At 42.2% G+C, this 72,089-nt stretch overlaps 1 protein-coding gene, 1 long non-coding RNA gene and 1 pseudogene across 3 annotated transcripts; 2 read left to right on the top strand and 1 right to left on the bottom strand.

Moving 5' to 3' along the window:
* The first annotated feature begins 14,521 nt into the window (after window positions 1-14,521).
* On the top strand, window positions 14,522-18,029 carry LOC308330189. Its single transcript, XR_013965469.1, has 3 exons — window positions 14,522-14,598; window positions 16,976-17,112; window positions 17,841-18,029. It is a non-coding gene; the product is annotated as an uncharacterized lncRNA (long non-coding RNA).
* A 1,159-nt stretch (window positions 18,030-19,188) lies between these two features.
* Window positions 19,189-22,487, top strand: LOC308329689 (4-galactosyl-N-acetylglucosaminide 3-alpha-L-fucosyltransferase 9-like). Its single transcript, XM_080784184.1, has 3 exons — window positions 19,189-19,476; window positions 20,238-20,556; window positions 22,227-22,487. The coding sequence occupies exons 1-3, from the start codon at window positions 19,207-19,209 to the stop codon at window positions 22,457-22,459; spliced, it is 822 nt and encodes a 273-aa protein (XP_080640310.1). The 5' UTR covers window positions 19,189-19,206; the 3' UTR covers window positions 22,460-22,487.
* Window positions 22,488-31,603: 9,116 nt separating this feature from the next.
* Window positions 31,604-66,444, bottom strand: LOC308329884 (annotated as a pseudogene). The gene is made up of 3 exons: window positions 65,632-66,444; window positions 34,113-34,262; window positions 31,604-32,265 (listed from the first exon to the last, which is right to left on the bottom strand). The product of its transcript is annotated as an uncharacterized misc_RNA (transcript).
* Window positions 66,445-72,089: the final 5,645 nt, after the last annotated feature.

Genomic DNA, 72,089 nt, shown 5'->3' with positions numbered 1-72,089 from the left:
GTCTCACTAGCTCCAACTTCTGTCGTGCTATGCTCTCTGCCATCTCATACTCCACTTCCTTACCTGCTAATTCAGCTGCTGCATCTGCTCGCCTTGCTGCAATAGAGCTTGTAGTTGACTTGCCAGATTTTAAACTGGATCTTGACGATTGCTTGCTTGATGCTCTACTGCTGGACTTCCGAGTTGAAGAAGAGGTTGTGGAACCGTAGATGGAGTGAGCATAGTCTGGCTCAAGCAGCCTTTTAAGACAACGCTTGACATGTTGACTGTCAAAGTCTTCCTCACTGCATGCTAATCTTATATTTATAATTCCTAAGATGTCCTCTGTCGCTGCGTCACTTATATCAACCTGGCATCTTGTCTCACTGGAAGGAATTATGCTGTCTCGAATCTCCAGATAAAGGCTTGTAACATCATCCCTTGCCTTTCTAAGTGTGTCCACCAGTGCTAAAAGTTGATTCTTAGGCATGTTTGTTTTGATTTGTTTTCTTGTTTCGCAGACTTGCAACTTCCATTGTTCAAATAACTGGGCAATTCTTTTTTCCTTTTTCTGAGCTTCCTCTTTCAGAAATGCAGACATTTTCACTGTGGGATTTCGTTGCCTACCAGAGCGGCGAGGCTCCTCCTCTTCTGTTAAGTCCTTGTGAGAGGGCTCCACCATCTGGTCTGTTGATGGTCCTGTTTCCCCTTGGCGACCAGTGAGTTGAAGCTCCTCTTCATTTCCGTCGTTGTGAAGGGGCTCCTCCTCTTCGGTTAAGTCCTTGTGAGAGGGCTTCACCATCTGGTCTGTTGATGGTCCTGCTTCCCCTTGGCGACCAGTGAGTTGAAGCTCCTCCTCTTCATTTCCATCGTTGTGAAGGGGCTCAGTCAACTGGTTCGGTGATGTTGATGCTTGCATTTTGAGTCGTCAGAAATGTGGTGGTCATCAGAGTTTGCTGTCATCAGACAGGCAGGTTAAGCTTTTACTGTAAGCAACCCTGGCTTTTTAAAGGATGGACTTTCAACTGATGATGTAGAATTTTTATTCTAGGAACACCGTAAAAGCTAGGTGAGAAAACAACAGAAAAAGGACAAAGAATTACACATACAAAATAACAGACATGCAAATTATCTGACCAAAATGTACTATATAGTCGTTTCAATAAAATGATCAATACAGAGTAAATCAAAATGTATGACTGTAACCTGTCAATTACCATATAACACAATGAATAGCTCAAAACAAAAACAATATCCCTTTAGAGTGTAAAACATATAAAACACTAAAGTGTAGTTTTATCCTTTTAACCAAAACCATGAAATGTACCCTTAGTTTAGTCCATACAATCACTGTCTAAACCCATCTATGTATTCATTGAAGTTACACAGGGCTTCCCAAAATGTCTAAAAATAGATCGGCAGAAACACGTTCAATTCAAAGGAAGGCTAATAACGGAAAGCAACACAAATGCAAAGAAAATATATTATTGCAAATAATACAAAGCAGCAATGATCAACTGTACCTTGTGGCCTCAGCCAGGTGCTTAGACAAAATAAAAGTTTGGTAACTTTGGTTGTGTTGTGAACACCGAAGTGTTACGTTGTGTCATTGTTTACATTAGTCTGTTCTGAGCCAGTAGAACCACTTCCTTCCGGTCTCTCCGTTTCTCAAGCCAGAGTCCAGCGTAATGAAGGCTAGATTGTCCCAAAAGGCGACAGCGCCCTCCTCTGGCCAGGATGAGTAACTGTAGGGCCACTTATGGAAAACAACACTTCATAGCTTCTTACATGGTTAGTTACAATGGTCGCAATCTGGGACGAAGCATAGTACAACAGTTGTTTTCTCATTTCGTTTGTTTGACGAAACAAAACGTTAAAACGGAGAGGAAACGAAGTCTGAGTCTTCTAAGGACTAAAACAAAACAAAACACACGCACTAAGCGTGACGTATCTTGGGTGCGACTGGGAGCTGCAGCCAGTCACCCCGCCTACCAGGATATGTAGTCTATGGGTTGTTTGACTCATTTCTAGCGCTTATTTTGTTACTCTTTGGATATATTTGTACATTTCCACCTTCAGTCGATGCTTCATATCCATATGAGTGTAAAGGCCGGGGTGATCGGTTTATTTTTCAAACACAGTTCTTATATGAAGCGATCATAAATCCCACTAATGCGTTTTCAATGCAACTAAAAAAATACATGAACCTGGGGTAGATACCCTCACAAAAACATGCCGTAATCCTGGTCTCTAAAACTACCTCCCCCTGGCCAGCCGGGGCGCCTGATGGAGGGGAAAGGAACTGGTCGGAATAACGTGTCCCTTCCACGCGCTACGTCCGGCCGGGGAAATTCCCCCCTGTCAGGTGAAAAGAAGCAGCTTGGACTCCTCATGCATAGAAGGAGGCATGAGGTCAGTCCGCTGCCCCCCAGGTTGGCAGAGGAAGTGTAGCGCCCAGGATTACATTAGATAATTGGCACTGGGTGAAAAAAGAAAACTGGGTTACAAAATCGTGGGATAAAATTTATTAAAAAAAAAAAAAGAACCTGGGGAATGACGCCCTCTACAGACAGTGACGCCAGGACTTCGGTGCTCTATTGAAGTGATGCACATCAGCGTCGGAGAGGAACAGGCACTGTCAGATCAGTTACGCAACTTTTGGGAAATCGAATCCCTTGGAATCCACATGAAAGAAATGCATTCTGAGAAGGAAGACATGGCAGTGTATCCCAAGCCGTGCATATCCACATGCGACATGCCTATTCCCACTATAGGCTGAGGAAGAAATGCCACTTGACAGTTTTCAAATGAGCCTCATGGTGGCGCTACAACAGGCCAAGTTGCGTCTCTCACACACACACACACACACGCACACACACACGCGTCCACCCAGGGACAAATTATCCATTGGGCCAGTGGGGCCGTGGCCCAGGGGCCCTTGGCTATCAGGGGAAATTGGACCGTGATGTACTAGGTTTGATGCCCTGAAAAGGGCTTTTGGGGCCCTTCATTGAAAAAGATGATAAAAACACGGAAAAACACAAAAATGTCGCGCGCACGCGCGCTATGGGGGCCCTGCAAAAATTACCGGCCCAGGGGCCCTCATGGGGGTTAATCCGTCCCTGCGTCCACCTACATCTATTCCATTCACCAGAATGTTGTGAATGAGTCTGTGTGGCTAAGGAATGGATGTGCAGATTGTGCACTGAAGCCACCAGGGGGCCCTATAGCCTTCCACATATTATTACAATGAGCTTCAGGCTTTATCAATGGGAAGATAGCCTAGGTACCCAGGCTTTGATTTGTGTGTGCATTAATGTGATTGGGAAGAGGAATAAGGACGCTCTACAAGGTTTAATATGAAATCTTATTTTGTATTAGTTAGAGCGGTGGCCAAGCCTATAGGCTGCCACCTCATTGTTTTTGTGGTTTTTCCCATCTTTTTCTTCTGCAAAAAATAGCAGTTCTGGCTTAATAACTACCAATCGTTTTCCGCAAAACTTGGCATAGAGGGCTGGCTATCATGCCAAACAGTGAAGACCATGAAGCCCAAGACCATTGGCCAAAGGGTGGCGCTCTTGATTGATTGATACTGTAATTGATTGATGCATTTATTAACAGTTTGCAGAATAGTCAGGTTCACTATGTCACCTAATATAATTTCGTTCAAAATGTGTGGAGATTAGCAAAACAATACATTTTCTTAATGTTCAGAACATGGGGAATCTAAAAATTGATGTTTGCATTTGCACAGACACCTGCATGGCCGCCATATTGGTCGTTCAAAATGGCCACCATAAAATATATAATTTATGCTATCTTGGCTTCTAGACAACATAGAAAGTGAATTAAATGTGCTAATCCTATGTTTTCTGGGTCAAGGAATCCAATAGACACCTAAAGGATTGTGCACAGGAACTTGCAGTAGCGCCCCCTAGAGGATGGCCAGAGAAATTCAGGTTTACTATTTTAAACAATATACTTTCGTTTACATTTTTAGATTAGCAAAAACTATACATTTTTGGTATCTTCAGAGCATGGGGAATCCAAAAATCCTCGTTTGCATTTGCACAGATACATGTCATGGCCGCCATATTGGTTGTTTTATGGACACCATAAAATATATAGCCTAATTTGTGCTGTCTTGGATTCTAGACAACCTAGAACCTTAATTAGATAGCTTTTCCAGGTCAAGGAGTTCAAAACAGACCTCAATTTATATCTCAGGGTTATAGAAAAGCAAGAAAGCAAATGTAAATTGAAAACATAGTCTTTATATTTCTTAGCAGCAGGCATGTACATGAGATTACACATTAAAGTGCAAAGAGATTATCAACAAGTTATAAGATTAAACTATATACAATATCTACATCTATCATTCAGGAATATTATTTTACAGCTCTTCATCACTGTCCGGAGTGTCATTTTGCACATTGCAGTCTGCGTCGTTTTCGCATTCACCACACAAACAAAGTTCTGTGCAAGCCATGTTGTGTCTCCTGCATGAACATCTCTGGGTTGTGCAATGGGTTTTGCACTGACATCTGACCAACTCTACAATGGCCTGTGGTGCAGGTGGAACCTTTGTAGTGGTAGGGAGTATCTCACCATGGCTATTTTGATAATAGCCATGTTTGAGTGGGTCAAAAAGACTCTGCCACATCAAAGTGGCTTGGCACCACACCCTACTTTGAACGTGCACACGTTCAATGTGCTCCTCAAGGGCACCAACTGTAGGAGGCAACTTGCTGCTTTCTGCCAGATGTTTGCAACATTGAAAACCTATTTACATCACTGACTTTAGGGGTGCATAATAATAATAAATATAGCTGCGAGCAGCGATAAGGCGGGACCAAGGAGAGGGAGAGAGAGAGAAGGGTGGAGAGAGATAGAGAGAGAGAGAGGGGGTGGAGAGAGAGATAGAGAGACAGAGAAAGAGAGGGAGAGAGAAAGAGAGAGAGAGAGGGGGGTGGAGAGAGAGAGAGACAGAGAGAGAGAACAATATGCACAAAAAATAATCACAAGCTGAGTTGTCTCTACCCGGATTTGAACCAGTGACCATGTGGTCCAGAGGTGAGAGCTCTACCAACTGAGCTAAGCAGACACAGTCAATTTGCTCATTCTAAATAGTAACATCATACAGTATTCATATAGGTATTAGATGCAGAAGAAGTTTCACAAAACAGCAATTTTCATTGGCTCATAAAAACTACATTTTTTCACTTAGAAAAAATGTGTTACGATTTTTTGTCCGTATAAGTCCAAAGTTCACGTGTAGACGTTTTTGTGCATTTTGATCAAAGATTCTGGGAGGAGATACATTTTAAATGGTTTTCATATAATTCAAAATGGCGGGTAATCTAAAGGTCAGAGGTCAAAAGTCAGAATATGGAAGTTGTTCGGCATTAGGAGACGCATATGTGTATCAAAGTTAAATTGCAGACGGTCAAACAGTTCATGTGCTATGTACGTTCAAAGTTTGTATTTTCAATTGAATGTTATAGCGCCACCCTTTGGCCAATGGTCATGGGCTTCGCATAGTCATCGTTTGGCATGGTCCTCTACCAGAATCCTGCGTTTCGTGAAAACCGACTGCACGGTTCAGCCAGAGCTGCTATTTCTGGTGGTTAGCTGAGGTGTAAAATAAATACCTAATATAGCTGCGAGCAGCGATAAGGCGGGACCAAGGAGAGGGAGAGAGAGAGAAGGGTGGAGAGAGAGAGAGAGAGAGAGAGACAGAGAGAGAGAGAGAGAAAGAGAGAGAGAGGGGGGTGGAGAGAGAGAGACAGAGAGAGAGAGAGAACAATATGCACAAAAATGAATCACGGGCTGAGTTGTCGCTACCCGGATTTGAACCAGTGACCTTGTGGTCCAGACATGAGAGCTCTACCAACTGAGCTAAGCAGACACAGTCAATTCTCTCATTGTAAATAGTAACATCATACAGTATTCATATAGGTATTAGATGCAGAAGAAGTTTCACAAAACAGCAATTTTCATCGGCTCATAAAAACTACATTTTTTCACTTAGAAAAAAAGTGTTACGATTTTTTGTCCGTATAAGTCCAAAGTTCACGTGTAGACGTTTTTGTGCATTTTGATCAAAGATTCTGGGAGGAGATACATTTTAAATGGTTTTCATATAATTCAGAATGGCGGGTAATCTAAAGGTCAGAGGTCAAAAGTCAGAATATGGAAGTTGTCCGGCATTAGGAGACGCATATGTGTATCAAAGTTAAATTGCAGAAGGTCAAACAGTTCATGAGCTATGTACGTTCAAAGTTTGTATTTTCAATTGAATGTTATAGCGCCACCCTTTGGCCAATGGTCATGGGCTTCGCATAGTCATCGTTTGGCATGGTCCTCTAACAGAATCCCGCGTTTCGTGAAAACCGACTGCACGGTTCAGCCAGAGCTGCTATTTCTGGTGGTTAGCTGAGGTGTAAAAGAAATACCTAATATAGCTGCAAGCAGCGATAAGGCGGGACCAAGGAGAGAGAGAGAGAGAGAGAGAGAGAGAGAGAGCGAGAGGGTGGAGACGAAGAGAGAGTGAGACAGAGAGGAAAGAGAGTGTGGAGACAGAGAGAGGGCAGAGAGTGTGGAGACAGAGAGAGGACAGAGAGTGTGGAGACAGAGAGAGGACAGAGAGTGTGGAGACAGAGAGAGGACAGAGAGTGTAGAGAGAGAAAGAGGGGGGGTGGAGAAAGAGATAGAGAGAGAGAGAAAGAGGGGGGGTGGAGAGAGATAGAGAGAGAGAGAACAATATGCACAAATAAGAATGACAGGCTGAGTTGTCGCTACCCAGATTTGAACCAGTGACACTGTGGTCCAAAGGCAAGAGCTCTACCGACTGAGCTAAGCAGACACTGTCAGTTGACTCATTCTATACAATAACATCATGCAGTATAGGTATTAGCTGCCAACCGTATTTGGAAGACGTATTTGTTGCATGAGAGGTTTCACAAAACAGAAACTTTCATTGGCTCATAAAAACTTCATTTTTTCACTTAAAAGAAATCTGTTACGATTTTTTGTTCGTTTAAGTCCAAAGTTCAAGTGTAGACGTTTTTGTACATTTTGATCAAAGATTCTGGGAGGAGATAGATTTTAAATGGTTTTCATATAATTCAAAATGGTGGGTAATGTAAAGGTCAGAGGTCAAAAGTCAGAATACGAAAGTTGTTCACCATGAGGAGACAAATATGTGTATCAAAGTGTCATTGCCAACGGTCAAACGGTTCATGAGATATGCAAGTTCAAAGTTTGCATTTTCAGTGCTATAGCGCCACCATTTGGCCAATGGTCATGGGCTTCACATGGTCACTGTTTGGCATGGCCCTCTACCAGATTACAGAGTTTCGTAAAAACCGACTGCACGGTTCAGTCAGAACAGCTATTTTTGGCGGAAGAAGGAGAAGAAGAAGAAAAAAAAACACAAATACAAGAAGTGACCAAAGTCACTGCGTGTCTTCTTGGTCCCTTAATAATTAACCATAGTATTAACAGGTTACCATTTCTATAAGGTTTACAGGTTAAACCACAAAAACACCTTCATTGGATTTAAATGTATAAAAGGCATTTGTACATTATTTGCTATTTAGAGATATGCTGTGTATTTCAGCCACAACAACCAATATCAATGACTGCTCTATTATTTGAAGCCTATCCTACATACAACTAAAATAATCACACCTGTGTGAAGTGAGGGGTGCTAATATATTAAAGTCTAACTCATGTTGATTAAATGATGTAATGATTATGATGTAACATGTCTATTTCCTCAGACACTATGACATAAAATTGTCAATGAGAATGTAATCTTTTGTAGGACGGACATCTACACTAATAGCTGAATATAGGAGGGCATATATAGGGGTGCATTTCATTTAGAAAAAAATGCCTTATGTGCCTGTTGTTAATTTAATAAAAAAAAACTTATTTAGAAGTTTAGAAGGTCCAAAACATCTGCATCGTATCGGCATCGGTGGTGTAGGTCTCTCCAAAATCGGCATCGGACCCAAAAATATGGCATCGGTCAGGCTCTAAAATTGCGAGACAGATGTTTGGTCACCCGACACTGATGTTCTCCTGCTGTTACTTGACTTGGTGTGTTGCGAATGCATTGCAGCTCCAACTTCTCTGAAATTTTCAACAGGCAAAGGTACAAATAAAAGGGTGATTGATATATTTGAACGAGTTCAAATTCTTGCTTGCACTGCTATGGATTACACACATCAGTTATTCTATGGATTACCGTGCTTTGTCATATGTAGTCATATGTAGATAGGGAGTGTATGGTTCCATTCCTTGTCGTGTTTCTTTGTGTTAAAGAACAAAGGAGCTCATCCATCATCATTTATCGTAGTAATGTACTGTACTGGAAACGCTCTCCTCCGCGTCAGTCAGCCGCGGAGGTGGAGCTTCTTTTCCATCCACCAGCTGTCTAAAAAGCCGGGGTTGACGTCGGGCGTCAGGTTCTTCTGACGCGGCTGTGCGAGAAGATGTGCCTGAGCCCTATAAGTGTGTCTTTGTCATATGGTTTGTGTATTCCCTGAAGAAGGCCGAAAGGCCGAAACGTTGGACACTAATAAATATACAGCATCGTGGCTACGAGTGTGCAGCCTTTTTCTCTTTTTTACAGAATGTAAATTACATATGCATTATGCACAGTACATTTTTGGATTATATGTACTGTGGGAGTTGATGAAGTTTCTGCCTTTTAGCTCTGCAAAGGAAACATCCCATCCCTCCATAGTAGTGAAGTATTTCGTGAACGATTACTTAACAAAACAACAGGTCTTTCTCACTGCTATGGATTACACACATCAGTTATTCTATGGAAAACCGTACTTTGTCATATGTAGTCATACGTAGATAGGGAGTGTATGGTTCCATTCCTTGTCGTGTTTCTTTGTGTTAAAGAACAAAGGAGCTCACCCATCATCATTTATCGTAGTAATGTACTGTAGCAAAGTGACACGGAACAGTGCATTAAACCTTTGTGCACTGTTCCGTGAGTCAGTGGGTCAATGTTGTCACAGAAAAGGGAGATAGAATCTTAAGAAGGGTAAGCTTAGTCCGGTTTGCTGGAGGTGTGAGGAGGACTTCGGTACACTTATTCATGTATTGTGGGAGTGCCCTAGGGTACAGACGCTATGGTGTGCTATTCATGAGAATATAATGCAAATCACAAACCAGGATATATACACCGGCTCTCTTTATTCTGGGTGATCCATCGCCACTAAAACACCTTCCTGCACCTCTAGCTGACTGGATTCAAACAGCATTAATGGTGGGTAGGAAAATCATTGTTAAGGAATGGAAGTCTGAGGTTTTACCTCCAGCACATGTATGGTTCACTCAGCTCGGTATTGTGGCTGCTTTGGAGAGGTTATCCTTTAAAATGAATAATCAGTTGGATAAATATGATCTGAAGTGGGACGTGTTCCTCAGTCATGTTGCAGGTTGGTGTGATCCATGATCAGGCAATGCCCTCTTGATTGTTTATGGTATTACTACACATTATGATACGGTTGATGATGCTGCGTTTGGTGGTCGTGTAAATAATGTAAACTATTTTCACATTTTAATTTGATTTTTCTTTCTATTTGTTTATCTTATCTATCTTGCCTGTCCATGAATACGTACTCTGCTGTTGTTGTTTGTGTTTGTATTTTAAGTTCTCTGTTTTATGTGTTTGTAAAAAATCTAAAATAAAGTACTGATCATAAAAAAATAAAAAAAAGAAGGGTAAGCTTGCCTGATTGAGTCAGCATTATTAGGAAATGTGCCCATATCTTCAGTGAATTTTAGTTTACTGGAAGGTTGGATGAAGTAACCGTGGGGTAGCTATAGGAATAGATTAGTGGTTCTATAAAAAAGGGAAACGAGTGATCCACTGGACCACTCGTCATGTTTTAATTTCAATCTTTTTATTAGCTATTCATTCAAATAGTTTCTTACATTTGATGGACAATTGATTTGAATTGAAATTCCACGGCTGAAACCGACCGTCATTTAAATAACATGGCCTTTCGAGCTGGAGTAGGAAATTTGGTATTTTTTTATTGGCCTAAAATATTGTCTTTATACGTATACATTCATGAATCCACTTGCTGACCGGCTGTTGGTATTGAGCAATGTTTTTATTGGTGTTTATATGTGACCATACCATTAGCAAAAATGTCAAATTTCATTATGCTTTAAGTAGCATGTGACATGTCAAACTAGGGCGTTTTCATGATTGTGAATCCATTCCAAGCATTAGTTTTGCACAAGAAACACTTCTTGGGCTAAAAACGGCCATAGCCACGGCGTATCCAGACGCCAAAACAAATCCATATTATGCAAACTGCTATGCAAACATACTATGCAACGCATCAACAAGGTGTTTTGATGGACAATTGAAATACTGTGGTGTGGAGTATAGGAAGCAAGCCAGGCACGTGCGTCAGTGCAACCGGTCTGGTTCGGGTGGTTGCACTGTGTGTACGCAGTGTGTACATGTGTATCGCTTTTTAGTATAATTCTGTGAGGTTTCCTTTCCTCTCAGTGTAAATATCTGTTAAATGAAATCAAACTGTGGTTTAGTTTAGTTGAACCGAATGAAAGTTCAGTGGCCTTATCTATCAAGCATGTCAGAGTATCACAGCTGATGTAGGCCTACAACCCATTTAGTTCCATGTCTACACTGTCAGAGAGAGTTACAAAAGGATGCATGAACAGTGAGGATGTTGCTTGGGCAATGGTTACAAAACCTGTTTTGTTTTGTTTGAGCAATGTATGTGGGCTGGGCACCTCGGGTGCATGACACACAAATAAAGAATGTGAAGCAACATTAGGCCAAACACATCATCTGCCTGAACTGCCATAGATCAATGCATTATATGGGTCAATATCAAATTGCGGGAGTTTTGAAGTCCGAGGGATGTAACTTGTATGTACTTTTAGTAAAATAAAAAAAACTAATGCTATTTATGATCATTATGATCCTGTCTTTACAAATACTATACTTATTTATACAAATTTTATCATTAATTAATACAAAAATGGCTGGATATCACTAAAATGTCAACTAAGTTACTGTCCGAATGTAATAACAACCATCTTCTAATTAGTTAAACAGCAATAAAATGAGCTTAATCAAAAATTGTTTTGATAATTTTATTTTTATACGGCTAAGATAATCATTTCATATATAATGTTTTTGGCAATATATCAACTATTATATGGAAAATAACACATTTTATCCGTGTCCGAGAAGTCACTGTCAACTAAGTTACCCATTACAAAAGCACCTCTCAAGGGGGTGTGTCATTTCTAAATCACATGACCTGCTACACATGATGTCATTAACTACTGATGAACAGACTGGCATGGCTCCAATGTATGTTCTTTCTCCTCTTTCTTCAATATTTAACATGAAGTAGTGTGTGAGTCATGTGTGGAATTATCGCATGTCAACAGTGTTACTACAATATTGTTATAAATAACTTTTAATTTCAACTTTTCTCAAACGTGGATCTAATATTTAGAAGAATCTTTCTGTAAAAATGCCATGTGGTGTTTGGTGATAGGCAGCCATGTTGATTTTTAGACCAGAAAACAGCAAATATGTCAACTATGTTACTGTCAACTATGTTACCCTTGTATAGGTAACTTAGTGGACTAAGAGTAACATAGTTGACACTCATGTCATGTTCTTATAGTTTTCAGCAGTTAATTTACTATTCTAATTGTACAGTAAATAAAAACACTGTTTTAAATATTAAATAAATAAATATAATAAAAGACAAACATGTTTTTCGGGAAAATGTCACGATTATCACCTGCAGAGAAGCAGCGTTGGTAATTTGTCCCCGGCGAGATGCCGACCCTGCAAAAAGGGAGGCATACCCAGGATGCAGACATGCCTCTATAGTAGAGTGTGCCCTCAGACCCTCTGGGGGCTATATTCCGCTCTATGGCTCCATAATCCATTTTGAAAGTCTTACCTTTGATATGGGTTTTCCCTTGACCATGCCACAAATAACTTATCACCCTTCCTGAAGGGAGCAGTTCTGTCCGCATACAGTTTAAATGCCCTAACCGGGTAGATTCAGTCTCCTGTCCTCCACCGAGGAGAACAAAGGCGGATGGAACGCCACTAGGTCGACTGGAGCACTCACAGAGGGGAAATTATTAGGCATGAAAACCAGGTTCGGCCTAATAGACACCCTGAGTTCCCACTAGATCTCATGCAGCTCGGGCTGACCAAGAGTGCATGCATGTCACTAGCACGCTTTGCAGTTGTCAGGGCAACCAATAGAGCGGAAGGAACTTCAGGTCCTGCACCTTCTCCAGCGGCTCAAAGGAATGATGTGATAGGGCATCCAGTACCAGAGTCAGATCCCAGGACGGGACCAGAGATCTGGAAACCGCACAGGCACGCTTGACGCCTCTCTTGAACTGTCGAACCACCATCTTGCTTTATGCCGACGTGGTATGCCGAAATGGCTGCCAAGTTGACCTTAACGGAGGCCTTCCAGGCCTCTATCCAGGATCTCCTGCAGGAAGGTCAGAATGTGCAACACCGAGGCCTGGAACGGGACCACCCGATGAGGTCTAGCCGAGCACCAACGTTCAAACATGTTCCAAGCGATGCTGTACTGTTGTCTATAGTCGCCAGGGCCCTGGCGCCTAGAATCATTGCGACGACATTCGGGGGCAGGCCCTCTGCGTTCAGGTTTGACCCCTCACAGGCCAGACCCAGAGGCCCAGGTCCTGTGGATGTGGGTGGAAGATCTTGCGCCCTGCCTGCGTGAGCAGGTCCCTCCATAGGAGGAGCCACCAAGGCTGGTCGTAAAGGAGGGGAAATATTTCTTGCCTCCAGGCTGGAGTCCTCACACTGGCCAGAACGGGAGGAATCAGGTCCAATAGTGAATGCGTAGAGCAGACCCTTGGGCCAGTGCCTGTTCCATGGCATCCAGGCCTAGGGTTGGTGATCCTGCCAGGGAGATAAAGGAGTCAACACTTCTTGTTTTTCTCTGAGGCTAACAGGTCCACCTCGGGTGCCCCGAACCTGTCCCATATCTGGGCCTCTGCAAAGGACCAGTTGTGGTAACGGAATGCACACCAGTCCCTGTATTCAGGAGTCCCGGACGTGACAGGCCGTGAGTGACAAGAGGTGCTTGTCGCACCACGTCAACAGCCTGTGTGCCAAACATGTGCAGGCGTAGAGACTTCAGTCCCCCTTTCCTGTTGATGTAGCACATGGTCGTAGTGTTCTCGATTCTTACCAGAACATGGCAAACTTGTATGAATGGTTTGAAAAGCTTAGGGAAAGAAAGAAATTCAGGAGTTGATGTGGGCAAGCCTCAGGGCTCCGTCCTACACACCCCTGGTCATCCTGTCACTGTGGGTGGGCCCCCACCCTGTCAGGCTGGTGACTTTCCTGGCTAGGGCCAATCCCAGGGGGACGCCCTCCATGAGGAATCATCTGTCTACAAGTGTGTAGTCTGCAGTCACTGTCCCTCGATGTGAAAGCATAGAATGAAAGTCATCTATAGTGGTAAGCTAAGAGTGTTTTTTTAGTGGTGCAACCACTCCTATAGACAGCTATGTGTGTCTCTGGCTGTGTCCGTCCCTGGCTGGCTGGCTAGCTGTCTGTGTCCGTCTGAGCACGAAAACTTCCGGGGACCCCCCCGGGGACCCCCCCACGGAGTTGCACCACTCACTTCACACGGCGTTTTCTTTTTGCAGGTTAGGAGCACATTTTACAATGTCTGTAAAATCTGTGTTAATAAACTGGCAAGTGTTCCATGTTAACTATCTGTATTTGTTTGTCAATATATCAAATGGTCTTAATTCAATACACTAAGAGGTGGAATATGCAGTTTGCTAACATACAATAATAATCATGAATTCATTTTATTCATGATTAGGTTATTTGATAAATAAATCATTATACTTTTTCATGTCCAGTCAACTCTGTTACTTTAGTCAACTATGTTACCATGCTGTCAACTAAGTTACCATTAGGTTTTTAAAGAAAACATATATATAGTTGTTCCATAAACTCCAAGTAAATGACTTAGCAACTTAGTAGCAGTGAAATATGTAGCTCAGTATAATTTTTTCAATAAAATTATCATGAATTTCAGGAGTTTTAGGAGAAAACATCTGGACCGGTAACAGCATTCTGTGAAATTAGGAGGTTTAATGCAAAAAAAACACATTTCCGTTAATAATTGGAGATTATAATTGAAAATGAAGGTAAGCGGACGCATATTCTTCCAAGAACAATGATTTGTTTAAAAATCTGACATTTATCCATATACAGACAATTACAGTTTTTGTCCGTAACATAGTTGACCAAAAATGAGTTACCATCTCTGTTTTTTGATTAAATATCTAAAATCAGAACATGCCTGAGCTTGGCAATTACTGAAAACATAATCTCTAAGGAATACTCTGTAAGATAAAATAATAATATATTAGAAAATAATAACTTTTTTTCCAGAAATTTTTAAACTCAAAAAGTCCCGCAATTTGATATTGACCCATATTTGAATAGTCCTTTAGACACAAGCACATGTGTCCTGTGTGTCTGCCGGTGTTTTCAGCGGTGTTCATATCCAGGTGAGAATAATAATAATAATAATAATAATGGTAATAATAATAATAATAATAATAACAAGTAAAAACGTATATACTCCCACACCTCTGTAATTAAATAATTACTCGCTGACTTCTCAACTTAAACTTTATTAATTATCAAAATTAATCTCAATTGTATCGAGTTAAAAACGCATATGAGAATATGTAACACATATAAATAGTATAAACATATATAAATTCAATACACATATATCCATATCATATCATACATAAAAATATCCATTTTAAACACATAAACACCTGAATTATCAGGTATCATATTTGTATACATTACTTTAATCAGACTGACGCTAGAACATTGTTTTTGCTCATCCCTCAAAATTGTTCCACAGTGTTACACCCCTCATCGAAACACAAAACGTTTTCATTGTGGTATTTCTGTTTAACGTTTTAAAATTAAAAATTCCCCTCAAATTATAACCCCCCTCCCTATCCTGAAACAAATTCTGAATATTTGCTGGTAAATTATGGTTCTTAGCCTTGTACATTATTATTGCTGTTTGTTAAGCTACTATGTCAGTGAATTTGAGCTGTTTTGATTGTAAAAAATAGAGAATTAGTATGTTCCAGATAGATATAGCCGACCTTGTGAATGGTTCTTATTGCTCTTTTTTTTAGAATGACTAGTGACTGAAATACATTTTATAGTTATTTCCCCAAACCTCAGCACAATAATGAAAATATGGCAAGACTAATGAACAGTAGAGAGTGTGAAGTGACTTTAGGATTGAGAACCTGCTTTGCTTTATTTATGACTGCTATACTTCTAGCTTTGTACTTGACGTTAGTAATATGTGGTTTCCAGTTAAGCTTGTCATCTATTGTCACACCCGGAAATGTATTTTCATGGACCCGATCAATAGCATTCCCATTAATACTTATATGAACCTGTGTTTATCGTGTGATTACCAAATAGCATAAACTTTGTCTTGCTAAGATAATTTGTTATAATGAAAACATAGCTTTAATTTACTTAATTCTTCATTGAGTAAAAAGTACTAAGGACTTTGATACTTTGCAAATATCATTGATTGCAAATGCACTTTTATGATGCAGCATTTAGTTAATTTATTATTAGGCTATATTCATGTTTGATTCATTTCTCATGTTACGCACGGGGAAAAAAACAATGGTTCTTTAAAAGATTATTAAGAACCATTTAATTCCGTGAATGGGTTTTAATTTTCTTTATAGCTCTATAGGGAAACTCTGTTATATTTGAGGCACAGGGATTCATTTACACATTTTTGAGTGGTGCAACCACTCCAAGGAACAGCAATGTCCGTGTTAACCTATGTGACGTTAATGTGACTATGTGACTATGAGTACCAGTAGGGGTGCTGTTGTGCCAGAAACAGAGAGAGAGAGAGAGATAGTACTGCACTGTTGCCTGCTAATGAGAGAGAGAGAGAAAGAGAGAGGAGGGGGGAGAGAGAGGGGAGTTGCACCACTCAGTTCACAAGGGTGTGATTTTTAATGTTTTCAACATGGGCCCTAATTTTGGATCATGCATGTGACACCCTTCCGAGTGTTACGAGAAAGTCCAAGTCAGTGCCATGGCACCCAAGGACTGTCTAAAGAGGACGAGACGCGAAGACCCTACGGGCGACGCCATGTTGCTCCATGGTGCTCCATGGAAGGAAAGAAACATGCGTAGTTGAGACCAGGAAGTGGTACATGTACAGTACAACTTCCTGGTCTCAACTGCACATGTCGCCCGTACGATCTTCGCGTCTCGTCCTCTTTAGACAGTCCTTGATGGCACCCTAGGGTGCCATGACACAGGTCCAGGGGTGCCACGGAATACTATTTGGAAATAATTGGAATTCATCAAAATCACTTCAGTTTAACCACATAATGAACTTGTCTTGCGCTATACTTTTTCCATCTAGACTCTCTTCACCAAAAATAGCAGATCTTTTATTTTTTCAAATACTTAAAATGTACAAATTTGAGGGCTCCTTATAATATTTTGTGTTAAAATACATGGTAAATACGTGATAAATACACCCAAACTGGTATCATGTTTCTATACTGTACTATACCCAGCTTTTAGTTACCATCCACAAACTTCATCTAAAACAAACATTAAATTCCCATTGACAATGAAGGGATGCCTTTTACATCATAGTGTCTGAGCAAATAGACATTTTATTATGTTATGATGATGTACGATGATAAGAGCGCCCCTCACTTCACACAGGTGTGATTTTTACTATACTGTGGATAGTAATTTATTTTATTATTCTTATGCTGTGGATATGAATTAATTGTAAGTAATGTATCGATTGTGCAATGATGAAGTGACTCTCTCTCTCTCTCTCTCTCTCTCTCTCAGAGCTAACCATGATGTCATCATTACAGTGCAGTCGACAGCACCTGTGCATGGGCGTCATTGCGTTGCTGTGTCTGCTGTCTTATCTCATGTACTCCAACCTAGACATCAATATCACCTCTTTCAGCATCTGCAAAAAGGTTTGATTGAATGTTGTTGAATGACAGAAATGTAAACAGCAACAGGGTGCAGTCAAACACAAAGGATAGCACCAATAAAAAGTCCTTGCTGTCTTGTTTCCATCGGGCTCCGACTTATTCAATTCATAAACACAACATGACAAATAACATACAAAATTCTATATCATCAAAAAATATAAAATGATCAAAGGAGGCCACACACCTTTAAAACAAACAATGGGTAAATGTTCCTTCTAATCTACAGCACTGATGCAAAATGCAGATCTTCATTCCACACCAGCGGGTCAGTGGGGGCATGCAGTGCTGTAGAAGGAGAATGTACCCATGTTTGTTTTAAAAGTGGGTGGTACCAGATCCTTGTTGTTCATCTAGTTTTGTGACTGTGTGTTTCTAGGTATTTAATCAGACACAGGTGTGCTGAGGGCATGGAGGCGAAACCCAAATGTACTATTTTGAATGTCAATCTCATTAGGATGTGGTTCTCTGACAATAGTGGATAACTGGATATACAAGCTTACAGCGCGCCGCAGTGCACCACGTTGTGAGCTTGTAGATCCGCTATTTTCAGCATGCAACCAAGTGTAAAATCAGGCATTACAATGCCATCAACGCCTGCCAAAATACATTTTGGTCAACAAAATCAACTGTAGATTTCTGTCTAATCTTAGGATATTTTTGTCAACTAAAACTTAAAACTAAAAACAAAAAAAATGAACATGTCTCTTCAGGTGGTGCAGAACCCAAACGCGTCCCTTCAGGTGGTGCAGAACCCAAACGTGTCCCTTCAGGTGGTGCAGAACCCAAACTGTCCGCAGTACACTCGCACAGAGGACGACGTCATCATACTGTTGTGGTTCTGGCCGTTTGGTCAAAAGAGTAATGTCAGGTCGGTGGGTGTAATTTTCAGTACTTTTACTTCAAGTCCACTAACATCGAAGACTCCACTACGATTATTAGAAAACTTTAGTTACTAATTACTTTGTAGATTTTGAAGCTCACAATGTGTTGCATCTTGTGAGCTTGTAGATCAGTTATATTCAAAAGACTTTCAAACTTTATATTTGAAAACTTGTGAAACGACATTCTGCATAATGAGTATACGTTCTACTTTTGGTACTTTTAAGTACATTTTAATACTAATGCTTTAGTACTTTTTCTCAAGTAAGTTTTGAATTCCGGAATTTTACTTAAAGGACCACTTTTTCAACATATCTTCAAGGTCCTCACTAATAATCATGATAAAATGGCATTTTTTCTACGAAGAAAGGACGATTCCCGCTGGGGATACTGGGCGCTGGGGGGCGTGTTCCCTCCTCCGCGTCATCAGTGCCCATATACCCGAGGCGGGGTTGGCGAAAGGGCCTTTCTGTATGGAGTTTGCATTTTCTCCTCTCTGTGTTCCCTAGAGCAGGGGTTCTCAACCTTTTTGGCTGGGGACCCTCGGAAATGCTTTGGCCATGTCTCGCGACCCCCTCCCCACCCCCAATACAAACTGACTGCAAAAACAACCTTAATGATAGAGAAAAGATATCATAAATGAATACTGAAACCAGATATAATCATTAAGCAAAGTTAATGCATGTACTATGTAAACTCTTCATTTCCATTTTCCAGCCATTCAGTTGCAACTTTTTTTTTTATATATAATTTGGGGACCCCCAAAAAAACATTTGGCGACCCCCCCGAGGGGTCGCGACCCACGGGCTGAGAACCCCTGCCCTAGGGTAGGTACCCTCACAAAAAATATGCAGTAATCCTGGTCTCTAAACGACCTCCCCCTGGCCAGCCGGGGCGCCTAATGGAGGGGAAAGGAACTGGTCGGAATAACGTGTTCCTTCCACACGCTCCGGCCATACCTGCACGGTCTGCTTCCGTATGTCCCGTGCCAGCATATGACGTCATATCATATGCTGCTAAGGGACATACGCATCGTATAGCACCCGATAACATTACTTGCACGCTCTGCTTGCGCAAGTAATATCTAAATATGAATCGAGTAACATAAAAACTGTCTGGGGTGTTCACATAAGTCCTGAGTATATGATAAAATTACTAAACGTTTTTTGTCCTCACCTCAGGTGCAGCGAGTTCGACATGGTGGGATGTCGGCTGACGGACGACCGGAGCGTTTACCACAAAGCACACGCCGTCTTGTTCCACCACAGAGACATCCACGGCGGGCTGGACAACATGCCGCCAGAACCACGGCCCTGGTTCCAGAAGTGGATCTGGTTCAACTGGGAGTCGCCCGCAAACTCGGCCCGCAATCCTGCACTCAACGACCTGTTCAATTTGACCAGCAGCTATCGGCTGGACTCTCACATCCCGGTGCCCTACGGGTACCTCACCCCGGTGGAGCGCAAGGTATACTGTAGCTGTAGCCTATAGTCTGGGCAGCATTCCTTTTCGGGTTTATGATCCGGTCAGGACTCAAGAGCGGATGATATCTTAATTCATGTTGTAGTCACTGATTTGTAGTTATCAGGCCGGAACCCTCAAACCAGAACTTCCATTCCCTCGAACCATAAGATTAATACCTTCCCCACGGGCCGCAATCATAAATTTAGGGCCTACCCAATAAAATAGAATTGTCCGGTGGAATAACAAATGTTATACAGACTCTAAATAGCCCCTCACATAGTTTATATTTATTTTGTATTTTAAAAATCAGCAAAACTATACTGTGCATCAAGGATTTTATTGGGTATGCCCTAAAATTATGATCGCGGACCGTAGGGAATTATTTTGAGTAGGCCTACTTCTGGTTTGGGGGTTCCGGCCCGATGACTATTCTGGCATGGTGTTAGGGTATAAGATACGGTACCTTTCCAGTAGTTATTATTACTAAATTTTAGTATGTTCTTTTAATCTTCATTTCACAAAATGGTTCGCTATGGGGAGTTTTTGTAAACCTTATGCCTATACCGAACACCATGCCAAAATTCAAAAAGTAGTTACCAACTGTATTGTTATGATCCCAGTTTGTAGGCACTTTAAGCTTTTAGATCGGCAAACATCCCCTCTGAGAAAGGGATGCTGGGAGTTAAGTGGTTAACATTTTTTTAAGTATTAAACATTTTTGCCACAATAATCGTGACATGTAATTTTCATATCGTCCCATATAGGACGAAACCTTCAAGCTGCCACAGAAGGACAAGCTGGTGTGCTGGGTCGTGAGCAACTGGAACCCACAGTTTAAAAGAGTCCAGGTCTACGAGAAGATGAAAGGCCACATGAAGATAGAGCTTTATGGGAGGGCCTTCAATCGTTACTTGAACTATGAAGATTATCTCCAGTTGATGCCCAGCTGCAAGTTCTACCTGTCCTGGGAAAACTCTGTCGATACAGACTACCTGTCCGATAAGCTGTACGATCCTATGAGATTTGGGACTGTGCCTGTGGTTCTGGGTCCGTCCAGAAGGAACTACGAGAACCATGTTCCAGGCAAGTTTATAATAGTTTGGGATTTCTTTCATTTTAGTTAAATTTTATGTTGTTTTGCCCACCCGTCCTTCCTCTTCGATGTCTCCCTTTTGAACCCAGCAACTCCACGAAGTGATGTGCGTATTTTAATATAGTTCCCTTTTGACTATACCTGTCCATTCAAACTCTAGACGGGCCCGCCCCAAAGTTATTATCTCAGCCGCGCCCGGCAAAAACTAGTTTTCAACAGGCCAGAAAAGTAAGGCCCAGCCATACCTGGGCCCTAACTGGACCCTAACTGGGCTGGCCGAGGCCCCGCCTGGTCTTACTAATTAGCACATCTTTTAAATTAAAAAACAAACAAAATAAGGTCCATATATGGGCATTCCCAGACCTGTTGTTTCAGTGCGACCTCACCCTTTAGGGCCCTTAGGGCAAAGTCGCTTCTCGCCCTCAGGACGGACGTCTTACTGGTTACTTTTTTATACTTTCGTTTATTGGTCAGATTGTAAACAAGTGACATCACGGACCGCAAGGTGCCCTATGCTGGTGTGTAAAACTAGTTAAAGGTGATATAGGCAAGTTTTCAGCCAAAAATCAACATATTTATCTATCTATATTTGTGGCCTTATTCCCTCTATCTTCCCCTATATTTTGATGCTGAGCTGCTGCCCTGTAGACATACACTCTCCCTTTGTCTCCCTCTATGTGTTTGTATCTGTTTATATCCACTGTTGTTTATGTCGCGGGACGGAAGCGTCGTGTTGGGAGGAGGGTCTGTGTGGGGGGTGACGCGGAGTCTTAGCCAATTGCAGCGCGAGGCTGCAATTGTGTGTTCGACCCAGCAGTATTATAATGAAAACGCAATGCGATTTCATTGCAACTTGCAATGAAATCGCATTGGTGAAACTAAGATATGGGGATAATATTATACTTGCAATTTGCAAGTATAATATTATCCCCATATCTTAGTTTCACCATTGTTCATGTGAAATAGTATGTTTATGATGTAATATGTAAGCCTGTTGAAATTATGAGAATCGCTATGTATAGCGCATGGTTTGGTGGTCCGGCCGGCTTGAAGCTTGCATTCAACCCGTGCTCGCCAACGGTGACAAGCCGTCGCTGATCATCATAGCGATGAATAACCGTGGACAAAGTAGTTCACATGAACGATGCTGTAGTGGCTGGGGCATTTGAGGGGCAATATGTTTTATATGCACGATTACAAATGAAAGATAATTGAATTGAGAGCCAGTGAGTCTGCTCCACTACTTCCTACTTCCTCATTTGCGGGACTCGTCGTGTCAGTCTTGTGATATTGTGATTACGCTACAGTTACCCTTAAAAAAACATGTCAACTCAATGTCATTGTTGTAACTATGATATCGATAGAAATTCATAATTTTTTAATGTCATATTTAGCCATACGAGCGCAATATCCATAGCGTCCCTCCCAGCAGCAACAACAACCCCATAGCCTGAAGTGACCTGGCTCAGCCAATAGAATGACGGGGGGAGGGGGGTGGAGCTAGATTTTAATTTGTTTGGAAACACTCGATCAATTCTGTGTACAAACACTGGAAACTTGTCTACAATACCTTTAAAAATTAGTTTATCGTTTTCTTTTAAATTATTATTATAGTTTTTATTTATTTCAGTTAACGAAAAAAAGTTTTTGTTGTTTCCAGGAGACTCTTTCATTCACGTAGATGACTTCGCCAGCCCCAAGGAGCTGGCAGAGAGACTGATCTACCTCGACAACAACCACACAGAATACATGCAGTACTTTAAGTGGAGAGAGAGGTACAAGGTCCATAAGTGCTTCTTCGTCAGTGATCAAGTTTGTAGATCATGTCAGCATCTGAAAATGAACAAAGGCTACCAGGTCTTTCACAATCTGAATAAATGGTACTGGGGATAAATAATAATAATAATAATAATAATAGTAATAGTAATAGTAGGAATAATAATAATAATAACTAGAAAGGTCGCAATTTTCAAAAATTGCAAAGTGTGGTTGCCGCAATCGCTTACATAGGCCCCTCCCAGGCTCCCACTAATATTGTGAGCCAATTACAATGTCACGTTTTATTATGGACAAATTACATTTTGGACAGGTGTATTTAATACCTTTTCATACAAGGTATCTGGTCCTAAGCCACTGATTGCATTGTATGGTGTAGTCCTACAGGAGTCACCAATAACAACTCGACGCATTTACCACGTAATGTAGACCTTATCCCACAAAAATTCGACACATTTACCACGTAATGTAGACCTTATCCCACGTAAATTCTGTGCCATTCACGAGATATCTCCTGTTTAGAGCTTTACCACAGTGTGCCAAACACAAGAAACACAAGATTCTATACATTCTGGTTTTCGGGGGAATCAGACTATAATTATAAACGATTGTAAAACATAGATTGGTTACGTAACCAACTACAGCCAATTAGCTGCTACAAGCGTTATGCAACGCTCAGCCAATCACAGTGGCCAAGCTCAAAGGGCAAACCACAATAAATAATAATAATAATAATAAGTATTACAGTGTTGATTTTGTTGACTAAAACCATGACGAAAAATGACAGGTAACTTTTTTCACTGACAAAAACTAAATGAAACTAAAAGACTAAATATAGTGACAATTTGTTGACAAATGGAAACTAGACTAAAATGTTAGGGAGGTCGGAGGACTAGTGGAGAGGAGATCCAGAACTAAAAGACAATGTTATGCATGCAGAGTGAATTGATCCCAAAATGCATGCGCCACAACAAACGGAATAGTTTGTGAAGTATTTAATCACAGAAAGAGTCAAACCTTACAACAAAGTAGCAGGCAGTATAGTCAAACGATGAAAGCAATACTGATCAGATGATGGCTGATGGTAGACCCGTTTGGAACCTCACTCTACGCTAAGAAAAGGTTTCCATATAGAGGTATCCCTGCATCCATCCAGAAACAGTGGCAAAAACCCTTTTTGCAGTATCATTTACAAAAAGTAAGGTATTTCACGAGCAGCTTTTTGGGTTTTTTGCCACTTGGGCATGGAAGCCCAAGTGTGGCGTGGCCAGACCATGACAGACAAGTCATTTTATCATTGATTGCACTCAGGTCTCGGGTGTTTTGCACTCTGAAAATAGCAGATCTACAAGCTCACAACGCATCGGCTATTTTCAGCATGCAACAAAGTATAAAATCAGTTTAGGACGCCAAAGCACCGTAAAAAATATTCTATACAACAAAATCAACCCGTTTAATCGACTAAAACTAAACCCAGACTAACACAAAATCCTTTCAGATGACAAAAATATGACATTTACATTTACATTTTTTTCCTTCTCTTTTTATGACTAAATTAATGACATTTTTATTTTCGTGTCATGCCACTTTGGCCCATCCCATATGGGATTATATTTATGACACATTTAACATGGAAAACTACTGACATTACAGTCCTTCCTGTTCATATTACATCTTGCCTCATTACATTCACAACAGAAATAAATATACGTACAGTGTAAAGTTGCCCGAACGACCAAGGCTCCAAGAACAGTCAGAACATGTAGGTTAAGGGTTTTTATTCTCCCAAAACTCTTCCACCAACGTCCAGAGAGTTTTCTTCAACATGACAGTTCAAAATGACACACTGGCCAGAAACAGACCAATGAAATAAATACTTAGGCATCCACAACTGAACAAGACCAAATAGGATGAGAACTCAGGTTAACCGTTAAACCTTGGTCACACTAGGCCCTGTAGCTCTCCCTCAGGACTGTTACCCGTGTTCAAGCCCACAACCAACTGACTAGTAGTCTCTGTCTCTGCAGCCTCCTTTAAACAGGAGAGAATCAAAATAACAACCTTCCTTCTCAATAACTACGGTATTTATAAATAAATACTTCCATAAATAATTACTTGTATAAAATTAACTTAAACATACTAAAGATGTGTTACAGTTAAACAAATATAAATAAGCATGACAACTCAATGACCATTACTCAAAGAAGAACACCCCTCCCCTGCACAGCACTTGGCCCCTTCCTAATCAAGGGAAATGCCACCAGCAGTGCAGGAGAGACAATTAGCAAACCACAGTTAAAAACATTAGTCCTTAGTTTTATATATAGGGCACGGGTTGCCCCGTGACATATAATAATAAACAAAATGAAAACAAGACAATTCCATTTTACAGGTAAATGGCCCTCCTCATAGAGGGCCATTTACCTGGCCTTACTTGTAGTATGCCAGCCCTGATTTGGGCACATAAGGATCGTTTCTTTTTTGACAGATTATACAGTACATCGTTTTCTGGACTATATAGACATTACCTCAATCTCAAGTTTATATTATGATAATGGTTTTCATAACCAGCTCTCGGAAGAATGTCATACATGTCCATAGCCCATGCGGGTCCGCGTCAATATGCCGACGGTCCATTGGTCCGATCGACAACCTACCTCAAACCCTCACCCTAACCCTAACCTCCCCCGGGGCAGACACCTAAACCTAACCACCCACCCTCTCCTGACCCCCAGCGCACCTCGGACCAATGCTCCTTCGGATCAATGGTCCGTCGGATCATAGGGTGCTTCCCAGCCCATGCACCCTTGATCAAGATGTCCCTCCCACTCAAGGATCTTTCTTACAATTCCACCCCAGTATTCTATTCCACAGACGTACCAAGGTGCAATTTCACATTGACAGCCCATTCATCCAAACACAAAAGTCTTATGTGATTGTATTAAACAACGTCAAACTCACTAACATTGCAGCTGTACGAAAAGCTTGAATTAGTGCGACATATTTTGTATGCAAGAAACATTTCTCGCCAAACAAGACCTTAAATTAAACTGTTTTAATGATAACATTCATGGGGCTGAGAGTCCACTACAGACTCTCTATGGGAATAGTCAGAGGGAGAATACCTGGGGGTGTTGCCATTCTATGGAACAAGAAGCTTGACTCTGTTATTAATGTGATCAGGCTTGGTGTAGATTGGTGTATTGCAATACATTTCATCAAAAATGTGTCAAATTGTCATTCTGAATGTGTATACACCCAATAGTGTCGAGAAAATGAGGATGAGCTAGTATTTGCATAGGCTTGCATTTATTAATTCCTTCATTCAAGATAATTCTTCCTCTAATATTTATGTAATTGGGGATCTGAATGCAGATATTTCAGACAGCAGGTCGTTGTTTGCTAACCTGACGCTGCCAGATCCAAGAAGCTTGCTACACAAGTTTGTTTCACAGCTTATTGGGATCTGGGATCTCAGGAGGCAATTCGATGACGGGGCTGTTTATTTTTTTCAAGATACTTGGTAGATGATTGGATGGGACCGTCTGTCTATCACCGTGTGGGCGTGCAAACACAACCAATCATATTGACGTGTCTATATAGTCCCGCCCTTAGCTCACGCTGATTGGTTCGGTACAGGAGCTGTTCGGTGTTAGCTCAACTCCCTGTGAGATCCCAGATGGTTGCGGTGTTGGGGAACATGGTTACCCAATACCGCCCCCAGCTGGCAAAGTCAGGTTAGTTGTTTGCAGGATATATGAACCAATTTTGTAAGGATAATAATCTTATATTGTCAAGCAAAGAGTGTCTGCCCTCAGATCGTTATACATTATCAGTGAGGCCTGGCATAGCACATCATGGCTGGACCACTGCATTAGCACTGCCGATGCACATGCTTATCATGACTGGATATTATGTATGGAACAGCAACAACTGATCATATTCCATTTGGTATGTCAATTAACAGCTACCTGGTTTATCATGTGATGATGGGCACAACAGAGGTAGATTTTATAAAGCTGTATGCTATTACAAAAACACATTTAAATAATGTAGAAATATGCAAAGACGCTATGCTGTGCAAGGATGCTAATTGTAAAGAGGAGGAGCATACTGTAGGTGAGCCCTGTGTCTGAATGTATAGTGGGTGCTCTGCATGAAAGCAGTAGACCATATCACAAGCATTAAAAGAATAGTGTACCGGTATATAACATCAGACCTGGTTGGAATGAGGTACGTTGTAGGCCGGTAAGCCTAAACAAGGGCAGGAGCTTGACCACAAAAAGCTCACCCATGCCAGGTTTAAGTATGCTGTAAGATTCATTAAGGGCTGACCCCATGGCAAAGAAACTATTAAATAACGACGTTATTGACTTCTGGAAAGAAGTGAGACTTTTAAATAAAAGTAAAGCATATTACCATGCTCTGTAGATGGAACATCAGGGGCACAAAATATAGCTGAGGTATGGCGCAAGCACTATAGTAACCTTTTCAACTGTGTCCAAAGTGAACTGTATCAATCAGACAACATCAAGAGTGATGACTGTATGGTTAGTACAATACAGGAGGTGTATAAAGCAATAAATAATCTCTCTATGCTAGTGGCCTAAATGGCATTGCTGCTGAGCATCTTAAATATGCCAGTGTAAAATTATCTCCTCTCCTTGGATTGTGTTTGACTGGTTTTATAATTCATGGTGATTCCATGCTCTCTGTTTTATTAGTCCCAGTTATAAAGGACAAGGCTGGTAAAGTTAGTAGCGTTGACAATTACAGACCTATAGCTTTAGCCAGCATACTGTCTAAAGTTTTGGAAAGGATTCTGTTGGACAAGATAAATGAGTACATTGACTCCACAGACAATCAGTTTGGATTCAAACCCAAGCATGGCACTGATCTGTGTATATATGCTTTGAAGGAAATTGTAAACAAATATCAACAGTCCTTATGTCTTTCATTGATGCTTCGAGAGCCTTTGATCATATTAATCATAGAAAGCTTTTTATTAAACTAAGCCTAAGAGGGGTGCTGGCGGTGTGTTTCCTCCTCCGTTTGCATGTGTCCCCTAGGTACCCTCACAAAAAACATGCAGTAATCCTGGACTGGTCACTAAACTGCCTCCCCCTGGCCAGCCGGGGCGCCTGATGGAGGGGAAAGGAACTGGTTGGAATAACGTGTTCCTTCCATGCGCTACGTCCAACCAGGGAAACTCCCCCCTGTCAGGTGTAAAGGAGCAACTTGGACACTCAGGCATGAAGGAAGCATGAGTTAAAGTCCGTTGCTCTCCCCTTGTCCCCCATATATGGGGACTAGGTTGGTGGAGGGTGTGTAGAGCCCAGGATCACATTAGATGATTGACACAGGGGTGAAAAATGGGTTACAAAATCGTGGGATAAAAAAAAATATATATATTAAAAAAAAGAAAACACTGGTTGTATGCTGGGTAATGATCTTGTCAATCATTTGATGTATGCAGATGATTTAGTCATACTGAGCCCAAGTAGCGCTGGACTACAGCAGCTGCTCGACATAATTATGTACTAAGTATGGCATTGAAAATGATATCAAATATAATGCCACTAAGAGTGTTGTTCTTATTTGTAAAACAAAAGAGGACAAAAGTCAAACATTTCCTGATTTTAAACTATCTTTTAACACTCTGTGTCTGTAATAAAGTCAAATATCTTGGACATTGTATTACAGAACAGTAATACAGTATTACAGAACAGAACAGATGATGATGATATACACAGACAGTGTCGTAGGATGTATGCACAGGCGAACACCCTCACACGCAAGTCGCAAGTTCAGTATGTGTTCAGAAGCAGTTATGATTACTCTATTTAGAGCTTACTGTACACCACTCTACACTGCCCACTTGTGGTCAAGCTACAAAAAAGCAAGTATTCAGAAACTTCAAGTAGCTATAATGATGCCATGAGAATTTTACTCAAAAAACCTAGATGGTGCAGTGCAAGTGAAATGTTTGTGGCTGCAAGAGTCAATACTTTTCAAGCTGTTCTCCGGAACTTAATGCATACATTCATGTGTTGCTTGGATGAGTCTGTGAATAGCATCATAGTCAGTATAAATAACCCTGTCAAAAGTTGCACTAGATAGTACTCCTCTAGCCTTAGAAGACATTGGCTTAAAAGCCTTTATTTATAACTGTCACAAATGCATGTCTAACATGTACATTTGGACTTTTTTATTGGATGTATATTGTATTTTGTGTTTTGTATGTTTCTCTATGGACCCTGAGTCTGCAATAAAGGCATTCATTCATTCTATCTGCAAAGTGTTTGTTTCATAAAAATCCACTGTAGACATGTTATGAGCTACTTTCCTTCCTTGCAGGTGCAGTTTGGAAGTGCTAGATATCAACTTGATATCTTGATTATTATCTTGATATTATCAAGTGATAGATATCACTCAACTGGTAGCACCTGTTTTGAATTTGCACATAATGCAGGAGGCAGGAGGACGTTGCTTTACCTAAAACGAGTGCTTCCAAACTGATGGCAAGATGGTCTGCAAATGGTCAAGCACAGTCTCACTTTTAGGGTATTGTTTAAATCCACACACTCCTGCTACATAATCTATACTAACCCTAACACTGGTGACACACAAGCCTGGTATAGTTTGGAGTAGGTAGAGAAACCAATATCCATCAGGTTCTTTGTTTTAGCTATAACGCCCCCTAGTGCTTATATCCAAATAGAAGCCCGGATATTTATAGCACTTTGTATAATTTAACTTTGAGCCTCCAAAATGAAATTGAAAGTCACTTGTGCCGTGCGTTTTTTAAATGCATGATTTCAGTTTTCTTTTCATTCATTGAAAGTCTCCATTTTTTACACCAGTTGCTTGTATGTCAGCATTCTTTGTAGGTCAGATTCTGTCTCTGCCATTAAAATAATGTAATCTGCATACAATATCACAGACACACACACACACACACACACACACACACACACACACACACACACACACACACACAGCTTCCGTGAAATTAATAGACACAGTTAAATATAGAAAAATATATATGAAACGTGAGGAAAACAATGCATGGAGGTACAGTGTGCAATCGGCTAAGCATGCACAAGAAATTTGGCATGGACTAATCTATCGGTTTGCAGTTTGCAGACAAGGTCCACTCAACCATGGGTTATTGCGGACAGTTCTTTCCTCTTCCTCAGCCGACAAGACCAATTGTGTTCATGGGCCAAATCAACCAGCCGTGAGACTGAACAGCTAATCATGAGAGAAACCTACATTGGTGTGAGTCTTGATGACACTTGAGAAACACATGCACGCACGCACGCACGCACACACACACACACACACACACACACACACACACACACACACACACTTTAATTTTAATTTGACTTTATTTTAATTTCTATTTTACACAAACATGAATTTGGCATAAAATGACAATATAAGCCCAATTACAGTATCTCCTGAGTCGTATGAGCTACAGTAAGTGCTCATAACAAAACCACACCTATACTCCACATCCACAACACGTAACTTTGGTGGCTGGTCTTGATGTACTTGGCTTTTTCAGCCACAGAAAGAAACAGATCCAAATCGGACAGGGTCAACCAGTCTAACAGAAGGAATATCTCATAGAGACATGTGATATAAGATGATATAAGACCACTGTGGCACATCTATACATATCATGACATGCATTCAGCATGAGATGAATTCAGTGTTTCTTTTAGAATGCATTAGAAAAGAAAACTAAGGCAGCCCAGAAAAGTGCAATTAAACATATTAAGGACAGGTCAGGCCATGCCTTGACTTCATGTTGCACTTGCCACACTTCCAGTTATAGCCACTCCTTCGACTTGTAATGCTTTTAAAAAGCTACATTGTTGCTTCTTAGGATCTCTTGGAGTTAGAGTATAACACAAGTTATGGTTTACATGCTTTGAGTCTTCTAATGGACACAACAGCTCAATGTATACACTTCATGACTATCAAAACAAAAGGATTGCAAGTGCATCTCCACAGAGCCGGACTAACAATGGAACTAGGTGGAGCTTAAGCGCCAGGGCCCGAAGCTTGCAGGGCCCGGTACGAGACTATAGGTACAGCTGTTGCTTCTTTTGAAAAATATAACGCAACATAGGAACCCCCGCTAGTGTTTTTGGTCTTCGTCTGACAGTTTCTGTAGCAGTTTTCTGGAGGGGGGGGGGGCAGTCGGTTTGGGGGCGTTCCCGACGGCTGCGCGTCTCTTCCACCTCTGACAGAGGGGAAGCGAGTAAGCGACGCCGTCAGAAGCCCCCTCACTCAGGAAGGCCCCCTCACTCAGATCTCAGACGGACCAAATTGCGACAATAACATACAGCCTATGTAAAGAGGAATATAAACAAGACCTTGGTGCAAAACTTCATATTTACCCTGCTCTAATACAACAAAAGTGTGTTCTTACATCCTCCATTTCACGATTTCAGCACTCGTGAGTAAATTAATTTAATTGCCATTATGAAAGTTTTCAGTGACGTTGGACCCAAAGGTTGCATTGTCGTCAATAATTAATCTGTCTTTAAAACGTTCTAATGTTAATATAGCATATTGGCATTGTCTGTTGGTGCACACAACATGGTCAACAGCACTGTTTGTAAATGTAGCTACATTTGTTGGCCACAAAGACAATTTAGACAAAACATGCTGCTGCCTGCTAATGGAGCTTGTAGATATAGGCTAATTCTTTTTTGGTGAAATTGCAGATAGTTTAGCAGACTGAAGTTGGAAAGGCTGTGCCCAGTGCGGCAGTGCCTGATGTGTCTTGTGTCTGCGGGCAGCGCAGGCAGTAGTGGATATGCGCTAAACGCATGCATGTTAATTAATTAATTAATTAATTGGCTGAATCAGTAGGGGCCTTTTGATTTGGTGAAGCGCCAGGGCCTTGAGCGGGGTTAATCCGTCACTGCATCTCCATGTCAAACGCAGAGACAATTCTACAGTTAACTGTGGGCAGCGGAATTCTCACAGACACTGCTTTCATTTAATAGTAAAATACATTGTACACTGCACATACCACAAAAGATTTTAAAAGCATTTAGTCATTAATGGAATATGGGTCTTTCTGCGAAAACCGCCATTTGGACTGCAAAACGTATTTTCATCTAAAGGGGACAGCTTTAGCAATTTGTCACAGAATGACGCAGAGCTTCGAGGTGTGCTGCAAACTACGGTATACCTTTAGACGTTCCTTTTTAGTGGTCACAGTTGTCACATGCGTGACTACAGGCCTACAGGCCTTCTCTTGTGAGCGCGGTGCATCAGGATCCTGTACACTCCGGTGATTGAGCTCCGACAGTCTTTACCTTGGTTGTTGAGGATGTGTTCCGACGTGATGCCCAGCGTCTGCAATGCTGAGTTGACCTCCATTTCGTCCTCCTCCAACTCGGCCAGAGAGCTCTCCGCCAGGTAGGAAGGGTCCAGTTTAAAGGGCTCCATGGCTTTGGGAAAGTCCACGGGAAGAAGCCAATCGCAGCTCATCATCTGCTCCACGCTGCAGCGGTCTGATCGCTGCGGCTGGAGGATGCCCCTTATCAGCCGCTGGCATGGCTCTGGCACCCAGGAGGGCAGAAAGAAGGCCCCCTCCAGGATGCATCGCTTCAGCTTGGCCACGGTGTTCGCCCGGAAGGGCATGGTGCCGGTCACCATGAAGAACAGCATCACCCCCAGAGCCCAGATGTGCACAAAGATGCCCATGCAGGTAATGCTCGTCTCGGAAGAGCTCTGGGGCGGCATACGGCGGGGAGCCACAGAAAGTGTTGAGCGTCTCATCGCGCTGACTGAGCGTGCTGAAGCCAAAGTCTCCCACCTTAACGCAGGTGCTGCAGGTGTAGAACTAAGACGTTCTCTGCCTTCAGGTCACGGTGGATGATGTTGTTGTCATGCTGGGGAAGAGCAATATAAGAAACATCCAGGTTTCAGTCTTAGCTTTAGCCTCTTGTGACTATCAGGTCAATCAGACAACTGACATAGATGAAACAGATATTCAGAATGAATGGCAGTATACATTGAGGTCTAGGTTATGAACATCCCTGCAAGCAGCTTAAAGTCCAGGGGAAATCTATAATAAGATTCTACAGGTGTACAGTATGCCAGGGTGGAGGTAGGGAAGATGATACGACTACATCAGACAACTAAACAATACTGTAGATCGTTCAGTAACAAATTAAAACATTGGATGGTTATTACACATACACATGTCAGCCGTAAACTCTTCCTGTGCTGCTGTTATCTGTATGCCTTCCTTGTTTGCTTTTTTATTCTATAGATACCTTCTATTTTAAAGTCAAATTGCACATCTGGGGGGCACAGAGATATTCCCCTGTATACAGTATGTGACCAGATTTAACTGAGAGCCTGTCATGGTGCAACCTCCAGCTTTTCACCAGAGGAGAAAAACTGAATTTATTTATATTTTATCCATATAGAGAGATGACTTCCACACAGCCAGTAGACAATTTGGAGCAGGTGCGATGGCGACGAGGCATACAACGTTGTAGGAGAAAGGAGGGACACCTGCACACCACCACTTCTTCAAGAGCATTTATTTTAACCCATTCTGACCGGGAACCCATTTTGGTGTTATCATCATGTTATGCTTTAGCTATTGAAAAATAGCAGATCTACAAGCTCATAGCGCGCCACCGAGTGGCCCGCTACGAGCTTGTAGGTCTGCTATTTTTGAAAAATCGAAGAACGACTGTGACATTTTTAGAATCTGATCTCAGGTCAGAATGGGTTAATCAGACCATAGTGTGTGTCCAGTGGAAACCTCGTATGAATCTGATCTCAGGTCAGAATGGGTTAAAGAGCAGAGAGCAACGTTTCGGTCTTGCAACCTTTCCTCAGGCTTTATATTTGATCCAAAATGAGGTAATAGCACAGGGAGACTCTTCACATACTAGAGCATGTCTGAAATAAATATCATAGCTGAAATCGACGATGTAAATATGAAATACATGCTTAAACATGTAGCTGTAGGTGTAATGTTAGAGTCCACAGAAGTGAACCTTTCAAGCCTGTTTTCTCAACTCGCTGTTTTCTGCAAGACATGAATTACTCTATAAGCCACATCTCCAAAACGGGTGGGTCAAACTGAACAACCAATATGTGAATTTGAAGCTATTCCCTGCTTTCATATGACATGGAAAAAACGAAAATTCAAAAAAATCCATTGGCAGTCCCTCAGTCAAATTTGGCCACATACAGTATGTAGACTGGCACTCGCAAGGCTGTTGTCAATAACCCTGGCAACAAGGGGAAGGCTGGACACTTCATGTGGGTCACGTCATTGAGGAAGTGTACTGTATAGCTTTTCATGTTTTCGGCATGGTGTGTTTGGTGTTTCTATTCAGATGTTAATTGTGGATGTGCATTAGACCACCTGCATTCTGGAGGATAAAACATAATACATATTCATAGATCCTGGGATAATAAATGAACAAAGGTAGAGCAATAATATATCAAAGCTCAGGTCTGCAAAAATGTCTGTGGGGTGGGCAACAGGAAGCAAACAGCATGAGGTAGCCAACAAGTTGTCTTTTATCTAAAGCTCATGGGGTCTGATTAATAGATTATTAAATCCCTCCCATGGCCTTACCTCTGCTGTGAAAATGTCAAGTTGTAAAGCTGCGTTATAGATGTTTTTTTTTGTACATTGTACATTTATTGAAGTTTTTTCTAAGGATTTAAAGTATGCATGGATGAAACAAAATGTGGCGCAGCAGCTGACCATGTGCTTGACAGCAGCAGAGAGGATCTGAGAGAAGACGATCTTGCAGTCGATGTCAGAGAGTTTCCCCTCTGTAGTGATCTTGGTGTAGAGCTCACCCCCGCCTGCATATTCCATTACCAGGTGTAAACGGGACAGTGTTTCCACCACCTGTGAAGGAAGCAAGGGAACATGTTTAATGATCGGAATATCACAATCAACCATTAAGTGATACAAGATCATTATGAAAGACCTGACAACACATAAACTTCACACATAACATAACATCAGCTGAATTTGGGCTGTGTGTGTGTGTGTGTGTGTGTAACCTGTGTATGTGTTTCTCTGTGCCTATTAATGTGTGTGTGTGTGTGTGTGTGTGTGTGTGTGTGTGTGTGTGTGTGTGTGGTTTTATCCCATTTTTAATATAATCATTTTCTTGCTACTGTATGCTTTCTATTTCCTTTTTTATTTTGTATTGAGTGGTGTAAGAGTGACATCTGTCGGCAGTAGTGGTCACGCGCAAGATAGGCTCATATGCGCATGCAAGGACTGGCTGCTGGTCGGAAGGACGATGGACATTGTTGTTCATGGGTGTTGTGGAGCTGTCGATTACCTAGCCGAAACTAGCCACTAGTTGAAACTGACTGAAAATACTGTGTGAGTTTAATAAATGTGTTTCAAATATGCTCGAGTAAGTCACTGTCTCACCCGTCGATAACCCCTTTGCGGAAGGAGTTGCTAAATTTGAAGAGTAATTTAGTAAAACCGTACAGTGTGTGTGTGTGTGTGTGTGTGTGTGTGTGTGTGTGTGTGTGTGTGTGGGTGTGTGTGTGTGTGTGTGTCTGTGTGATAAGTCCAAGGCTGACAAAAGCCCTGAGTTCACCATCAACTCACAGCCCATAAGTGTGTATGACCTACATGAGTCATACAACTACCTAGGGCATAGATTTAATATCGCAGGGGATTGGAAAGAACAGGTTGAGTACATACTGTAACATCTAAGTTTACAGCTAGGCTGAACCTGATTGACGCTTCACCACTACCACTGCTGATGAAGTTGGAGGCTATTAAGCAGGTTGAGTACAACACCTCTTCTCCAACGTTCATCTAGCATGTAAAACACGTGTGATCTAAATGATAATGTAGTTCACTTTGTGAGGAAGTGGTTCGGGCTTAACACCCACACCACCAGAGACATCATTTTCCAGTCCAAACAGGACGGTGGGTTTGGCGTGCCGAACGTGGAGTGGATATATAACGACACAAGGCTGGCTCACTTGATAAACATGCTAAACAGTGATGACACGACTGTCAGGGAACTTGCTAGATCTTCTCTGTTTCTAGATATGAAACGGCGTAAAGTGCCACTGGCAGCAGAGGGCGAGCCAAGTTTCCTGGGGTTTAGAAGAAAGCCCAACCTTAAAATGGACTCACATGCTACTGGGTTTGGGGTGTCATCAGATTGGCCTGACCTCAATGACCTCTGTGTGAGAACTGGAGTATCTCTGTGCTGGGTTCGACCTGACTCTGAATCTGTAGCAGTTTCTGAGGACATTATTACCAACTGTTTGATCTCAGTAAGGAGTACTGTAATTGGATACGGAACACCTTGTATCACCAGTCAATGCACAGAGGTACCTTATAAAAAAAACAACAACAACACTGGACTGGTTTAAAACTACAGGGGAAGCTAGCTTCCCAATGCAGACCACACCGTATCTCATACAATATTCAAGGACAATAAGTATGCAGTTGATGAGGATATAGTCACCTTTACAGTCAAAGCCAGATTACAGGTCCTTCCAACCAGATTCAATCTCTCTCTGTGGTACCCTAACACGTTTCCTCCACATTGTCTGCACCATGACCACAGAATTGTTGACCTATTAGCTAAGGACATAAGTTCATATATGCCAAAATGTATAAGCACTCACGTGTTTCAACTGCCATGTTCATGCACAATAATGAAAATTATGCCTTTTCAGATGTCACAGCTAATACACCAGATATTGTTGTTGTTGATGAGGACAGTAGAGAAGTGACCATTTTGGAAGTGGCATGTACATTTTACATTCCTTACCAAGGTGCTTAAGTACCAGCGTCTTAAGGATATGGCTACAAATGTAAACTACTTGTGTTCATATTTGGAAGCCTCGGTAATGTCCACAAATCAGTCGACATCCCAACACAGCTTATAGGGCCGTACGGTGCATAGTTTTCAAGTTACAGACTTGGCTAAGCAAAAGTGAAACAAGGCCTTTTTACTGTGAAAACGGCACTTTGGGACTGTGAAAGTGACATTTTGTCCCTGTTCCTTCCCCGTTGTTCCAAACTGCCCCAGCCCTTCTCACATGGCTCAAAGAGGTGCCACGGCATCCCAACACAGCTTATAGGGCCGTACGGTGCATAGTTTTCAAGTTACAGACTTGGCTAAGCAAAAGTGAACCAAGGCCTTTTTACTGTGAAAACGGCACTTTGGGACTGTGAAAGGGACAATTTGGCCCTGTTCCTTCCCCGTTGTTCCAAACTGCCCCAGCCCTTCTCACATGGCTCAAAGAGGTGCCACGACATCCCAACATAGTCAGGACGAACAATCTGATATGTGTTTCTTCACACACGGTCGTGTGGTTCCTAACCCTAGGGTTAGACTTTGACGCGCGAAAGCTCCTCCCACAAAGGTCGAAAATGGAAGTGCCTTGCATCCGATATCTATCGATAAGACGAACGCGCTGATTTGTGTCTCCCTGCGCACGGATGTGTGGTTCTCAAAATTAGGATTCCCCCAAAAAAGCTCAAGACTTTGACAGGCGATAGCTCCTCCCACAAAGGTCGAAACGGGCCCATCTTTTAGTATGTTATATAGCTTGTCAGGACGAACAATCTGATATGTGTTTCTCCACACACAGTCGTGTGGTTCCTAACCCTAGGGTTAGACTTTGGCGCGCGGTAGCTCCTCCCACAAAGGTTGAAACGTGCCCATCTTTTAGTATGTTATATAGCTTGTCAGGACGAACAATCTGATATGTTTCTCCACACACGGTCGTGTGGTTCCTAACCCTAAGGTTAGACTTTGACGCACGATAGCTCCTCGCGCAAAGGTCGAAACGGGCCCATCTTTTAGTATGTCATATAGCTTGTCAGGACGAACAATCTGATATGTGTTTCTCCACACACGGTCGTGTGGTTCCTAACCCTAGGGTTAGACTTTGACGCGCGGTAGCTCCTCCCAGAAAGGTCGAAACGGGCCCATCTTTTAGTATGTTATATAGCTTGTCAGGACGAACAATCTGATATGTGTTTTTCCACACACGGTCGTGTGGTTCCTAACCCTAGGGTTAGACTTTGACGCGCGGTAGCTCCTCCCACAAAGGTCGAAACGTGCCCATCTTTTAGTATGTTATATAGCTTGTCAGGACGAACAATCTGATATGTTTCTCCACACACGGTCGTGTGGTTCCTAACCCTAAGGTTAGACTTTGACGCACGATAGCTCCTCGCGCAAAGGTCGAAACGGGCCCATCTTTTAGTATGTCATATAGCTTGTCAGGACGAACAATCTGATATGTGTTTCTCCACACACGGTCGTGTGGTTCCTAACCCTAGGGTTAGACTTTGACGCGCGGTAGCTCCTCCCAGAAAGGTCGAAACGGGCCCATCTTTTAGTATGTTATATAGCTTGTCAGGACGAACAATCTGATATGTGTTTTTCCACACACGGTCGTGTGGTTCCTAACCCTAGGGTTAGACTTTGACGCGCGGTAGCTCCTCCCACAAAGGTCGAAACGGGCCCATCTTTTAGTATGTTATATAGCTTGTCAGGACGAACAATCTGATATGTGTTTCTCCACACACGGTCGTGTGGTTCCTAACCCTAGGGTTAGACTTTGACGCGCGGTAGCTCCTCCCACAAAGGTCGAAACTGGCCCATCTTTTAGTATGTTATATAGCTTGTCAGGACGAACAATCTGATATGTGTTTCTCCACACACGGTCGTGTGGTTCCTAACCCTAAGGTTAGACTTTGACGCGCGATAGCTCCTCCCACAAAGGTCGAAAATGGAAGTGCCTTGCATCCACGCATAGCTATCGATAAGACGAACGCGCTGATATCTGTCTCCCTGCGCACGGATGTGTGGTTCTCAAAATTAGGATTCCCCCAAAAAAATGAAGTACATTATTCTGATAATATTCCCTGACTAAATTGGTAAAATAATAGCAGGTCCACCATTTTTGAAAATGTCTACCATGGTCACAGGGCAAATCTAAATAGTACCACTGTATTCCTCATCCTTGAAAATGTGGGATTAGTCACCAGAATCAAGATCCTAGGTGGTCTAGAACCTAAATCAGTTCAAACTCCGTCAGATGTTCGTCAACTCCGTCAGACGTTGGTCCCGTGATGTTTTGTTAATTTCCAAAGAAATAGACGATTCGATGTCAAATATTTTGTGCTTATGTATTGAAACACCAACTGAAATGATACGTAATGATGATGTTTTTTTTTTTTTTGTACATTGTTTTCATGTTATAATATTGAAAATAAAGGTTGAAATGACGGATTTGAGAAATTGGATATTTCATAATAGTGTGATATTGGAACAAAACAATATTAAAATAATTGGCTCATTTGGTTGTCCTTATTGGCTTCTAGGAGAAAAACAAGACACTTCACTAATGTGATGTCCTTTCGAAAACTACACAATTACTGCTGCAAACTACTACCTCTGTGGATAACTGCACACATATATGCCCATATATGATGACCACGGACATGGTCTGGAAAATTATATTTGTTCTGAAAAAAACATGTTTCTATGTCAGTGGTTTTCAAACTATTTAATGTCAACACATTAAATACACACACACACACACACACACACACACACACACACACACACACACACACACACACATAAACAGACACAGATATATACATTTTTAGCAATGAAAGCTGAGAGATTGCATCATTCTCTATGTAGCCTAAGTGAAGTGTTTAATTTCCAGCTGCTGGATCACACAAACAACCTGTTCCTCAAGGGAAATCACGGGACCTAGCTCTGCCCAGATGTGACACATTACGTAATGGCATGATTTGACAGAATGTATGCCATAGCTCTGTTTATAAAATGCAACAACTGCACAAAGGAATTGGGAGAGGGGGTCAGACCAAGTAGGACAGTCATGAGGGCGTGTCTAGGCACACATATTCTTTCCTACCTGTACTTGATGTTGTTCACTTTGTTCTCTCCTTTGTCTTCCTTGCCTAACTCTTCATGTCAGATACAGGCACAGTTTAAGCTGAACGGAATGTACAGGCCCGGGGATGTCATTCTGGGTGGCTTGTTACCGGTCCATGACTCCTCTGTCTTCCCTGAGCTGTCATTCACCTCCAAGCCCCACGAGTTAAGTTGCTATAGGTAAGTAGCACAAATGCAGTAGCATAGTCACAGGGATTCTCAAATATGTTCATGCCATTTGTCGTGGACCTCTATATTGAGAGAATGTCTTGACATTGATGTTGAATTCACCAATGCTCTCATTAACCATGGGCACATTGTGCTGTCTTGCTCTGGGCTCCACTCATGCATTGATGCTATGTGTGTGTCCTATACAGTAGCTACTATGTATTGATGCTATGGGGTTTCCGACACCAAAATAGCCGACATACCGAAATATGTCCGAAATACCGAAATACCGTCTTTTTACTCCAACAGTTCGACATGACATTAGACATGAGACAGAAGTTCCCGCAATAGTCAGACGAGGCGTAGTTTAGACGAGGCAATAGTCCGACATGGGAGACGCGCAACGCAAGTGAGTGTGCGTGCATGAGAGAGAGAGAGAGAGAGAGAGAGGGGGGAGAGGGAGAGGCGCACGTGTGTGTGTGTGTGTGTGTGTGTGTGTGTGTGTCCGTACACACTGGTGGAACTACATTGGGCCGGGCCGGGGGGGAGACAGCACGACCGGGCCTCGCCGCACCTGACTCCCAACAGCACCCCCCCCCCCCCTTAAACAGTTGCTGAGATTGAGCAGCACGAGAGAGGAGTTATGCTTCACAGTCACATATAGCGGGAAAGTGTTATATTTTGCCTATTATTTATGCTATATAAGTATATATTATTGACCGCGTCTGTGTCACAGACATTGCGCAGCAGTGCACACTAGAGAGAGAGAGAGAGAGAGAGGAGAGAGGAGAGAGTAGAGAGAGAGAGAGAGAGAGAGAGAGAGAGAGGAGAGAGAGAGAGAGTCTCTACGTCTCTCTCTCTCTCCCCTCTCTCTCTCTCTCTCTCCCACCCCCTCTCGGGTGGAGAGGGGGGAGAGACCCTGCTGCGATCGCGATCCGGGACCTCCGTGCACGTCCCAGACGAGGCTCTGTTCTGGGGTAGAAAAGTGGAGCCAGTACCTAAAAATCATGGAGGTCCTGGGATATTTTTTCTTTTTTTTTGCAGGGACCTGGATCTTATATTTGCATATACATATAAATGGTTACAGTGTGATTTTGTGTGTTAGTGTTTTCATTCAGGGGTTCAGGAGGTCCCAGGCCCACGCTTATGCCATAACTGAAATCAACAGAAACCCCAGCTTACTGCCCAATGTGACTCTTGGATACATTATCTATGATAGCTGTCATTCGGGTGAAGTTGGATTCCGCGGAGCCATGTCACTGGTCAGTGGGAGAGAGGAGCACTTTCAATTGCATGAGAGCTGTGTTGGGTCTCCTCCCGTGGTAGGAATTGTGGGTCCTTGTTTGTCATCGAGTGCTATTGCCATGTCTAGAATATCAAGTTTAAACAGAGTACCCACGGTAAGTTTCCTACTTGTTTTTTTTTGGTTATTCACAAATGTAAAATATGTTGTTTCTTTTTACACCTTGAAAGACACAACATATGTACTTGCAGGCAGAGCACAGAGGGCTGACTCTTGCCTCTATGACTCTTTGCTAAGACCTGAGAGTAGGAATCCTATGTGGCCCCCTGACAGTGTCGCTGTCCATGGTGCTTAAGGATGCCTAGGATTATACATTGTTATAATATTATTATTATGGGGTAGGGCAGATTGTGTTGAAAGATAATTTCAGATGATTTCAGATCACATTTAATGTGATTCAAAATGGCAACGCATGCCCTCCTTGTTTGAAGATGAAAGCATCTAGCCTTTTCTATCATTATTCTTAATTAAAGAAAAAGTTGCAGGAGAATCATTTCACACAAAGAAGAGAAAATGTTGTGTGCCTTTTTTCAGATAAGTCCTACTGCTACTTCCTCTACTTTGAGTGACCTGGATCAGTTCCCGTCCTTCTTTAGAACAATTCCAAATAGTGACTCTCAGGTAACTATAGTACATGTATGTTCCACACAGGCCTCTAGTGAGTGTAACTGATATTGCATAATACTCTGCGTAGGAGATTCATGGATTTACCACAGTAGTGGAAGAAGTACACAGATGTTTGAGTGGCCACTCCAAGGAAGAGCTATATGTCTGTCTGTCCGTCTGTTTATACCCTGCTGTTTACACTATTGATCCCTGTGGCTGACTCTGATCTCCTCTCTCTCTCTCTCTCTCTCTCTCTCTCTCTCTCTTTCTTAAACACGCACGCACACACGCATTTTGTCAAATCACACCTGTGTGAAGTGAGTGGTGCAACTCCGTGTCGGGGTCCCCGGAAGTTCCATGACCCACAGGAACGTGGGTCAGGGTGCCGACCCCAAATCATTATATATGCAGTATGTGTGTGTGTGTGTGTGTGTTAGGCTGTGCAACAGTGACGCTTGGTTGTGAAAACCAACCAAAAGCTATTTTCGTGCTCGGACACAGCCAGGCAGCCAGCCAGCAAGCCAGGGACACACATATCTGTCTATAGGAGTGGTTGCACCACTCAAAAATGAATATCCGTAGTATAAAACAAGTACAAAGTACTTGAGCAAATGTATCAGAAGAAGTTATATATACAGTATTGTGTATATATATATTGTGGAGTCTGTCAGGTCTCGCCACAGTGGGAGGGGCGCGTTCCCCTGACAACCAGACAAGCGGCGACACGGCACGCCCACGGCCGTGTCATAGACGCAGTGTTCTACCCCAGAGCAATCTTGAATCAGCTGCGCCTAATTCCGACCGCCGCCCTTGTTAGCAATTAACGGCAGCCGCAACCTGTCAGCCGCACCCTTTATAAACGAACCGCACGCCTAGCAGTATCAGATCCCTGCTACACACAGACGCTCGCGCAGCATATGCCGTCCACTCGGCGTTGGATGGTAAGTCCACACTCCTCTCACTTATGGACCCTCACGTATGGACTATGTTTATTGTTTGATCGCTTGTATCACCACTCAATTGCTCTCTTATATTCCCACATCACCAGGCTTGTAGGAGTGGGGCTGGAAGCACACGCAGGAGCGTGTGCCCCCCATAGACAAGTATACACGGAGAGCCGCATGCATGCTGGAGACCCACCTGGCTCGTATCGGGGACGAGTGCGGAGACGGGACCCTCGTATGGAAACGGCAGCTCAACAGCTCCATAAGGTCGCAGTAAGACAAACCGTTCACTATCTATCACCCGTGTTATTAAGAAGAGGCACTCATAGTGGCAATGAGCAGCTAAGGATAATAACGAAGATTGTGAATGAAGGAAGTCACCCTGTCGATGCTAAATGAAGACTGTGAATGAAGAGTGTCACCGTGGTGTTGTACACTGAAGATTGTTGAATGAAGATAACCCCGTAGAGACTAATGGAAGCTAGCAGGCTCTAGATAAAGTGTCACGTCCACCCTGTGAAAGAAGACAGGCCCGTGTTGTGTTTATTTCACCTTGTGAAGAGACTTTAAGTTGGCTTGCGCCGCCAGGCCCGGTGAAAGAAGACCGTTAGAAACTAGAGCTTACTTTGTGTTAACCCCCTGACTGCCGTTGTCGTACCGACACGGCCACCCAGTAGATAGAGAGAAATAAGAATATAAATGCCTCCTGGCCTCCTCTGGAACCTGGAAAAGAAGAAGAGAAAGAGTTATACAAATGTCTAGTTGGTAGACTGCCTAGACCGGGAGTCTCAGGCCCCAACTTTGTACTTACCGTGTGCTCTGACCGTATGCTAACATCCCCTCTCATCCTCTGCAGTGACGACTCCCGCCTCGGAACCGGGACCTCATGCAAAGAATAATAACTGTTTGAGTTCTGTTTGTGCAACTGACTTGGTTTGAACCTTTTGGAGAAATAAAGAAAGGGGCGCCCTCGTGTGTCTAACCCCTGATACTGCACTCTGAGTTATAATTTCCCACCCGACCTCCCACAATATATATATATATATATATATATATATGAGACAAAAAAGGGACTCCTGCACATCCAAAAAGACCGGTAGTAGGTGCAGGTCTAGTTAGCAGGCATAGCACCTGACGTATATATATATATATATATATATATATATATACCCACACACACACACAACAAGAGAGAGAGAGAGAGAGAGAGAGATTATTTCCTGATCGGATTCAAATTCTTTAGGTGCGAGCTGTGCTGCAGCTTATGATGCGGTTTGGCTGGACCTGGGTAGGATTGTTGTTTGCTGATGATGCCTATGGCCGCAATGCTGGCCGAACCTTCCATTCTGACCTGGCCCAGTCTGGTGTGGGTTGTGTGGCTTATTCAGAGGCCCTGCCATGGGACAATGACCTGGACAAACTGGACAGGATTGTCACTGTCATGAAGGAATCCACAGCTTGTGTGGTCATTGCATTTACATATGGAACCTATATGAAAAATATCATGGATGAGGTTTGTTTTATTATCATTATTATCATATTATATATGTACGTACGTACACACGCACGTAACCTTCATTTGACCAGGAGAGTCCCGTTGAAATGAGAAACCTCTTTTGAAAATAGTATGAAATGGATATAAGGATTCTGAAATAAGTTACATGCCTCATTAAATCATTTATGCATTGTGTGTGTGTGTGTGTGTGTGTGTGTGTGTGTGTGTGTGTGTGTGTGTGTGTGTGCGCGTTTCCACACCATCAACAGGTGTTAAGGCAGAAAGTGACAGGTCTGCAATGGGTAGCGTCTCATGGGTGGGCGACGAGTCCTATTTTCCATGCTTCTCGCTACATGCCATACCTGGCAGGCACCCTAGGGTTCGCCATCCATCGTGGAGAAATACCAGGATTCAAGGACTTCTTGTTAAAAATACACCCTCGCCATGATCCTGACATTACACATGAAAACTCCATAGTAATTCTGTATATTATTTCACACACATTTCTGGGGTCATTTTAACATTTACTGTGGCTTTTGTGTGCATCCAAGTCAGTTCTGTTTGATTCAATTTAGATATTTGCCATTCATGTCATCCGGCACACGGCATCTTAACCATGTTAGACTTGTTAAAAAACGTCCCTACTGGTGACTGATATTGTCATTCTAATGCATGAGGGGCCTGGTGTTTTTCATTACCTGTTCAGTTTATTTCATCATTAATAAAAAAAGGGGAAAAAAAGAAAATACACACAAAACATTGAATCAAGCAACGTAAAAACTGTCTGGGATGCACACATAAGGCCAAGTAGATAAGTTGTGAATACACCGTATTTTGGATATAGGCTAAATCCCCAAAATGGCAACAAAGCACCCCATTCCCATTGAAAAGCATTTGATTCTGCCTATGAGGGCAGATTCTGCAAAGTTCGGTGTGAAAGCCCCCTAAGTCTTCATTGTGTTTCTTTAGGTGAGACAGTTTTGGGAGCACACATTTCAGTGTAAATTTGCACCCCTTCCATCAGAGTGGGTGGATGCTGGTGGAAGGGTGTGTACTGGACAGGAGGACCTGGGAACAGCAGAAACCACCCTTCTGGATGTGTCTGACCTCAGGTCAGAGTACAATGTGTACAAGGCTGCGTATGCTCTGGCCCACGCCCTCCATGACATGTTGCAGTGTGTTCCAGGAAGAGGGCCTTTCACTGGGCGCAGCTGTGCAACTTTGCAAACAATACAGCCATGGCAGGTATATGATATGAATTTACAGTTTCTTAATGTTTCTAGTTGTATTCTAATGTAGACTAATAATGCATATTCAAATGTGACATTGGTAAATTGCATGATGATGGTAGGATGGAAATGTAAGCTTTAAAAAAAAAGAATAATACCCCACTATTTGTTTTCTAATGGCCAGATGATTTAATGACCCATTCATAGACTTGGAAGAGTCTATGGCTATGCAGTTGCAGTTGGCCGGTGCATTCATTAAGTCTCTTTTTGAACAAAATTGTTTCATGAACCAATACATAATAATAATGATAATAATAATCATGCCAAAGACAAAGACCCATACTCAAGTACCTTCAATCAGGCACAGATGGCTGGGATTGTGTTAGGGTGTGTAAGGGTGTAGTTTATACAACAATGGTCCATCTCAATGTATTGTGCATATTGTATGACGTAGGTTTTTGAAAGTCTCTTCAGCCTCATTATTTGTACTTTGTAGCTTGTGTATTACATGGAAAAGGTCAACTTCACCACGTCATTTGGTGAGGATGTATCATTTGATGAGAATGGGGATGTTTTACCAATCTGGGATATCATGAACTGGGCGTGGCTCCCTGATGGAAGTACTAAGGTTCACAATGTGGGTGTGTTCAAGAAATCTACCTCCGCAGGTGAAGAACTCATCCTTGATGAAGACAGACTCTTCTGGAACTTTGAATACTCAAAGGTCACTTTGGCTTTCTAAAATAGCTAAGTATATAACGTTATTTCATACTGTGAATGTAAGTTAGTTTGGACTGAAATTGACGATTTTTACTTTCCTCTGTATAGCCGCCTCGGTCAGTGTGCAGTGAGAGTTGTTCTCCTGGAACCCGTGTGGCGAGGAGGAAAGGGCAACCGTTCTGCTGCTACGACTGCATTGCGTGCTCTGGGGGAGAGATCAGCAATGAGACTGGTATGGTTAAATCATGTAACAATGCATAGTAGGTTATCTTCAGAATGATATTGTACTTTGTCCCTTTACGTACAGTGGTTTTCAACCAGTGGTCCAGGGACCACCAGTGAAAATGCGTGAATATGCATGAGGGGGTTCCAGGTGGTCCCCAGCTAAATGATGGAGAGTTGGATCCAAATGGACCCATTAGATATTGTTCTCTTGAGAGTGTAACATTAAAACATAGGTTTCATGTCATGCTCCCAAGAGTAATATTATTGTTTAACATCTGCATTACTTAATTTAGGCTACGAGAAGTCTACACAATTAGAGAATGTAGAAGAATGAATTTATAATGAATGTAACTTTATTAGACTCTACAGAATGCACCAGTTGTCCAGAGGACTACTGGTCCAGTCCCCAGCGTGACCACTGTGTCCCTAAGAGCATTGAGTTCCTGTCCTACCATGAGGCCCTGGGAATCTCCTTAACAACCATCTCATTGCTAGGCACACTTAACTGTGCCATTGTCCTGGGAATTTTTGTCTATCATCAAGCCACACCAATGGTACGTGCCAACAATTCAGAACTGAGTTTCCTACTCTTGCTTTCACTCAAATTATGTTTCCTGTGTTCACTTCTGTTCATTGGCCGTCCCAGACTCTGGACTTGTCAGCTGAGGCATGCAATATTTGGGATCAGCTTTGTGCTCTGTGTCTCGTGTATCCTGGTAAAGACTATGGTGGTGTTGGCCGTGTTCAAGGCCTCCAAGCCTGGGGGTGCAGACATTATGAAGTTTTTCGGTGCTATGCAGCAGAGAGGAACAGTCATGTTTCTTACTACAATCCAGGCGATAATCTGCACAGCCTGGCTCATGTCTGCCTCACCAACTCCTCATAAAAACACACAATACCAAAGTGATAAGGTCATCTATGAGTGTGATGTGGGATCAACAGTTGGTTTTGCAGTGCTACTAGGTTATATTGGTTTACTGGCACTCCTCAGCTTCGTCCTAGCATTCATGGCACGTAATCTGCCAGACAACTTCAATGAAGCCAAGTTAATCACTTTCAGCATGTTGATCTTCTGTGCCGTGTGGATAGCCTTCATACCAGCATATATCAGCTCTCCGGGCAAATATGCAGATGTAGTGGAGGTGTTTGCTATTCTAGCATCTAGTTTTGGCATTTTGGTGGCGCTGTTTGGACCAAAGTGTTATATAATCATTTTGAAACCTGAGAGAAACACTAAGAAGTCCATCATGGGTCGAGATGCCGTCAAGTCATAGAAGCAAAAATGTTCTACCAGATAAACTAAGCAGTAACTCAATCAGTGATGCAAACATGGTGTGCATACGTTTGGTCCGATGTACTAACACTCTACAGTCATGAGTTATGAGACATCCTACACAAAACTCAACCTCACAGGTTAGTTTTAACCCGCCACAGTTTAGTTTAACCTGCCGCACTTGCCGGGAGCCACAGGTGAAGTTTTACCTGGCCACGGGTTAGTTGTAACTGTCTGCATATGTCAGGAGTGATGGTGTTGTCGGACTAATGCCTGTCGATCTGTTAGTATATGTCTAACAAATGTATCACAAAGCAAAGTTAGTAAAACGTTGATTAAGGTCCCATAAGTTTATAATATTAGCCCTGCTGTATACGCTCATACTGTAATGTTAGCCCTGCTGTATATGCTCATACTGTAATGTTAGCCCTGCTGTATATGCTCATAATGTAGTGTTAGTCCTGCTGTATATGCTCATACTGTAATGTTAGCCCTGCTGTATATGTTCATACTGTAATGTTAGCCCTGCTGTATATGTTCATACTGTAATGTTAGCCCTGCTGTATATGTTCATACTGTAATGTTAGCCCTGCTGTATAGGCTCATACTGTAATGTTAGCCCTACTGTATATGTTCATACTGTAATGTTAGCCCTGCTGTATATGCTCATACTGTAATGTTAGCCCTGCTGTATATGCTCATACTGTAATGTTAGCCCTGCTATATATGCTCATACTGTAATGTTAGCCCTACTGTATATGTTCATACTGTAATGTTAGCCCTGCTGTATATGCTCATACTGTAATGTTAGTCCTGCTGTATATGCTCATACTGTAATGTTAGCCCTGCTGTATATGTTCATACTGTAATGTTAGCCCTGCTGTATATGCTCATACTGTAATGTTAGTCCTGCTGTATATGCTCATACTGTAATGTTAGCCCTGCTGTATATGTTCATACTGTAATGTTAGCCCTGCTGTATATGTTCATACTGTAATGTTAGTCCTAACCATACATGGAGAAGACTGGATCATCACCTAGACCTGCATATATGGAGCCGGCCAGCAACTCTACATCTGACTTCAAACCCTTATATCTCCATATATGGAGCTGACCTTTTCTGACATTTCATTATGTTGATCCATCCGATCCATCCCCACCCGTCTAAGTCACTAAGACACGCTCCATATATGGCTAGTACAGAATCCATTCCATATATTGATCTGAACCCCCATGCCAAAGCACCAGCGCTCGCCCAGCAGTCTGCCATCACCCAGGTGGATGCGTGCACGAGAATTCGCCCTATAGGGCGAGGTCACTTCTCACCCTCAGGGCATCTTACTGGTAACTGATACATATTTTCCACATTCACTGTTGACAGCAGTTGTACCATTTATATTGATTGATATATTCACTGCTCAGACTATAGATGTAAATATACATCCAGATTAATCAGATTATAAATTATTGTCAAACTTGAACATGTTCTTGTATTATCAAATGTGCTTGTTTATACTGTATATTTCATTTAGACCTCATTTAGCCTATACTGTGCCGAGTCATGGCATGAATTGTAGCTCCTACTTTCTAAAATAGATCTACAATCTGAGCCATGTCGAGACTCACATGGTATAATTGACACTTTATATTGATAGATTGTACATTAACCAATTCAGAGTACAATTCAGGATACATCACTGAGGATACGTCCCAGGTGCATCCATGCGATGTTTTTTAGTTATAGTTCTTCTATTTATAGTGACTCATAGGAATAGACTATGTGACAACCAGGTATAGTCTGGTGACCACCGGAGAGACGGGTGACAGCCGGAATGTAGACGGCACCCGGGTGAGCAGTATGGGTTAGCGCCCCAGCTTGTGTCCTCCGTGAGGAGGAAGCCCAACAACCCTCGGTGAGGCCTTTGGGAGGGCCATGCAAGCAGCAAGCGGAACCGCAGCACCATGACCCTGTGGAACCATTGCCCACCACTCCTGAATGAACTGTCTGGTACTGGGACTCTGGTGCAACGCACAGGGCCTCGCTCTACTCCTGGTGAGAGCAAATACAACATAGTTTTTCCCCATCTCTAAGGCCTCCCATACATGACATGGATTATTGTGTAAAAATATTTTACTGCAAAAGTGGTGAAATTGATACAGTATATAACGTTATACACCCCAAACTAAAAATATAGCCTGTCCGTCTGGGGGTTGAGGCACTTAAAGTCATGTAAAGTCATGCCACTAACGTATATGGTGTGCCAAACGGGGAGAAATAGAACAGTCCCAACTCCTAATGAAATCTACAGTATCACACAGATTAGATTACTTTTGGCTTCACTTATCAAGGGTGGAAATATAATAACAAATTAATTTGAGTATAAGTCCCTACATTACAATGTATGAAATGTCTCAAACTTGAGAAATGAGAATTTGTGGAGAAAAAATATGAAAAGATGTACAATAGTACAGAGAAATATGCAAGCATACAGTGGTACTACTAACTATTATTATGTCGCAGCACATGGCCTGGATGTTCCCTCATCAAGCTCAAATCTCAATATTATCCTCATAACAGCAAGTTATTCATTTCTGTAGAGTTATTTGGTTACAGCCATTTGGTTACAGTCAAGTTATACTACTGTATTTGGCTCCACCTGCATCTTATTGCCTACAGTATGTGGATGAGATGAGATGAACCTTGTCAAATCAAGTAGCTATTTAGCTGACTGGAGTGGAGAGTGACCTAGCATTTAGTTATTTAGTGTAACAGAGCCTACTGCCTGTCCAGTAGTCTACACTGACAATAGCAGAACCCTGCCCCTACACACTATTTCACCAGAATGGAAAATAGAAATTAGTATCACTTGTAATATGGTTACTGCACATATACTATAGCCTAAAAATAGTGCGCGCAATGCACAACATAGTAATATATAATTATATTATTATTATTATTATAAAGCCCACGGCAGAATACATTCAACACACTAACTGTTGCTCAACAGAGAGATGATGTTCATAAAACCCTGGCAAACCCAAATTCAATTATACTCTCCTCATTTCATCATACCGGTATATCATGTTGAGAAAACTACTCCAGTAAGACCAGAGTGAGAGCATGCAGTCTCGTCAAGAAGACTGAATAATAGGGTACAACATTGTTGAATAGGATACAACACTGTTTAACATACAACGATATTGTTTCATTTGTGGGAAGGCCAGCACAATGATTGATTGATTGGATGGATTTAATAGTTTATTAGACATAAATGTAAAAACAGCAACAGAGTACAGTCATACAATCAGTCCAAAAGGGATACCACAAAAAAGGTCCTTGCGTTCTTGTTGCAATCAGTTCATAGACAAAACCAGGACTACTGGTCAGAGTACCAGAGACAGGGCCTTCACATGCAGCATCAGAAAGATTGATGCAGTTGTACATCGGCTGCTCTCGTACCCAGATCTCTTTGCATATGATGACAAATATCATAAATGCTACCTAAAACCCTAAGGGCTGTATTTTGCGTATCTTAAGTACCAGGTCTTATTACCTAACTTGAGTAAACTAAAGACCTGGAGGCATGATCAATGCTCTTTGGCCACTCAGAATAGCCAAATGGCATTGATCACACCTCCAGGTCTTCAGTTTACTCAAGTTAGGTAATAAGACCTGGTACTTAAGACACTCAAAATACAGCCCTAAATCTCTATGTAGTAGTTCTGGATTTTCTTCTCTCATTGTGCCCATTTCCCATGGGCACACTTTTAGAGCAGGCAACATCAGACTTTCCATGTTCTTCAAATTGTAATGGACAATATCATCTTCTTCCTCAGAGTCATTGTCAAGGAGTTTATATAAATGGAAATTGGTGCATTTACAGTATATAGAGCTTTTATCCAAAGCACTTTACTGTACATAAATTGTGCATTACATTCACACATTCACAGCACACACATTCATACACCGATGGCAGAGGAAACCATACAAGGCACCGACCTGCACATCGGCATCAATTCAGAGTCTAACTCTGGGGGAGCCCTTGATCGAACTGAGAATACGGTATGATATAGTACTACTGGTATATTGTTAGTTCACACTGACATTTGTCTTGCGAACCTCACGGTTCTCCATCCGGCCGCTCTACTGGCCACTCTATCCCTGAGGCACTGAACCTCACGGTTCTCCATCCGGCCGCTCTACTGGCCACTCTATCCCTGTGGCACTGAACCTCACGGTTCTCCATCCGGCCGCTCTACTGGCCACTCTATCCCTGTGGCACTGAACCTCACGGTTCTCCATACGGCCGCTCTACTGGCCACTCTATCCCTAAGGCACTGAACCTCACGGATGGCGCTCTATCCCTGAGGCACTGGACCTCACGGTTCTCCATCCGGCCTCTCTATCCCTGAGGCACTGCCGCCCCGGCATATTACCGGTATTATATATTGTATATTTGTCATCATACACAAAGAGATCTGGGTACGAGAGGAGCAGATGATGTACAACTTCATCAACCTTTGTGATGCTGCATGAAGGACCTTAAGGTCCTCGAGTCGACGAGCCAAACGTCAACAAAAAAAAACCACACAGACGCTGCACGACGCGTAACACCAGCGCATTTCTCAACGCTGCACGTCTCCTGTTGAATTCTGCGGACTACACGCGGCTCTTGGGCTTTGCTTGGCATAGTTTCCAAAGTAAAACAAAATAACAATAATGCTAAAGTAGAATACATAGCAAACTAATATCAAACACGACACTGGAGCACAGAACTGACTGACACAGTGAATAGCAGGCAGGCTGACAGTGAAGTAGTATAACGGCAAAGAGCCAATGCAATGTGTGTCTGGATTTATTTGAGACAATGTCGCAGATTTGATGGACAGTGTCTGGGCGTGCCAGCCATCAAGCACACCGCCATCTGGAGGATTAAAGTGTATTATGCTGTTGCAAATGTACCCGGTGAGCTGTTGAATCTCGGGCAATGTGAATCATGGCCATCAGGGACCAGGCAACCGTATTCGGAAACGGTTCCAATGAAACGGATTCAGTCCGTCTCAGTGTTAATTGCCTATAAGTCTCTGGTACACATACCAGTACCAGCCATAATGGCTGTCAGATGTTCTGGTCTTGTACTGGCCTTCACACAAATGAAACAATCTCTTTGTATGTTAAACAATGTTGTATCAACCCTATTCAGTCTTCTTGATGAGACTGGTGCAGGCATGCTCTCACTCAACATTTGCAACTTGCTCATTTTTTTTTTCTACATTTTTATCCCATGATTTTGTAACCCAGTTTTCTTTTCACCCAGTGCCAATTATCTAATGTAATCCTGGGCGCTACACTTCCTCTGCCAACCTGGGGGGGGCAGCGGACTGACCTCATGCCCCCTTCTATGCATGAGGAGTCCAAGCTGCTACTTTTCACCTGACAGAGGGGAATTTCCCCAGCCGGACGTAGCGCGTGGAAGGGACACGTTATTCCGACCAGTTCCTTTCCCCTCCATCAGGCGCCCTGGCTGGCCAGGAGGAGGTAGTTTTAGAGACCAGGATTACTGCATGTTTTTGTGAGGGTATCTACCCTTGCTCATTACTGCAGCATATTGTCTGTATATTTATATAGAGCCACAGTTTTATAAACATCATCATCTCTCTGTTGAGCAACATTTAGTAAGAGTTGAAGGTCTTCTGCCTTGGGCTTTTCAACATTATGGATAGGGATGTCCCGATCACACTTTTTTGCCCCAATCCGATTCCGATCATTTTAATTTTGAGAATCTGCCGATACCGATTTTTCCCCATCCGAAAATTATATTTTTATGCAACTCATATGCCATATAACAATAGTACAATATCCCAAATCACGGACAATATCCAGTCTAATATCATGATATGGATATCATATTGATACTAGGGATGTCCCAATCACATTTTTGTGCTCCCGATCCAATCATTTAAAAATGGCATGATCGGCCCCGATTTCCGATACACTTCACATAAGATCACATAAGATGCACATAGGTGGAGCCAAATACTGTAGTATAAATGGACTGTAACCAAATAACTCAAATAATAACAGAAATGAGGCTGGGTGTGATTTAAAGTGTCATGTCTGATATTTGAGCGCCCCAAGGCACACCTGAACATATTGACTATATGATTGTTTGATGACAGTTACTTGTGGCTGTATTAAAGAGATAGTTATTTATTTTTTTTAAACTTAAGTTGTATGATATATATATATATATATATATATATATATATATATATATATATATATATATATATATATATATATATAATATAATATAGTGATTGCGACTGTATTAATTGATTGCCCGGGTCACGTCATGGGAGTTTTGCTCCGGTGTTGGTGAATATTAAGTTGTTCCGGTAATTTGGTGGGGGTCACTGCACGCATTAAATGTAAATGAATCCACAAAACTAGCGTAATTTGTATTGTTGTTAAAAACAATGATTCATAATTGAAATCATAATTAAAAAATAAATCCTCGACTAGTTTGACTACTGCAGAGTGTGTACAGTGTACTGACTCGACTAGTGTTTATAGTAGCTAGTCGACTAGTTGTTGAAAACCCTAGTGTGAGTAAGGGAGATATGGATACAGATTTGGCACTGTATACAACTCTACTCGAACAGGTAAGTTGTGAAGTGGCCCTTCGGAACGCGTGCAGCAGAGTCCGCGTTAGAGTGTGTTTCAGCCTGCTCCACCCAGCACCCTGAAGTTGTCCGTTCGTCCCTAGCCCTAGGTGCAAATTTAGATATTAGATATTAATATTTTAGTTTTGGTCAGTTTGAAAACTCAACAAAAAGGACAGGGAAATCCACCGGGAAATTGCCATAGCTCACAAGTGGTGACCATTACCAATGGTCAAACAGTTCATGAGATATGCACGTTCAAAGTTTGCATTTTCAATTGAGTGCTATAGCGCCACCCTTTGGCCAATGGTCATGGGCTTCGCATAGTCACCATTTGGCAGATTCCCGCGTTTCATGAAAACCAACTGCACGGTTCAGTCAGAACTGATAAGAAAAATAAACACAAAAACCAGTAACCAAAGTCACTTTGTGACTTCTTGGTCCCTTAATAAACACAAAAACAATAAGTGACCAAAGTCACTTCGTGACTTCTTGGTCCCTTAAAAAAAGAGGAAAGGTTAACATATTGTAGTATGAAAAAGTTTGGGAACCGCTGCTATAGCTGGGTTCGTATGGTCAACCCATTTATACCAAGCCTCGGTCCCAGGCTTACTTATCTGCGAAAAGAAAAGCCTGGTCACAACCTAAGGCAGAGAAGCTATCGGCGGTTGTATCCTCCGGAATATCCGTCAGATGTATTTCCCCCGGATACGATATTGTTTCGTATCCGGCTTGTTTCATTTGCGGAGACACTTGTTTCATTTGCGGAGAATGTAAACTGATTTGTAAAGCATCAACGTAATTTCCTTCTGCGATACTTCCGCTAAAATCCTGCACTTCCGCTGAGTCTTTTCAGCGTAGGTCTTGCCCAGGGTGATTTAGACCTGAGGACGATTCTACAAATTCTTCTAAATCCTGACAGTTTTCTAGAAAAAACAATGTTTCTATGTCAGTGGTTCTCAAACATTTTCATGTCAAGGACCCCCAAGATTATATGTAATTGGCTGACCCCCATCTGAAAATATGTTGTTCCAGTGGACACCCCCAGAAGCAAAGATTTGAGTTAAAATCATTCGCTCTAAAACAAAATACATACATGGATGCACCTGGGACGTATCCTCAGTGATGTATCCCGAGGTCATCTGGGTTTCGGGTCTCCCAACATCATACCCCTCACTCAGGTGACCAAGCCGGGGTGATCAAGTCCCGACTTACGTCCCAGTAGCTACCCTCGATCAGTCCCATTAGGGAAAAACCAGGGCCACACAATCCGTTCCTCCTGAACTACTCTGCCGGGACTGGGAGGTACCATTCTGGCGCGTGGAAGGACTAGGCTCTGTGGGTTGACTCCTGTCCGGGCCCCTCCTACGTCTCATCAGGTCCACTCCTGCTCTCACCAGGTCAGGTCCTGTGCGTTGCACCAGACTCCCAGCACCAGGCACTTTATTCAGGAGTGGTGGATTCTCAAGCCGCAACGGTTCCGCAGGCTCCACCTTGCCCTTGGTGGTGACGCAGGCTCCGCTTGAGGCTTGAATAGCCCTCCTAAAGGCCTCACCGTGGGTTTGTTGGGCTTCTTCCTCACGGAAGACACAGGATGGGGCGCCAACTCATACTGCTCCCGGGTGCCGTCTACTTTCCGATTGCCACCCGTCTCTCCGGTGGTCACCAGACTATTCCTGGTTGTCATGTAGTCTATAAATATAAATACTATAAATATAATAGAAATAATATATATTCAAAGATTTTCACCACATTTTCACGATTTTTCAAAAATAGCTAAAGCATGACATAATGCTTAAAAGTTAAACACAGACAGGAGTTCCCTCTCACCATGTGTATGTATTGAGAAGTGGAGAGTTATTTGGTCAGGCCTTCGACAACTCAGAACTCGAGTCAAGAATATATGTGATATCGTCAAAGCATAAACATCAATCTCTGAACTATCATCATGACTATTTACTTGCGCAAGCAGAGTGCGCAAGTAATCATTTCGCCCGGCCACAAATGTGACAGCTGTCCCGCCATTTGATGTGTATGCAAAAAAAACAGCAAATCTGTGCCTGGTTTGCTGGGATCAGAATACATAAATGACCATATGTCTTACGTCATCATTTAGAGCTAGTCATACGTATACTATATACATACCGGTAATCAGTAAAATAAAATAGCGAATTGTGCCGGATCTGCTGGGACCAGAGTACGTGGTGTGTATATGTATGACTAGCTCTCAATGATGACGTAAGAAATATGGCCATTTGTGTAATCTGGTCCAAGCAAACCAGGCACAGATTTGCTGTTTTTCTTGCATACGCATCAAACGGCGGGACAGCTGTCACATTTTGGCGCAAAGTAACCACAGTATACCGCTAATCAACTTACAACTACATACTCTATATACATACTCTATATAGTATATGTATTTGAAAGTATTATTACAGAAATTGAAGTTAGAGACACATATTACTCTGATGTTTCTACAGTCTGCATCCCCGGTGCCACGATAAAAACAATCACCAAAGCGCTCCAAGAACTGCTGCCGTCTCTCCCATCCACCATTAAACGTGTTATAGTCCATGTCGGAACCAATAACACAGCCCTCCACCAATCGGAGTTGACAAAAGATGAATTTCTTCATTTGATTGATCTTCTACGCAGCTCTAAAATGCCATTCTTCCTCTCCGGCCCCATCCCAACTTTTGGCCGTAGTGATGAGCAGTTCACTAGACTCGCCAGCATGAGTGCCTGGCTGCAGCGTCTCTGTCGCACGTATGATATAGGTTACATCGACAACTTCAATCTTTTTTTGCACCGTGCTTCTTTTTTCTACAAAGACGGTTTACACCCGAGCAGCCGGGGAAGTCAAGCACTGCATGGCCACAAATATAACTGTTAGCCTCCGCCATCATCATTCACCCTACTCGACAATAACAACAACAACAACAACACAGTCCAGTCCTGACACTTCTGTGATTTCCGTCACGGATTGACGTCCCCCTGGTCCCAGCTCCAATACCAATAGTTCCGCCTCAATTCCCAGCCTCATTTCCATTGGGCTTGGACCAACATCCACACTTACAGTTGCAGTTTGTAACACAACAATTATCACACTAAATATTAAAACAATAATAACACATAGACAGTTAAATATTTTTATGTCAAAGCGTGCAAAAACTCTCTCAAATTGAATAACTGTCACATCATCATCGTCATCATCACCATCATCAAATAGAAATAGAAATAATGATACCCATATATCTACTATCTCAACAACAACTGGCAATATAAATCATATACTGCCTTCAGTGCCACTCCCCCTACCTAGACATAATATTAACCACCGTTACCTCCGTCCACTGAAGCGTGCATGTGCTCCACCCAAGGCCGAACAAAAAATTAGTATGGCTCTATTAAATGTCAGGTCCATGATCAATAAAACTTTCATCCTGAAGGACTTTTTTATGTCCCACAAATTGGACCTTATGTTCCTTACAGAGACCTGGCAGCCTGTAGGTGACCTCTCAGCATTTTCAGAACTCCTCCCCTCTGACTGTTCCTTTTTCAGTTCCCCTCGAACCACTAGCACTGGTGGGGGCCTAGCGACAGTTTTTAATTCAAATTTAGATTGTCAACTGATTGAACCTGCCCGTCGTTACCCCAGTTTTGAGCTCCAGCAATTCCGGATAAATCTGTCCTCTCATGTATTCTGTGCTGTGATCTATCGCCCTCCAAAATACAATGCAGGTTTCATCCAGGAATTTGGTGACTTCCTATCGGAAGTCATGGTCAACTATGATCATATTGTGATCTCTGCTGATTTTAATGTGCATGTCTGTTGTGAATCTAAACCCCTAGTAAAGGACTTTCTTAATCTTCTCGATGCTTTTAACCTAACACAATCAGTTACCGGTCCTACCCATGATAAGGGGCACACCCTTGATCTTATCTTGTCTCATGGTCTATCTATCACTGTCACTGACATTTGCACGTCCTTTTGTATCTCTGATCATTTCCCCATCCTTTTCACTGCCATTATTCCCTGTTCCAAAATCAAATCTGCTGCCCCTGCCCGTCGTCAGCGCACTATCACTTCTGCCACTGCTCCTCATTTCTCCCGCATTTTTAACAATTCAGCAATTTGGGCCCTTGATCACACTAGCACTCTGAGTGCGGAGGAACTCCTCTCCATGTTTAACCATACATGCACTAGCACTCTGGATTCCGTTGCGCCCTTTAAGCTCAAAATTAAAAGCACAAAAGCACTCTCTGAGCCATGGCTTAATGTTAACACCCGTGATCTCAGCCTGTAGACGCGCTGAGAGGAAATGGCAAAAAGATAGACTTCATGTCTCATTAGAGATTCTTCGCGACTGCCTCAGGGACTACCAGAAAGCTGCTGTAGCTGCAAAAAAGGACTATATTTCCAACCTTGTGTCTAAAAACAGTAACAAGCCACAGGTCCTCTTCAATGTCCTTAACTCCATCATAAATCCCTGTGATACATCCCCGGTTGTGCCCTCACTTACTCTCTGTGACAACTTCCTTAACTTCTTTCTAGATAAAATGACTACACTCAGATCTGCCCACTCACCTTCCCTGGTGCCGGCCCTATCCACTCCCACTGCTACCCTCACTAATTTCAAGCCTGTCTCCCTAACCGCACTCACTGATATTGTCAATGCTCTGCGACCAACTAATAGCCCCTCGGACAGCATCCCCTCATCTTTATTGAAAGATGTCTTCAGTTCTGTTGGCCCCACCATTATTTTAATCATAAACTCCTGCCTGAAGTTGGGTACAGTCCCGGCTAATTTTAAACACGCCACTATCAAACCTCTTCTTAAAAAGAATAATTTAGACCCCTCCGTCCTCGCTAATTTCCGACCTATTTCCCAGCTCCCATTTTTATCAAAAGTTTTAGAAAAAGTAGTTTACATACAGCTTCAAGCATTTTTAACTATTCATGGTATCCATGATACATTTCAGTCTGGATTTAAACCTGGTCATAGCACCGAAACGGCCCTACTCAGAGTTTTTAACGACCTGAGTTTAACCGCTGACTCAGGTAGTCCGGCCGCCCTGGTCCTCTTGGACCTGACTGCCGCTTTTGATACCGTGGATCACAGCATCCTGCTCTCCAGGTTAGAGCATTATGTAGGCATCACTGGTACGGCTCTACTGTGGTTTAGATCCTACCTGACTGACAGGAGTCTTGCTGTCAGGCTCGGGGAATACTCCTCACGCACCGCCCCCCTGTCCTGCGGAGTTCCCCAGGGCTCTATCTTAAGCCCCATTTTATTTTTATTATATATGCTGCCCCTAGGAAGCATTATCAAGAAACATAATGTCTCTTTTCATTTCTATGCGGATGATGTGCAGCTCTATCTACCTCTTAACACCAATAGTCTGCTCACAGACCCCTTCCAGCCACTCCTCGATTGCATCTCCGACATCAAAAGTTGGATGCTAAATAACTTTCTCACCCTCAACGAAAGTAAGACAGAGGTTATCATTTTTGGCCAACAGTCAGCCCCGTCCCTTGCCACCTTGGGACCCCTCTGTGCTAATATCCACTCATCTGTGAAAAATCAACAACCTTAAATTTGATAAACAGATTAGCTCCGTGGTCAAAGCAAGTTTTTATCAACTTAGGCTAGTGGCCAGGATCAAGGGCTACCTTTCCCAACCTGACCTTCAAAGAGTTATCCACGCCTTTATCTCATCGCGGCTCGATTACTGCAATGCGCTATATGTAGGCATGGACCACTCCACCCTCAGACGTCTGCAGCTTGTCCAAAATGCCGCCGCGCGCCTACTCACTGGTACGAGGAAGCGTGATCATATCACTCCCGTTCTTGCCTCCCTCCACTGGCTTCCTGTTAAATTTAAAATTGATTTTAAGATTTTATTATTTGTTTTTAAATCTCTAAACGGTTTGGCTCCCCTGTATTTATCGTCACTCATGGTCCCTTACACCCCATCCAGGGCCCTGAGGTCAGCTGACCAGCGGCTCCTGACTGTGCCCAATTCCAATCTCAGGTCCAGAGGTGACCGTGCCTTTTCGGTGGCTGGCCCCAAACTCTGGAACTGTCTGCCCCCTCATATTAAGTCTGCTCCCTCCTTAGAGGCCTTTAAGTCTTTACTAAAAACCCATTTCTTCTCCCTGGCTTTCAATGTTTGACCTAATTAACCTGTGTACTTTTTGTGTTGCTTTGATTTTGTAATGTAACCTGTGTACTTTTTGTGTTGCTTTGATTTTGTTTTACTATGTTACTTGTGTCATGTTTCCTAGACAGCACTTTGGTTGGCCTCCTGGTCTTTGAAAATGTGCTCTATAAATAAAATTTGATTTGATTTTGATTTGATTTGATCATGATTTAGTATTAATATCACTATAGTCCAAGATGAAATACATTTAAAACAATTGACAATTTACAATAATTAATAAAATAATGATACTGTATAATATATTTGAATTCAGTTTATATACCTTTTTTTCATCACATATCAATGATTTATTTTTCTTTGAAAAACTAAAAAGGGATCTAGAATATATCTACATCGATAAAACTGTATTTCTTATATAGATAGAAACTTGAACCATACTTAATAATACTAGGTGTTTACATGCATAAAGTAGATAGGTAGCAAATAGTTACACCTAATAATTAGACATTTCAAACGTTCCTTCACAGAGATATTGAGATTCCACATTTACAGAATAATTATACTGTATAACATATTTTAATTCAGTTTATATACCTTTTTTTCATCACATATCAATGATTTATTTTTCTTTAAAAAACTAAAAAGGGATCCAGAATATATCTACATCGATAAAACTGTATTTCTTATATAGATGCGCGCTCTGCTTGTAATGTGGGCATATTGTTATGAAAAAGGCAGGGTTTAAAATCAGTAGGGCTCCCTCTGGTGTATAGTGCCTGTGAGTATCACTAACCGTTGAAAAATAGTCACTGAAATATTTGGGTGCTACATTATTTCTAATTCTGTGAACTAGACACATTTTAAATTGGGATACTCTCTCCTCTACTTTAAGCCACCCCAGACTGGTGAAGTGGGCATGGAGAAGGTGAGTTCTAGGATGCAACTTCAGGATCACTCTAACCAATTTATTTTGAGAGGTCTGGAGTTTCTTCTTGAGGGTCATAGAAATTCCAGTATACCAAGATGTACAGGCATAGTCAAATTGACAATGTACAAGAGCCCCAGCCAGGATCTTTAGGGTGTTTGTATCTAAAAGGCTAGATATTCTAGCTAAAAATGTTGTTCTTTGGCTTACCTTTGAAACTACTTTTTGTGCCATATTTTCTCCTGAAAGCTTATTGTCCAAAATGCACCCCAGGTAAGTAATGGATTCCTTGGCTGCCACTTCCAAGTCCCCCACCACTATTTTAAAGGAGTTCAGTTTGTAATTTGACCCAAAGAGAATGGACTCAGTTTTACCAAGATGAAGAGACAGTTTGTTGTCTGATAGCCAGACACTGACTTTAAGGAGTTCAGCACTAAGTAGCTTTTCGACCTCTGTTTTCTCCTTATGAGAGACTACCAGTGCTGAATCATCCGCAAAAAGAAGTAAGTTGCAGTCAACGGCTGACTTCATATCATTGACATATAATAAAAATGGTATGGTATTCAAAATATTTTGTTTGGGTTCTCTGTTTAGTCCTAGTCTCCTTTAAAGGAGCAGCATTGTCAAGCTCATGTAGGAATATCTTGTGAAAACGTTCCCATGCTACATCTACATCACAACAATTTGTGATGGTGGTCCAGTCTTTGTTCTTGAGCTTGTCAATAAATGGGGTACTCTCATAACCTTTAAGGTTTCTACTCTTTATAGACTTATGGCAATTTATGGGGGACCTCTTGACCTTTCTAGTGCAGAAAGTTAAAAAATGGTCGCTAATACCATACACAATGACTCCAGTGTGAATGATTTTGTGTTTATCCGAAACCATTATAATAATAATAATAATAACTTTATTTGTATAGCACTTTTCAAAAACAAGTTTACAAAGTGCTTCACATACAATACACAAAGGCAATTAAAATCAACAATGAAAATTAGTCAAATACACAATACAAAAAATAAGAGATAAAAAGAGACTGGGACTGTTCATTCAAACTCATTAAAAGCCTTTAAATAATAGTGGGTTTTTAAGAGTTTTTTAAAAGTGGACACTGAAGTGGTCTGTCTGAGTTCCAGGGGTAGTTGGTTCCACAGCAGTGGAGCCCTAGCAGCAAAGGCTCTGCCGCCTTGCGTCACCAGTTTTGTGTTGGGGGGGTTGAGTAAGAGTTTGTCTGCTGATCTGAGGTTACGGGAAGGTATGTGCGGGGACAAGAGGTCGGAGATGTAAGTAGGTGCTAGTCCATTTAGTGATTTAAAAACAAACAAGTTAATTTTAAAATCAATTCTGTACATGACTGGTAGCCAATGCAGTGAGGCGAGAACAGGAGTAATATGGTCATATCTCCTGGTCTTTGTGAGAACTCTGGCTGCTGTGTTTTGAACTAGTTGAAGGCGATTGATGGATTTCTTTGGGAGTCCAGAAAAAAGAGAATTGCAGTAGTCCAGATGGTTTGTGACAAAGGCATGAATAAGGGTTTGTGCATCGCTGAATGAAAGAAATGATCTGATTTTTGCAATATTCCTGATTTGGTAGATGGCTGTTTTCGTGATGTTGGTGAAGTGCTTTGAGAAGTTTAAATCAGAATCAAATAAAACTCCCAGATTTCTAGCCTCAGGGGAGCACTGTAAGCCATGTGAATTTAAAAGCTGGATTTGATTTTCTCTGTGGGATTTTGGTCCAAATACAACTATTTCGGTTTTCTGGTTATTTAACATGAGAAAGTTATTTGACATCCAAGATTTTATGGCAGTAAGGCAGTCAATCAAAGGGGAAACTGGAGAAACTGGAGAAACTGTGGCTGGGTCCGAGGGATCTATGCAAAAATAAATTTGAGTATCGTCAGCATAAAAATGGAAAGATACATTAAAATTCCTAATAACTATGCCTAAAGGAAGTAGATAAATACAAAATAAAAGTGGACCAAGGATCGACCCTTGGGGGACCCCGCACGTGATGCCAGCGGGGCCAGATGACGCATTCCCAAGTGAGACTGAGAAGGTTCTGTCACTCAGGTAGGACCTAAACCAATCGAGTGCAGTCCCAGTTACACCTACCCAGTTTTCTAACCTGTCTATTAAAATATTGTGGTCAATAGTGTCAAATGCAGCCGAAAGGTCCAGCAGCATCAATACCGTGCAACAGCCCACATCCGAGTTCATTCTAATGTCATTCAGAACTTTCAGAAGTGCAGTTTCTGTACTGTGATTAGCTTTAAAACCGGACTGAAACATTTCAAAAAGTGAGTTATTATTCATAAAGGTTAAAAGTTGTGAGTAAACCACTTTCTCTAGTGCTTTTGAAAGGAAAGGTAGCTTAGAGATTGGTCTAAAATTGTTAAGATTGGAAATCTCAAGGTTTGATTTTTTCAACAAAGGTTGTACTAGGGCTGACTTAAAATGTGTTGGGACAATACCGGAGGAAAGTGACTTATTAAAAATGTCTAAAATGTCTGTGGATAAAAAGAGGGAAACCTCTTTAAAAAACTTGGTGGGTAGGGGATCTGCGGGGGTAGAGGAGGATTTCATGCTGTTAATTATTTTCAACAGGTCATGCTCATTAACAGGAAGAAAGGAGTTAAATTTTTGACCTACCTCCCTGTGTGGTAAAGTGCACGGAGAGGGAATAATTTGGGCTCTAATACTCGATACCTTGTCTATGAAGAAAGTTTGGAAGGCATCACATCTTTCAGTGGAGATGATTTCACTGGAGTCTGAGGGACGACGTATGAGAGAGTTGATGGTGCTAAATAGAAGTTTAGGGTTATGGGGATTAGAAGCGATTAGATGGGAAAAATATTTGGATCGTTCTTCTTTTACTGTGTTATTCAGCTCTTTTAAGAGTGATTTCATGGCAATGTGGTTTGAAAGAACTTTAGAGGCTTTCCATTTTCGTTCAGCTTTTCGACATGCCTTTCTTATGGACCTGACTCTGTCATTTACCCAAGGAAGAGGTTTTGCTGACAGGAGTGAGGGTTTTGAGAGCTTAAGTGGGGCTACAACATCTAGAGAAGCAGTGCAATGTTGCATGAATTTGTTAGTCAGCTCATCAACAGAACATGATGAGTTAAGCGGATCAAGCTGCCGAGAAGCATGATAGGTGTCGCAGAAGTTCACCATGGTCTGTGGAGTAATGGGTCTAAAGTAACGGGGGGCTCTAGGGGTGGAGGCCGTGGGCGCTGAGGGAATGTTGAAATGAATTGCAGCATGGTCGGAGACGTGCATGGCAATGGTCTGGAGATTTTCTGGTTGAAGTCCATAGGAAATGACTAAGTCTAGGGTATGGCCATGATCATGAGTAGGGCCGTGCACAAGCTGAATACAGTCAAAGGTGTGAATGAGTTCTAGGAAGTCAGAGGCAAATTTGTTGTCCTGAGAGTCCACGTGAATATTTAGATCGCCTAGAAATACTGCTCTATTATGATTGGTAGTGATGATGGACAGTAGTTGACCAAATTCTGACAGAAAGTCACCCTTTGAGTTTGGAGGGCGGTACAACAGACAAAAAAGGACAGTGGGATGGGAGGTCGTGAAAGTAAAAAGCTCAAAGGAGGTGAAGTTGCCGACAGTAGTAGGAGTGCATTTATGACCAGATTTATAAATAACAGCCAGCCCCCCACCACCTTTACCAGATGACCTACAGCAATTCCAGAAAGAATAGCCAGGGGGGCATGCCTCAATGAGATGAACATCAGTGTCCTGCCAGGTTTCAACCAGAAACATAAAATCTATTTTGTGGGCAACAATGAGGGTGTTCACTATAAAGGCTTTACAAGTAATAGACCGTAGATTCCAAAGACAGCCATTTAAAGTGGACTCATTTACCTTAATGAGATTTGCTTTCAGGGGGACTGTAGCTAGATTTGAGGTCGATATAGCACGCTTTAAACAATGTGAATTAAGTCTAGGAGTTATTAGCACAGAAATAAGTTGTGGGATAAAAGCTGTATGAATAAATTAAACTGTATTTGAAGTAGGTGCAATATGATCGTCTGAATGCAAGGGGGCAAGAACAGGAATATGAGTTGGGATAGGGGAGCGAATGACAGGGGTCACTGCGTCAAAGGGGATTTGCTTTAAAAGCGATGCAGTGAATGAAGTTTGCAATTAGCTGCTTAGTGCCTTTCAGGTTCAGATGCAGACCATCTTTTTTTAAAAGGAACTGCTTCAACCAGAAGTGGTCGAAGTTGCTAATATAATTATAGCCAGCAGCCAGACAGAAATGTTCCAACCACTGATGAAGATTAAAAACACGGCTGAAATGTTCGCTACTCTTAGAGAGGCTAGGGAAAGGACCAGATACAATGCAATGCTTTCCCAGGCTCTCAACTGTGAGACACAGGGTTTCCAGGTCTGTATGGAGTTTGGCTGAGTTTCTGGCCATAACATCATTTGTCCCAGTATGGACGATGATAGTGTGAACAGAGGGGTGACAGTCCAAGAGTATAGGGATGAGTTCAATAAAGTTGCCAACCTTCCCACCGCTTAGACAGTAAGTAATGGCGCATGGCAGTCTGGCAAATCTAACAAGAGAATCGCCAAGTATCAGTAGTTCTGGCACGGGGCTGTTCCCATCGGTGTAGACTGACAGCTTGGGGGGGAGGGGGGAGAGAACATGTGCATTTGTTGACATTCGGCCCGGGGGTGGGCCAGTGGTGGTCATGTCAACATTGGTTTCAGCTGGGTCAACGATAGCACTAGAAACTGAAGAGCTAGTAGTTGCATTGGGGGGGTGGTGGAGGGCAAGGAGCGGGGGGACGGGGGTCATTTCGACGGTGTTTTCAGCTGATTTGGCTACACTGGGCGACGCTCGGCGCCGCCGTTTGCCCCCAGGACGAGCCTTTCTTGGGGTAGAGGCGAGGATTGAAGAGCAGATGGTGGAGTCGGAGGAGGAAGTATCGTGGCCGCGGCGCTTTCTCGGACGGGACTTCAGGTCTGTTCGTGGGCATCCAGTTGGCGTGTCCGCCAGGTCCTGCAGCGATGCATAGGAATTGGAGCATGGAAATCCATCGGCCATATTCCGATCAACAGAAACATATGGACTAAAAAGTGGCATTGACTGTCTCCGGTGTGTTCCCTTGGCCACCGAGACCCAGGAGCGTGTCACTCCAGCTCCAGGAGACTGCTGCATAGCACCGCCATTTAGAGCGCCGCCGACCGGGGATTCCACAGGGGCAGCCTCGCCGAGCACCAGCGGGACAACGCCGGCACCCGGAGCGCCACCACCCGGGAGTTCCATAATGGCCAAACGGTCCTGGAGTTGTGCTTGCCGCTGTAGGAGTTCATTGAGGAGGTCAGTGAGGGAGTGGAGCTCCGTCTTCACCGAGTCAAATTCTGTCATTGTGGGAGCCATAGCAGGACTCGTAGTAGAACTTATCTTCGGCTAGATGTCAGCCACAGCAAACTCTGCTAAACAAGCACCATGGCTAAAGACGAGCCACCGCCAGCTAACAGAGAGCAGTTCGAAGATGTTTGTGATCAAAAAGTGCCGATTAATACAAACGCTATGTCTGCTAGACAGGCACCATGGCTAAAGGCGAGCCACCGCCAGCTAACAGAGCATAGTTCGAAACGTGTAATCAAAAGTACCGATTACCGATATCCCGTGTTGGTATGGAGGCCGTGGATCACTTGGCTGGTATCCAAAGTTTGGTGTTAAAAGAGTTAGTAGAAAGTTGTTAAAATAACGATAAAAAGTCACTCTGTGAGAGAGCTTCTCACTGACAGCCACAGACGCTCACGCATGCGCATTATAAGGTCAATAACGGTTTCACTATGTTCAGTTACTCTAGTGCAGGAGTCACCAACCGGGGGTTCGCGAGCTACCGGTAGCTCGCGGGAACCTTTCGAGTCGATCGCGAAGTGTCAGACCCATTGGAATGCAAATGCTTGCCTTTCAGGCTGCTCCGTCTCGCAGCCTCGCACTGACTGAATGAGAAGAGCAGCCGGGCGATTCCCCGTCATTTGCATTTTGAACGGATCGTTCACGGAAGTGACCGGATCGGTTTCGTTCACCAAAAAGAACTAGTTATTTTGATTCGTTCGTTCATGACCGACTAAACGGCGGTGAAAAGTTGACTTCACTGACTGATTTATAAACGGCTTCGAGTCAGTGTTACTTCCATGTTGCGTAGCACTGTCCAATCTTTGGTATCTTTGGCAGCAGCAGCTGTACGCAGCACAGCAGCCCGAGAACACAATAAGAAATATAACATTATTATTCTCCTCCTCCTCCTCCAACAACTCGATAACGTTCTCATTTTAGTTTGTTACTCATTTTCTGAGCCATGCAAATAAACAACAACCAGCACTGACTGGAGACGGAGAGGTTCATGTGCCCTGCGCGTAAAGCTTAGCCAGAAACAGGACAGTCACTGCGTCAGCATGGATGTAGCCTCGGAAACCCAGACGTTATATTTCCAGCACAGAGGTGAGGGGGGGTATCGCACGCTGAGAGCCACATACACAGCTGCATTTGGTTTTTAATTAAAGGCGCGTTCTGAATATACCAGTCTGCAACGCAAACTAATAGCCGAGTGCACTCCAGGGCATATGCATAGGGAAAGAATGACTTCTGTCCGTGACAATAATCAATGCTACAGTTTGATTTCTGTACACACGCACACATAGAGCAAAAAATATGATAAATATGAAATATGAAAACCTGTTGAAGTACAACGCATGAGTCAATTAAGTAGCTGCTTTTGTATCAAACCCTTTCCTCTTTACTGAGCCTACTGTCATTGAACTGCTGTCCGATAAAATGCAGGATGTGTTTGCATTAACTTCAGATATTTAAATGGAGATTATTGGATTAGTAAGTGACTGTCACCTGCAGGTCAGAGCTAAAGAGAAGGAATTTTGGTCTCTTGTGAGCAGAGAAGTATCCCCTGATTGTGTCGTGTGCACTGAAGCTGCATGCCTATACTTTGGTTCCACGTACTTATGTGAAATGGCCTTTTCACAAATGAAAATAATAAAATCCAAGTTTAGAACTCGTATGACTGACTCACATCTTAATGACACCCTCAGACTGGCAATCACTAAATATGAACCAGATTTCAAAACGCTTGCAGATAAAGTGCAGTCACAGCAGTCTCATTAAAGGTGGGCTGACCCTGAGAGTATGTCACCATATCTGTGCAAATATATATGGTCATGTTATGCCTATGTCATTTGAACATCTGCCAATGTGAATATTCATTGAAATGAGAAACAAAATATTTATAATACTAATTATTTCTAATTTGTCTTAATATTATTTGACATTGATAATATAACTTACTATAAGTATTTATTCTAATTTAAGCTTTAGTCTTTGTGTGGATGTGTGCACATGCATTGAGCCTGTCAGAAATAGCAACAAAACAAGTGTTTTTTCTAACACGTTTTAGTGGTAGATCTTGGCTTACAATTGGGAATAAAATGGGCTCTTGGGCTTGAAAAGGTTGGTTACCACTGCTCTAGTGGGATCTCTAATCAGTTGGGTTAAATCATGCGTTTTCAGAAAGTGATTTAGATCTTTGTACAGCGGGCCTTTACTAGCCTATTATTCAAATCAATATTTACATCACCCAATAAAATTGATTTGTGGTTTAAAAAATCATGACTAGTACAAACATTTTCAAGAATTTCAATAAAATTTCTCTGGTCAGGAGGTCTATACACAGTGCCAATCAATACCGGTTTACTCTTAGAGAGTAACACATCAATCCACACGGCTTCTAGGTTGTCATCATCAAGGTCCTGTCTAAACTTTAAATCTAAATCTAACCTAACAAAGATACAGACCCCGCCCCCCTGTCTATTCCTATCCTTGCGGACCATGGCAAAGTTTTCAATTGCAACTTGATGGAAGAATCCAAATGTGTTTCATTTTTGGCCCGTGGTTGGGGGTGGGAGGGAGGGAGGGTGATAATTGTCACTGGATGTACTTCTACGGCCTAATGAGTAGGACGAAGGAGCTACGTCCTCCCGGTGGGCCAGTCGGAGCCAGTCGGATATGAAAGCAGTGACAACACAGACATGTGTGTTTGTGTGTGGGGAGGAATCAATTGTCGATTCAATTGGGGAGGAAAAGGGTGTAAAAAAATCATTGTCTACTCTAAATTTTGAGAGAGAGACAGAATAAAACACGTTCATGTGTTATTGTGAAGAATATACCAGTGAAAGTGCAGCCTTACCGCTTTGCATTTCTGAAATGTCAGCCCAACTCTGCAATAAAAACCTTCAAATGTGTGAATTTGATACAGCTGTGGAAAGATACAAGCGCCAACCCTTCCTTCGTTTTATTTTTTGATTGTTGTTTGGCCAGATGATTGTCTGTGTTTGATGCATGTTTTATGTGTTAATGGGTCACGCAATATCTCCCTTTTTGCTGAACACCTTTCACTTCTAGCATGGTACTTGGTCAGATGGATCCACAGACACATCCCTAAGACCACCCACAGTGACTTCAACCCCTGTGTTTTGCCTTTTCTCCTCAGGAAAAGTCAAGGTTAGTTTCTGGTTTTGATGTGAATGAATGTGATCTAAACGACAGCGTCTAAGTTTATTTGGCACATTAATCAACGCTTCAAACCAGAACTTGATGCTTTTTTTAATGTGATTCTTTAGTTTGTACGAGGACAATCAAGGGATGCCTATTCATATTTCTTAAATATTACATATTTAGATGTTTGTTTAAACTGTTTTGATGGCACAGTTGAGAAATTTAAAGTGATTTGAGAAAAAACTATCTAAATTAACCCATTTTGGGTGGGAACCCCTTTTGGTGTTTTAACTAAGCATTATGTTATAGTTTAGCTATTGAAAGATAGCAGATCTACAAGCTCATAGCGCGCTACGAGCTTGTAGGTCGTAAAAATGCGGCACAAATCTTTGAATATATATATTCTTTCAGAATGAATGTTTTTTTTATTTTGACGTCGGGCCTAAATGGGTTAAAATGTATGGCGTTGTTCGAGCCTTTGTCCAAGTGCCCTGTTTTCCTGTCCACATTGCAGCGTTATCTGCTTGGTGGTGCAAGAGAGACTCAGGCGGTCGCTGAAGGCCCTAAGCCTGCCTTGACATCGTCGCAGGCAGACGCTGAAGGCCCTAAGCCTGCCTTGACATCGTCGGCAGCCTCTGCATTTGAAAAGCCAAAGAAGACATCGGTTCCTGTTGTCTTTTCATCTCAGACAGTTCAGGTTAGTTTCGTCTCAATGGAATTGGATCCAAGGTTAAAATTGTTTAGTAGCCAAAAACGTCAAGACGTCTAATTGACGTCTTTGTAATGGATGCCACGGGCGTTGTTTTTTAAATTTTCATCCATATTTTGAAAATTGTGTAAATGGTGTACAGGTGATGACATGCATATTACATGCATAATAGAGCCTAAATCAGAGCCTAAACTGGTGACCACCAGGTGGCACTGAAAGAGTTTTAAGTGGTGACGTGAAATAATAAACAGATGGGTGACCATAGTGTACAGTAGGTGGACCTTTTATTAATCCTGCAGGGTCAATTGAGCTGCCTGTCATCGCATGACATAATCTTTTTCGGTTTATTTATTTAGCACATAGTATAAAAAATTGACAATACAACAAAAATACAATGTAAGGAAATTGGAATCCTTTCCTGTATGGAATAAAGAAATAAAAACACAGACTGCACAAAAAGGGGAAATAAACAATACAACAAACAAACAAAAAACACAAAAGAAAATATAACACATCAAACTAAATCATGTAATCTACGATATTATATATCTAAGATATTTCTTTAGATGCTTCTTGCATATTGGCAAGGATAATGAGGACTTAAGTGAAGCATCCATAGGGAATTCCATAAACGAGGGCCTCTAAATTTGATGAATGATTGATGTTTGGAAGTGCGACAACAGGGTTGTGAGTAGGAGTGTGAAAGTCAGAAGTAACACGGACCGAAATGTGAAAAGAAGAGGGAATGTCTTGGTTTTCATTATTACAATGTACTGTGATAATCCGTGGGTGAATGCTGTGAGTACGTTTCACTAACAAGTTATTGGTTTGCGTCCCCTCTTCGCTCCATCGCTCTCGTCCACATCGCAGGGCGCCCTGGGCTCACTAGGTCCGAGAGGCACGCAGACTGATGTCCCTGACCCCGCCTCCACTCTTAAAGCACCACCAATGACATCAGTTCCAGGTGTCCTTTCACCTTTGACAGTAAAGGTTAGGTTGTCTGTCTGTCTGTCTGTCTGTGTGTCGCTCTCTCGCTCACTCTCTCTCTCTCTCTCTCTCTCTCTCTCTCGTTAGGTTTACATTCAAATGTATCACACAAAAAATACAAAAGAAATTGCAATGCAAATGTATGTATGCATGTTTGCTTACATCTTTATGCAAATATTAAGAGTCGTCAGATAATGAAGATTCATTCTCCCCCACCGTATTTGCTGTGCTTCCATTAAGGTACTTTTTTTATGCACAAATCAAGAGGTATGAAAAATAAAAACCCATTGATGGAAAGCCAACTTCACTCGCTCTCATATGATAACTTGATTATTACTCCAAGAGGTATAGAGCGTCGCAGTCCCGCCCCCTTTCATGACGACGTGAGACCCAGAAGTGAATTCCCCGTTCATTTTCTCCATAGGCTTTTCAAAAAGTATTTATTTAAAGACGTTTACGAAGCCAACTCGAGTTGTGAAAAATCATGACAACAAACACAACATTTTGGGCCGAACAAATAATTACAAAGAAGAAAAACAACAAAAAAGTTGTTGTAAGTAACCTGCCGTTTTCTTCTTCTTTCTAATTATTTGTTCGGCCCGAAGAATTGTGTTTGTTGTCATGATTTGTCACAACTCGAGTTGCTTTTCTGCGACGCTTAAAAAGGTCTTTAAATAAATACTTTTTGAAATGTCTGAGGAAAATGAACGGGGAATAATTTCCTCATGCCCTGGTAGGGGGCGGGACTGCGACGCTCTATATTGTAAAGTTTTAAGATTAGTCTGTACTTTTTCCCCCT

This window comes from Protomyctophum bolini, assembly GCF_963924005.1.
Source record: "Protomyctophum bolini genome assembly, chromosome: 15".
Lineage (NCBI taxonomy): Eukaryota > Metazoa > Chordata > Actinopteri > Myctophiformes > Myctophidae > Protomyctophum > Protomyctophum bolini.
Note: the sequence above shows the minus strand (reverse complement) of the source record. Positions and strands in the feature narration are given on the sequence as shown.

What these genes read in the sequence shown, in the direction of transcription:
- LOC308329689 (XM_080784184.1), top strand. Translation starts at nt 19,207, where the DNA reads ATGGTGGGATGTCGGCTGACGGACGACCGGAGCGTTTACCACAAAGCA. An exon ending in TCACCCCGGTGGAGCGCAAG is followed by an intron (nt 19,477 to 20,237) that starts GTATACTGTAGC and finishes CGTCCCATATAG; the next exon opens with GACGAAACCTTCAAGCTGCC. An exon ending in CTACGAGAACCATGTTCCAG is followed by an intron (nt 20,557 to 22,226) that starts GCAAGTTTATAA and finishes TGTTGTTTCCAG; the next exon opens with GAGACTCTTTCATTCACGTA.